At 42.9% G+C, this 72,089-nt stretch overlaps 1 protein-coding gene and 1 long non-coding RNA gene across 7 annotated transcripts in view; both read left to right on the top strand.

Annotated features, from left to right (window-relative positions):
• Nucleotides 1–28,119, top strand: part of slc12a7b (solute carrier family 12 member 7b) — a 100,040-nt gene extending 71,921 nt beyond the window's left edge. For 2 of the 6 annotated variants that reach the window (XM_079489145.1, XM_079489148.1), the window contains exons 8-27: nucleotides 726–937; nucleotides 4,938–5,105; nucleotides 5,228–5,326; nucleotides 5,854–5,911; nucleotides 6,223–6,397; nucleotides 6,536–6,654; nucleotides 8,042–8,140; nucleotides 10,223–10,342; nucleotides 11,050–11,154; nucleotides 11,881–12,049; nucleotides 12,869–13,064; nucleotides 13,778–13,947; nucleotides 15,092–15,223; nucleotides 15,706–15,813; nucleotides 16,605–16,748; nucleotides 19,469–19,516; nucleotides 20,238–20,413; nucleotides 22,025–22,039; nucleotides 23,107–23,240; nucleotides 24,875–28,119. In XM_079489145.1, the coding sequence (XP_079345271.1) occupies nucleotides 726–937; nucleotides 4,938–5,105; nucleotides 5,228–5,326; nucleotides 5,854–5,911; nucleotides 6,223–6,397; nucleotides 6,536–6,654; nucleotides 8,042–8,140; nucleotides 10,223–10,342; nucleotides 11,050–11,154; nucleotides 11,881–12,049; nucleotides 12,869–13,064; nucleotides 13,778–13,947; nucleotides 15,092–15,223; nucleotides 15,706–15,813; nucleotides 16,605–16,748; nucleotides 19,469–19,516; nucleotides 20,238–20,413; nucleotides 22,025–22,039; nucleotides 23,107–23,240; nucleotides 24,875–24,966 (2,539 nt within the window). In that variant the 3' untranslated portion in view covers nucleotides 24,967–28,119. The remainder of the gene's footprint in view (nucleotides 1–725; nucleotides 938–4,937; nucleotides 5,106–5,227; nucleotides 5,327–5,853; nucleotides 5,912–6,222; nucleotides 6,398–6,535; nucleotides 6,655–8,041; nucleotides 8,141–10,222; nucleotides 10,343–11,049; nucleotides 11,155–11,880; nucleotides 12,050–12,868; nucleotides 13,065–13,777; nucleotides 13,948–15,091; nucleotides 15,224–15,705; nucleotides 15,814–16,604; nucleotides 16,749–19,468; nucleotides 19,517–20,237; nucleotides 20,414–22,024; nucleotides 22,040–23,106; nucleotides 23,241–24,874) is intronic. The other 4 variants (XM_079489147.1, XM_079489146.1, XM_079489149.1 and 1 more) reach the window with 4 other exon arrangements.
• A 14,901-nt stretch (nucleotides 28,120–43,020) lies between these two features.
• On the top strand, nucleotides 43,021–54,487 carry LOC306912717. The gene is made up of 3 exons (XR_013788432.1): nucleotides 43,021–43,276; nucleotides 47,562–47,625; nucleotides 54,414–54,487. It is a non-coding gene; the product is annotated as an uncharacterized lncRNA (long non-coding RNA).
• The last annotated feature ends 17,602 nt before the right edge of the window (nucleotides 54,488–72,089 follow it).

The following is a 72,089-nucleotide window of genomic DNA, read 5'->3' as shown; positions in this document are numbered from 1 at the left end:
GGGGGGGGGTTGAGAAATGAGAACTCCTGGTCTAAGTTAAAATAAGTGTTAGGTCTAAACTGAAGCTGATAAATCTTTGTAGGGTTCTTTCTACTGATTTAACTGAACTAAAGAGATGGGGAGATTACTCGGAATATAGCGCTTTTAACATTCGTTTTTCTTCTTTTACACTTGTGTCTTGAGTGACACATAATTGTTTATGAGGGCATACACTGTATAATAAACAGAGTGTGGTTCTGCCTTTATTTGGATAATACAGTTGAAATAGACAGGAAACGGGGGGTGACATGCAGCAAATGTCGTTAGCCTGGGAATTAAACCTGCGCATTAGAGCCTATATATGTTGTATGCGCCTTAATCCATTGAGACCTGGAACGCATCCATGTCACGTTAGCGTTTAACCACATTAACCATTAACCCATTTTGGGGCGGGAACCCGTTTTGGTGTTTTAAACATTGTTATAATTTAGCTATTGAAAAATAGCAGATCTACAAGCTCATAGCGCGCCACCGAGTGGCGCGCTATGAACTTGTAGGTCTGCTATTTTTGAAAAGTCGTTAAAATGTGCCTCAAATCTTTCCGAAAATTGTCATGATTTAGAAAACTTTTTTTTTTAAATTTCGACGTCAGGCCTGAATGGGTTAACCACTAGGCAATCAGCAGCCCTATTATAAACTCCTTAATGTCTTACCTTTCTCTCTCTTTTTCCCCCTTCCCAAATCAGTGTGTGTCTGTTGGGGAACCGTACGTTGCAGAACCAAAACTTCGACAAGTGTCTAAAGACGGAGATCATCGACAACTTGACCGTCACCACCAAGCTGTGGAGTCTGTTCTGCTCGGGGCCAGAGCTCAACGCCACCTGTGACGAGTACTTCCGCGTTAACGAAGTGACCGCGCTGCAGGGGATCCCCGGGCTGAGAAGTGGAGTCATCAAAGGTCAGCAGCAACATGATTTCTGTTTTTGACGTTTCAGTTGGGGAGCTGCGGGCAGCGTGATAAACTCCAGCTGGGGGAGCGAGGGTTGCCCCGGATACCTTGAATGACACAGGAGTCGCACTGAAAGCCAAAACGGAAAAATGTGGGGGAACTCAAATGGTGTAAACATGTGTAACCCAGAAGGGGCGGCCTTTGCAGAGTGGGTAAAATAGTCCGCCTGGGAATCAGAAAGTTGCCGGTTGACCCTCTGCTCGCTATCGTATCCCTGAGGAAGACATGTAACGCCTAACAGCCGTTAGGGGTTTTTCAGTTCACTGTTTGGCATCAATTTGTTTCAGTTAGTTGAGTGCATAATAGTTTTAGTTTCAGGGGAGTTCTTTATTGCGACCGCAGGTTGCATTTACTATGAAAACGTGCATTTCCCGTCAGTTAGTTAGTTTAGTTAGTCCGTCACCCCCAGGCATGACAATTTACAATTTAGGCATTTCATCATCATCATTTTTCGACCGCGGTCGAGATCATGGATTCCACAATGCTACGCCAGACTTCCCGGTCCTTCATTGCCACCCCCAGTTCCTGCCTACTGAAGCACCGGTCCTTCATTGCCACCCCCAGTTCCTGCCTACTGAAGCATGTGTCCCTAGCGATGACATCAGGGAACGACAGCTTTCTACCTCTGGTCCGCCCTGAGGCAGGACTCCAGAGAAGAAGGGAAGATATAACCTCATTGTCAGCTCTGTAGCAGTGGCCGGCAAACTGCGCTCTTCTGGATCGGACCAGTGAAGAAACACGGGGAAGGTTGCCGTATATTAGATTAGTCGATGGGTGGCTCTTCCTAGACAGATGCTGCGCTCTCATTAGAAGGCGGTTGTAAGTGCCATCCAACCGATTCTCTTGTTACTTTGAAAGTGTCCATGTCTCGGAGCCATAGAGTAGAATCGGCTCAACGGTCGTCCTAAATATTTTTACTTTTTACATTTTACTAAGCTGGGATGACCAGATCTTATGCAGTCATTGCAGGCTGACCAGGCCATACCCTTCCTAGTTTGAAAGTCATTTAGGCATTTAGCAGATGCTCTTAATCCAGAGCGATTTACATTAAGCAAGAAGCATACCATATATGGTCATGCCTCGTGACATCCTCAGGGGTGGAGATCCCGTCATCAATATTAAACTCATATATGGGAATGCCCATATATGGAGATCCCTGGTGTCATCAATATTGACCAGCAACTTCACATCTGACCTCAAACCTCAAATCCTTAGATATATGAAGCTGACCTGTTCGGACATTCCATATGTTGATCCTTCCCCATCCATCCTTCCTCTTCGATGTCTCCCTTTTGACTGATACCTGTTCATTGTCTCCACCAGGCCGAAGGCATGGGGAGAGAGTATGTTTTGCACTCCGTCCGTACGTCCGTGTGTGTGTGTGTCCGTCCGTCCGTCCGTCCTTCCGTCTGTGAACAGCTAATCTCCGGCACCGTTAACCCGGTCGATGTCAAATTTTGCACACACACTCCCTGGATGCCAACGATGAACCTCTGCCCCAGAATTTCCAGAACGGCCTTTTATAGCACCACCAGGAGGCCGCATTGTGCAAAACAAGTTTTTGGACAGTACACCTACAGATTTTGTCCAAACATCACACAAATTGGTACACAGTCTCTCTAGAGCCATTCAACGAAACGGGTCTTTCAGATTTCTCAGACTCCATCCTGATTGGCTAAGATTGGCTTCGAAAGTTCGCAGGAGTGCTCAGTTTCAAACAAAATGCTGCAAATCATGAACACATCGTGTGATTTCCGTGAAATTGTGCACGCACATTCCCACTAGGCCGAGGAAGAAATGCCACGTGAGCATTTTCAACTCAGCCTCATGGTGGTGCTATAACTTGCCGAAAAGTGTTTTACCTCTAACTGCACGGATCTGTGGATAACTTTGTATGCCAACTCCCTAGAGGCCAAGGAAAACCTTTGCCTGGAATTTTTCACATCTGCTCTGTCTCTGCTATGTCGGCCACCAGGAGGCCGACATATGTAAAACACATTTTCTAATATTACTCCTCTAATTTCACGCAAATCGGTACACATGCTCTCCATAGTCATGTGATCAAGACGCGTTTGTTTGATTTCTCATAATCCACCTTCATTGCCTACGATTGGCTTCTAAACCTTTCAGGAGTAGCCCGCTTTGTACCCGTTTTGTACAAATTGCCACAACTCCTCAACGCAGCGTCCGATTGCGGTGCAACTGTGCATGCATATTCCCACTAGGCTGAGGAAGAAATGCCACTTGACAGTTTTCTAATCAGCCTCATGGTGGCGCTACAACAGGCCAAGCCGCGTCACACACACACACACACACACACACACACACACACACACACACACACACACACACACACACACACACACACACAAACATGATTATATTACTCCTAAACATTTTGCCAAACATCACACACTCCTGTCCTCCTGGTGGAGACCTGTGTCCAGAAGGGCACTTTTTCTAGTTTAAACTCTAGACGGTCCTGCCCCAAAGTTATTAGTGCAGCTGCGCCCCGGCAGCTGGCGAAAACTAGAGTTCTCAACAGGCCTGAAAATTAAGGCCCTACCTGGGCCCTCATTAAACCCTGTACACTCAAGACACGCTCCATATATGGCCAGTACAGAATTCACCCTTTAGGGTGAGGTCGCTTCTCGCCCTTAGGCGTCTTAGTGGTTTAGTTATGGACGGTACTATGAAAGCTGTGTTTTATAGAAGCTAAAAAGATAGGATGAAAGAATTATCAGATCATGATGTATATCTTCTACATAAAAGGAAGATTGTTGTACAGTATATGCAATTCTGTATAGTGTTATTTTAACTAGTTTCGTACTCTATTTTAGTTTTTATTTACTTTTAGTTTTTTAGTTTCTTTTTAATTTTATTTTTTGCTGTATTTTTGCATGGTGGGTCGTGGTTGGAACTAAGGTTTGTTCCCAGACCTGTTAACAGCCTTTGTGAGTGCATTAAGGTATCTGATATGGCTTACATAAGCAGCCAGAGTGAACCCTCGTTTACTTTACTGTAATTTAATCATTGTAGTTGAAAAACATTGTAACCAAATCTTTTGTTTGCTTTTTGACCCAGAACAGCGTGTGGTGTGATGAAAACATTTAACCACCCTCCCCCTTCAGGGCTGTTTTAGTTCTTTCATTCTTGTTATAGAGTGAACCAGCATAAATTCCGAGCGAATATGTGTATGCTTTTTCTTTCTTCTCACACATTTAAAGTTGCGGTCCATAACTTTTTTAGTGAACCTAAGTTTACCTTATTTTGACCAATATACCTGTATCGTAGACTAGAGTACGTTAATACAGTATAACGAACACAACTGCGGTGGTTCACTTCTTGGAGGTGGCGTGTTTCAAGACATGAGGGATAAACAACAGACAGAAGTAAAAGACAGCATTCTGCCTCTCCATCCTTCTCCTCATGATCATCCTCTTTCTTCCAAGTTATGTCTTCCCCTCTCATTTGCTTTTAGTTGCTCCCTGAAGACGTTGGCAGTCCCTGGTCCTCAGACTGGTGGCAAACAAACACCAGCTGTGTTCCCTCTGCCTCCCTGGCCTGTCTCTCTAAAGCTTGATTCATAACCCGTGGCACGACAGCGTTGCTCATGGAAAATAACCCATTTTCAAGCCAAAAACAAAACTACTCTCAAAAAATTTGCACAGCTCTTTCTTTTATCTACAAGACAGTCACAGATAATGACTTAGAATCTAATTTAGCCTCTAAAAGCCCTTTGCGCAGAAATTCTGATGCGATTTTTGTTTTATTGGTCAATTAGTTTTGAAAGCTTCGGAAGGCAATTTCGGAGTAGATGGCATGTGATAGAACCATGTTCATTTTAAAATCCATTGTCCCTTGTCCGTTTTGTCTTTTCGTCTGAAGGAATTGGACTCTATACAAGGGTCTTTATTCTAAATCCGTTTGTCTGTCAATCTTTCTGTAGACAACATGTGGAGTGACTATGGCCCACTGAGCATGCTGGTAGAAAACAAGCACGTGCCGTCTGTCCCAGTAGCGGACAACTCTAGAGACGTCTACATGCCCTACGTGGCAAACGACATCACCACCTTCTTCACCCTGCTGGTCGGTATCTACTTTCCCTCCGTCACAGGTAAAACATCCCTCGGCTTCAGCCGCAGCTTTCAGTCACAGTGATGCATGGTACCAGACGCAGAAATGCCTTAAAACCCCCTCTGTACCGTGGCTGCCACCCTGTCCTGATTCTCTCTCTAGGTATCATGGCTGGTTCCAACCGGTCAGGGGACCTGCGAGACGCCCAGAAGTCCATCCCCGTTGGAACCATCCTGGCTATCGCCACCACCTCCTTTATCTGTATCCTTATTAACCGAAAGAAACAACTGTTAACAATGCAACTAACAATAAGTCACTAGAGTGCATTATCCTTACAATATTTACAGAGGCTGAAAAGAGGCCTATCATCCCAGTGCTGCAGTGCTAACACATGTGATTCAAACACTCACTGTAGAATTTCAGTAGCTAGATCCACTTTTAGCAGGAATGAACACATTTCCTTTCTCCTTGTATTTAACCACCCGAATATCCCTATTCTGGTCGGGTCATAATAGACGGACATTGAGCGAAGAGATTGGTGTAGACCTGACGAGGACAAGGACAGGGCCCAAGGATAGACCTCTGGGAAACCCCAGTCAACGAAGTGGTTAAAAATGATTGTAAACCAGTATGCCAACTGGGAAAAAAGGAAAAGTCCTGTCTAACACTCTAACTCACTGCTCTCTCAAAAATGATTGTACATCAGTATGCCAACTGGAAGAAAGGAAAAGTCCTGTCTAACTCGCTGCTCTCTCTCATGGTTGTTTTCCTGAGCAGTGTTTTCACAGATGTCACCTCTGTTGTGGCGTTTGGTGCCTGCATTGAGGGTGTTGTGCTCCGAGACAAGTAAGAGTTGTTTGACATAACATAACCAATAATATATATGATTACTTGACTACAAATTCAGGCTGATATAAGTAGAATACCTCGATGAATGACTGCAGCCCCTTTACTGGCTTTTCAATGGATTCAATGGACAAGTATCTAAGCATTATAAGTGGTTTGACGGTGTGTTAAAGTGAAACGTGATTTGTCTGTATTACAGAACGGTGAGTTTCCTGCAGAATCTAGACGTAGAAATACAGTAACTGTTTGTGCTTTCATGTATTACAGTAAGTCATTGGGCATACAGTGTAATTGGTGTGTTCGTGTTCCAGGTTTGGTGACTCTGTGAATGGAAACCTTGTGATTGGCACACTGTCCTGGCCCTCACCGTGGGTTATTGTGATTGGCTCCTTTTTCTCCTGCTGTGGGGCGGGGCTTCAGAGTTTGACCGGAGCCCCACGTCTGCTGCAGGCCATCGCACGAGATGGCATAGTGCCGTTCCTACAGGTCAGACGCACACCAACACACACGCACACACGCACGCACGCACGCACGCACGCACGCACACACATATTGTGCTGCTTCTAAATCTGTATCTGTGCTTGCTTTGGTGCGTGTGTGTGTGTGTGTGTGCATGTGTGTTAGGTGTTTGGCCATGGTAAAGCTAATGGAGAGCCCACCTGGGCGCTGCTGTTGACCGGAGGAATCTGTGAGATTGGCATCCTCATCGCCTCCCTGGATGCAGTGGCTCCCATCCTCTCCATGTCAGTAACACGCCTATGACGTCTAGTCTTTCCACCAGCGGATGAACCTAAACTAGCAGCTAGTTTTTATACCACATCTTTAGCAAGTGTCTAGAACTTGAGGCCGTAATCCGTAAGATTTGTATCTCCCACATAGACAAAGTGTTTTATTTACTTCTGAGATAAGACTGAACACCCGCTTGAGCAGGGGAGATATTGTACTTTGAGCTTCAGTCAGTACCGCTTGTCTTACCTGAACACGGGATCGAAACGTCTCAATAGAAGAGCAGGGAGATGACTTCCAACGCCGCAGTTGTTAGAAGAAATGACATTTTATTCACACAAGGAATGGCAGTCTCAAATGTACGATAACATAAACCTTATTGTCTCATCTGCACAGGAAATGTATCTTTTAAATAGTTTGCCTTGGCAGACTAGACGCAATATGCACATAAAACAAAAGACATGACACCACAACAAAGCCCCAAAATAAATATTTGTGTCCAAATTGCACAGCGACAGACAAGACAATAGACACAGATAACGTACGATTCCAGAGGACAACACATCAAAGCACCCAGTACATATTACAGTCCAGATTTACCAAAGACATTTCCTGTTAAGAAGTTGTACATATTTAGTTCAAGGGGTTAATGTGGTTACCGGTATAACGAGGGATTCCATCCATGGAAGAAACCCAGTCATCCCATTATATTCTCATTGTTGTTGTTGTCATGGGAGCAGTTTCAGGAATATTGCCCAAGGTTCCTTAGAAACGACAAACTACAAACAACGGAAGTCTATTCACTAACGCCTGACATTCCATCTGCTTTGGGCTCTCTCTGTACTCTCACACCCTAGCCCATTGTGTAACACTATCGTTGTGTTTTAACTAGTATTCTTATATACAGCTTGGGTTTATAGATTCTCGCCACATTTTCACCACTGATACCCATTCAGAGAAATAATTATAATAAATTAATAATTATTTAAGTTCTGGCCAATAGTCAGAACTAGCGAACACCATTTTCTTTTAAACTATACAATATTGATTTTGATAATCTGTTTAGCACACCTTAGCTGTTATAGCATAAAGCTTTTTGCCTTTTTATTAAAGAAGTCAAACTTCATTCAATGTTTCAAAATGTCTACCTCGCTTGGATTTAGTTACTTAGTGCCTCTTGATATCGGGTTTTAGTTTGAGAAAATTATCTTCATCATCACCTTTATTTATACTCGGAAATACAGTTGATGGGTAGGCTTTTTTTTTGCCTGTTACTGTGTATATACAGTATATATGTGATGTCACTGCGGTGCTGATGCTGATATCTAAGATATGAGCAGTGCATTGGTTTGCGTAATGCCCAGTCTCTCATTGGCCAGCTGTTCTGTTGTTCTGTCTGTCCAGGTTCTTCCTGATGTGTTACCTGTTTGTCAACCTGGCCTGTGCTGTTCAGACCCTGCTCCGCACGCCCAACTGGAGACCCCGCTTCCGCTACTACCACTGGTGGGTGCAATACACTAACACTATGCTTCAGATGCTACCACTGGTGGGTCGCAGACATACACAACTTTTTGGCCACTTTCAACCTGGCACTTTTCATCACAGGTTGAACATTTTCCGAATACTTTTTGAAATGTCTACGGGTGCAGTACTAAGTTCCGACACGTGTTTTGGTCCGACGGTCATTAGACCGACAACCTACCTCTATCCCTAACCTAACCATAACCGCACCACGGGAGCAGCACCTGTTCCCTAACCTAACCATAACAGCACCATGGGAGCAGCACCTGTTCGAGCGCTAGTCCGACCGCTGTTCCCGCATGTCGGACTAATGCTCCGTTGGAATTTGCCCTTCACTAAAAAGCGATTGTCCAATGCCAATCCAAATAGTTTAGCAACGGTTGCTATGCATGTCAAGCTTTCTTCGCTGCTAACGTGCCTATTGGACAAGGCTGGTTTGGGGAGGGACTTAGTGAAGGGCTAATTACGTTCGGATACCATATCTACATTGTTTGAATGGCAGCTGTACAAGCTCACAACTCTTTGCGATGTGAGGGCTGTTCTAGATGGACTGTTTTTGTGAGACAGTCATACGATGAAGTATAAAATGGGGATTATTGCTTTAAAGATGATGCCAGCTGTTTTGTGATTTGTTTGTGAGGGGAAAAACATATTGCATAATGGCTAAAAAGTCAAATATTGGCTCTGCTTTAGGTCAGACTAGGGTCACTCTGTGTATTTGCTATTATGAAATCTAGTATTAGTATTAGTATTAAGTTACAAGTTTGGAATATGAACAATATGAAATTGAACTACATGTGGAAAACTAAATATCAGACTGAAATGTTGATGAATGGATAGACCAATACCTTAAAGTCTAGTTTTAAAATGAATGGATTATTTGTTTAGTTTTTTATATAAATGTAGCTTTGTTTGATGGCACGAAATTCGAACATGAAAAAAATAAATAGATTTTTCGGTTTATCTTTTCATTCTTTATATGATCTACAAGCTCACAATGCATTGTAGAATGAACCATATGTACTGTACCATAAAGCAAAGCAATATCGTAGGAATTATAAAAATATGCATTCTCTATTTACAGTACTGTATGCATGTTTAATGTATGGGAATTCAACAGTAATAGTACAAATTTACTTGGGCACTGTAACGTATGTTAGTTCAGACATTAGACTAATAGACTTTCTATCTGTCTCTCTCCACCTCTCTACTGTATACAGAGGGAAAGAGATTTACATTTCTTTCAAACAAAGTACATTTCAAATGCAGAAGTCCACACAGTAATAAACGTTTTCTTTTAAATGCAGTGGCCCACTTCAAAGGAGTTGTTATATGCATTAAATGTTTCTAAAGAGAATGATAAAGCATTGAGGCTGTCACATTATACACACAATGCACTGTAGTGTACGTACTGTGTAGGCTTGCGTACGTAGACAAATACTCGGAGCACACTAAAACCTCTTGCACTCGCTACTATAAAGAACTTGGCTGGACAAAAGCAAATCGATTGATACAGTTGGTTTCCTATTCCTGTCCCTGCAACAAGGACTACACAAGGTGTTTGCTGTTAACACGTAACAATGCTGCCCCTCTGAGCATTACCTGGCATAGAAGCACGGTGCAGGATTGTGGCGCCGATAGGGCGCCAGCGGTCAGTCCACACTATGGCATGTGTTACATTACATGTCAGACGACAAGCCTCCTCATACTCATAACCGCAAGCATGTAGCAGCACGGTCTCAACCTTAACGCATGTTCGCCAACATTAACCCGGTCGTTTTGGTCTACTGCAAACCTGTAGCGAGACACACACACACACTCACATTCACACTCGCACGCACTCACAGTTTTTGTCGGGATTAGATACGCAATGAAGGTAAAGGACAATGCATTCCATTATCTGTGGCTTTAACTGTTTCCACCACCTGTACAGTAAACGCCTCAGTGTTGGCTCTCGATCTCCGTCTCCGTCCCTGGCTGTTGGGAAACACCTTACCAGCGTGGTGTTGAAATCTGAAAGCTTTTGTTTATGATGCTTTTGTTTATTATGGTGTGTTCTTACAGGGCTCTGTCTTTCCTGGGAATGAGCTTGTGCCTTGCTCTCATGTTCATCTGCTCGTGGTACTATGCCATTGTCGCCATGGTGATCGCAGGCTGCATCTATAAGTACATCGAATACAGAGGGTGAGGACAAGAACTTTGTATTTCTGTTTTTGAGTGGTGCAAACCACTCCAACAACTGGCTTTGTTAGTACCTGTGTGTGTTTGTGCCTGTACGGGTGAGCATGGTTACTATGGTCACTGACATTACGTCAGACCACAGCTGGTGGTATAAGACCTTACACCACTCAGTTCACACGGGTGTGATTTTTTTATCAAAGTGAGGAAAAATTCATCCGTGGAACTTTAGTAATAAAGTTTAATCCTCAAACATAATCTATGAGAGTTTGGATGTAATTGTTATTTTGTCCTTTCTGTTTTCTGTATATTGTGCAGTGGTGAAAAAAGTACGGTACTCAAGTAAAAGTATAAATTCTGCAATATAGACTTGCAGTACAAGTAGAAGTCCCGTATTAAAAATGTACTCAAGTAAAAGTACAAAAGTATCGGCGTCAAAATGTATTTAAATAAGTAAAAGTACTCATATTGCAGAATGTCCCATTTCACAAGTTCAAAATGTGTGCAAAATCTTCTGAAAATAGACGATATACAAGCTCAAAATACTTAAAGTAACTTAACGTTTTCAAATAATTGTAGTGGAGTAAAAGTAAAATTTTTGGCTCTGAGATGTAGTGGAGTAGAAGTGAAAGTATTGGAAATTGGTACAGTACTTAAGTAAATGTACTTGGTTACTTTCCACCACTGATGTGATTGTGTTATGTTGTCATTAGGGCAGAGAAGGAGTGGGGAGATGGGATCAACGGTCTGTCTCTCAATGCTGCACGCTATGCTCTTATTCGCCTTGAGGACTCGCCACCACACACCAAGAACTGGAGGTATGTATGCACGTATTGCAAGAATAGATCTTAACCACATCATAAACCCTACCATCCTTGTTCTGGGAATGTCTTCATAGGCAAATATTTGGCAAAAATAGATGATCTACAAGCTCACAACAATTAGAGCTTGCAGATTGGCTGTTTTCCAGAAATGGATTTGGTGTAGAGGGGGAAACGATAGAGTCCAAGAACAGAGCCCTGTTGGTCAAAGTAAAAATATGGGTTCCGGGTTAACGCTTGGTTTTAATGGGGTGTGGGTGTACGCTTGTGCACATGTGCCCTAATAATGTTCACACAGTAGGTGCATGTGTGTGTCGAGTTCCATTGCATCAGACTTTTATTTTTATTTTTTTATATGTTTTTTTTTTTGTGGCTTTCAGCTTTATTTTATATTTTTTATGGAGGGACAGACAGTAGGCTGACGCGGCACACTGCCAGACTGGATTGCCAGCCAAGGTGCCTGGACCGCTGAGCCACGGCCCAGTTGCATCAGACATTTTAATAAAAAAACAAATAATACAAAGAAAATAATAGTCCACAGACCATTCATTAAAACAAAAGGTGTGGAATAAAAGTATTGCTTTATTCAAGTTTATTTTTTACCAGGAATATTTCATTAAGTCCTGGCCAAGGCATTCACATTGAAGTGTCCAGTTGTCCTTGTCTGCGCCATGTCGAGAGAACAGTCATATACAAACCTCTCCTCTCCACTCATGTGTCCAGGCCTCAGCTGTTGGTGCTAGTTAACGTGGACTCGGATCAGGTTGTGAAACACCCTCGCCTGCTTTCCTTAACCACGCAGTTGAAGGCAGGGAAAGGCCTGACTATTGTTGGGCACGTCCTGGAAGGAACTTATCTCACCAAGGAAGCAGAGGCCAAGAAGGCTGAGCAGGTACAGAGACCATGCACACTTTACAAATACACGCATGTATGCAGGCCCACATACAAGCTGATGTCACCAGTCCTATTCTGGCCGTCCATTCAGGTTTGTTTTGTTATACAACATAATGTGCCCTAATGAACAAAAATAGTGTTAAATGATGTATTGTACCAGCATACTACTATACATTTCCTGTATGTCATGACCTAAATGGTATAACACACACTGCAAATTAAGCGTTGTGCTGCCACCTGCTGGCATAGGGAATATATGCAGGGCATTAAGCCGGGTGATTTTGGCCATGTCCTCAAAAGCAATTTCATTCAGTGGATTTACTTGAATCCCACGAACAATCCCATAAGCAACAGAGCTGGTATTCGGGATTACAGAGCAACTCACAGACATTGCCTCAATCCATTACTGTGAATCTTTATTTCTATTTTTATGAATCGTTATTTGGTGTACTTAGAGGGATATTTATGAATGCTGAATGTACATTTTTAGATTTAGATTTCCTTTGTTCTCAATGACCTTCTCTCACTCATCATCATCGTATGTTCTGCAGTATTTTGTGAATTGAATACACAGAACCACAATGGAAACACGCTCTTTTGTGTTATCCTTTTAGCAGCACCATTGTATAATCGTACCACTGTATTATTTGTACCATTTGCGAACTGTTAATAAAGTATTCAATCAATCAATCAATCAGTGTTGTATATCAGGGACTGAGAAAGTAAATTAGCATTCTTGCTAACTCCATGAATACATGCTGCCGTCCCTCTCAATTAAACAAATAAAGTATCATCTAATTTTCCGCCATCCCTCTAGAACATCAAGACGACCATGACGGCAGAGCGTACCAAGGGTTTCTCCCAAGTCGTGGTGTCGTCCAACCTGCGAGACGGCTTCTCCCACCTCATCCAGACAGCCGGGCTGGGAGGCATGAAGCACAACACTGTCCTGATGGCCTGGCCCGGCACCTGGAAGCAGTCCAACGACCCGGCGTCCTGGAAGAACTTCATTGGTACTTGAAACCACATGAATAATACTGGGATGACATGAGATGGTCACATTGCTGTGATCGCCTATTTCCGTGGAATGTTTACCTGCTATTTCAGTGGAATTTTTGCCTATTATGTCATGCCCAGAATAGGAAGGCTAGAGGTCATGTGGTTAACAGTTTAAGGGCCCCAGACAGAGATCACCGTCAAGTTCAAGTGCACGGTCAGTTGCCCGAGACGGAGATTGATAAATAGGACGGAGATTAATGATATCAAAACCGGTCGCATCGCTCCACAGCCTAGGAACGCTTGTTGCCCAATCCTCGGTGTTGCACAACAGTGACACGTCATCGAAAATGTTCCCTGCCTGTTTAGCGGACGAAAACGAAAATCTTAAAACGTTCATAACTCGCGATCTAAATCATCCCGTCTAATTATGAAAAAAGATCCTGTGTTAGACGGCGCTCTGCGGTCCAGTCGCTAGTCGCGATAGATTTATTCTTACCTGCCGTTGTTGAGTGTTGTGGCTATTGTTAGCTGCTACACAGACATTCACAACAACTTCCGGGCGCTATAAATGATGGGCACATTTTATTAATGGATTAAATAGGCCTGAGCCCTCAAGGTGTTAAATGGGATGGGGTGAGATGAGACAAAATAATGAATTGGAACATTTAACTAACTATACAATGACCTACATGACGCTGTTTGCTCATACGTTTCTGCCTCCTTTCAGAGACGGTGCGTGAATCCACGGCGGCCCATCAGGCCTTGATGGTGGCCAAGAACGTGGACAGTTTCCCCACCAGCCAGGAGCGCCTGGGGGAGGGCACCATCGACGTGTGGTGGGTGGTCCATGATGGAGGCATGCTGATGCTGCTGCCCTTCCTGCTCCGACAGCACAAGGTTGGTAGGCATGGCAGTGCCAGTGTATGTGTGTTTCTGTAGTCTTGCATCCACTTTAACACATTTTGGGTGGGAACACCTTTTGGTGTTTCAAGCATTATGTTGTACTTTAGCTATTGAAAAATAGCAGATCTACAAGCTCGTAGCGCGGCACAGAGTGCCGCGCTACGAGCTTCTGGTTTAGCTTCTGGCTCCGAGGTCTGCTATTTTTTTTTAAACGTGAAAATGTGGCGCAGATCTTTGAATATATATATTCTTTCAGAGCGAACGTTTTTAACTCAAATCTTTGCTTCTGGAGGGGCCGGGGGTCCCTGGAACAACATATTTTCAGATGGGGGTCGGCGGCCAATTACATATGATCTTAGGGGTCCTTGACATGACAATGTTTGAGAACAACTAACAGAAACATGGGTTTTTCAGAAAGACATTTAGAAGACATTTGTAGAATCGTTCCCAGGTCAAAATCGCTTAACCACTTCAACCCCATATACTTTGTTGACCGATCGCTATGGTTCAAGTGGTTAAAGATGAAAAAATAAGTTACAAAATCATTAACAAAGAGGAAAAGAAAAGGATGGGGGATAAAGGAAAAAGAAAATGGATGTAAAGTTGTGAGGTTGTAGATCTGATATTTTTGACAAATGTTCACCTGTTGTCATGGCCAGAATAGGGTTCAGATCACTGTGCCTACCTGCTACTACTTTCTTTAATCTAGCCTTAAAAGTTGTACTGTATACACCTGCATATGACGCTAATGTTCCTAAAAAGGACATGCACAGACCTGCATATAATGCTAATGTTCTAAACATCATGCTGCTACTACCTGCTACTATACACACTACTATACATATCTGAATATATGTACTGTACTGTATATCTTTGATTATTTGCCCTGTGTCCTTCTTCCTACCGCTCCTGCTCTATCTTCTCTCGTATGAGAACTACAAATGATGGAGCTCACTCCAAAAAAGATTTTAAAAAAATTTCCCACTCTACTTTACACCTGTAAACGTGTGACGTGACAATGTTGCTTCTGATTCTCCTTCCCATTTCTTCTGTCTCTTACCTGCCAACCTGACCATTCATTCACTCTTTTCTCCTTTCAAACCAACAAACTAACCTCTTGTCTTCCTTTCCTGTCCAGGTGTGGAGGAAGTGCAAGATGCGCATCTTCACTGTGGCCCAGATGGACGACAACTCCATCCAAATGAAGAAGGACCTCCAGATGTTCCTTTACCACCTCCGACTGGACGCAGAGGTGGAGGTGGTGGAGATGGTATGACCCCACCATGTGAAGTGTAGCTATTGGCCAGCCCCAGATCTGACTGTGCTGTACTGCAATGAGGCTGAGATCAGTCAGAAACACTGGATCAGATATTGGAAAATATCAAAGACATTTTCTAAACATTTAAGTAGGAACTCTCGGGTGATTTGGAGGTTTAAAAAAAAAGGCAATTTAAATTTTTTGAGACATTGAAACAAAGTCTCTTTTACAAGTGAGTCGCAGAAGATGCAAATGCTTTGCTGAACATGCATGCAATACAGTACAATACAGATAACAGGATATCCATGCTACACAAGAAAATGCCTATAGCTCCAAAGATGGTGGTTTAAATTAATATTAAAGGATAAAGGAGATGAGTCAAATAAAAAGCGTAAAAAGACTACTTGTGCTTTTTTGCTTCTGTTTTTTTTAAGCACCTGTTTTAGCAGTGTTCCTGTATATTAATTGAGACGTTTCTCTTGCCTCTTTCATAGCACGACAGTGACATCTCAGCCTTCACCTATGAGAAGACACTTGTGATGGAGCAAAGGTCTCAGATGCTCAAACAGATGATGCTGTCTAGGACGGAGCGCGAGAGAGAGGTAACACACACCAGAATGACTATTATCTGGGTACAGTGTATGGGTATTAGTGAGTATATATTGGTATTCTCTGGGAATATACTGCAGTGGTGTAAAGTACATAAGTACAATTTTGACGTATTTGGACTATACTGGAGTATTTCCAATTGTCAATACTTTTACTTCTACTCCACTACATCTCAGGGGCAAATATAGTACTTTTACTCCAATACAATTCTTTTGAAAATGGCCATGGCTGAAGTGGAAGGATTTCTTTACATTTGGAACATGTGTGAAATGGGATATTATATTGTGCATGATGAGTACTTTTAGTACATACAGTATGTATCTTTTGAAGCCAATAGCTTTGTACTTTTACTCAAGTCTATTTAGAATTCTGGACTTTTACTTGTAACAGAGTATTTATTTACTTACTTACTTTCGTAAAAACAATTCATATTTCCACCACTGATATACTGTATCGGTATTTTCTGGGTATATGCAATACTGTATGTACGGTATTCTCTGGGTTATATATATATATATATACAGTATATATACAGAGTGTGTGTGTGTGTGTGTGTGTGTGTGTGTGTATGTGTATATATATATATGTATATGTATATATATATATATTTATATATATATATATATATATATAACGGGGGTATTCTCTGGGTAAATGCTGTATGGGGATTCTCAGTATATATGGGTATTGTTTGGGCACCCTACTGTGCATTGTGACAACTGGCCGCTTTTCCTGTTCATCTGCCAATGCTGCTCTGGCTGGGCCGTGCCCTCCCTCGGTGCAGATTCAGAGTATCACTGACGAATCACGTAGCTCGATCCGGAGGAAGAACCAAGCTGGCGCTCAGGCCGGCGCCGGCGCCGAGGCCTTGAGCCCCAGCCGACAACCCTCCCCGATGGAGGTGGAACAGGAATCACAGGAGGATGAGGTAGCGAGAGTGTTCAGTCCCTCCTCCACCTCCCATCACGTAGATGGAATGAATGCACATCACAGTAGAAGGAATGCACTTGTCTTCACCAAGTAGTGTCTCTAGTCTGGCTGTGGTTACACTTACTGTTGAAATCCAATCATGCTCACAATTGAGATCTGCAAAGTAGACATGCAAGTAAGGAAGGAATTTACAACCATTGTATTCCTTTTATAATGACTCGCTGTGCATAAGCAACCCACAAAAGTTGCATTTGGCCAATGTACAGACAGGAAGGAGGATTGGGAGAGGGGGGAGTCGCACAGATATGAAATAGATGTGAGTACACAGAGCCAACAGTCAATGCAAGTGAGGTTACACAGGGATTTGATCTTTGTGACCTCAAGCATGGCAGTGAAACGATAAGTGTAACCATAACCATTTAGTAATGATGCTCATCAAGGTTCAGTTTACTTTTTTCAAGATCATGATGTCTGAAATGTTTTGTAGCCTTTATTTACACTTAAGATGATGCTGAGAGGAAGAAATTGCATACATTTGGCATGTCAGCATGTTAAAACAGTTGACAATAAAATCCAAATTTATTACCATCGGTCCTAAACAACATGGACCATAACATGTATTACTGGGTGGTGATTTAGGAGTTATATGAATGATTAACTTGGATTTAAGTGATCCTTCAGCAGTACCTCTATTCTGAGATGTTTGGTATAAATTAAAACTGACCATCAGTCTTTACATGAAATCAGGATTAAGTACTAGTTTCAACGAAGAAGTTACGTCTTGGTCCCGATAGATACTCTCGGTGAAACCCAACAGTATCAGGGTTGGGTTTATGACAGTTATAGACGAGCGTAGTTAGGCCTTTGCCACATCACTGCGTGGAAAAGGTTGACGAGGCCAAGAAGGTCTGTCTTTTACATCTGACATCAATACGATCAAAAAGACTAAACTGATCCAAAAGCAGCATGACGCGTCTTACTGCAGAGTCATCAGCCTGTCACAACCTGGGATTGCATGCCCCACCCCTCCAGCACTGCACCAGCTCATTGCACACCTGCTGGGACACAGAAAAGAGAGGACGGTATCGTCGACTGAAAAGGGGTGAACTGTAACCTACTGAGAATTGTAGGAACACTGTAACAGCACGTCACTGGTGCATTCAGTAGGTTGAGACAGTTGAGAAGAATTAATTTGCACCCGCAATTCTCCCTGGTAACTTGTACCTCAATTTAAGACTTGGCGATACCGACCACTCTGCTTTGTTCCTTCTGTTCTGGCCCACCCAAATCATCATCATCATCACTTTAATCCCATAGAGCCCTTCACCAGCAGCCAGTGGCGTGCACAGATAGACACTAGGGGGTGCTAGAGCACCCCCTGCCCTTTTGGCAATGTGCCCTTTCGGAAAAAACAAACAAAAACACACTTATTTTTGAGTGGTGTAAACCACTCCTACAACTGGCTTTTGTGTGCAGAAAAAAATGAGCATGGTTGCTATGTTCAAAATAATTTCTGACGTAATTAAATCACACCCGGGTGAACTGGATGACCGTAGCAACCATGGTCATTTTTTCTGCACAAAAAGAGCCAGTTGTGAAATCACATCCGGGTGTGATTTCATTACGTCAGACATTACGTCAGACCACAGCTGATCATGCTATATAAAACCTTACACCACTCAGTTCACACAGGTGTGATTTTTTCTTTTTTGAGTGGTGTAAACCACTCCTACAACTGGCTTTTGTGTGCAGAAAAAAATGAGCATGGTTGCTATGTTCAAAATAATTTCTGACGTAATTAAATCACACCCGGGTGAACTGGATGACCGTAGCAACCATGGTCATTTTCTCTGCACAGAAAAAGCCAGTTGTGAAATCACATCCGGGTGTGATTTCATTACGTCAGATCAGAGCTGATCAGGCTACATAATACCTTACCTTATTTCATTACGTCAGACATTACGTCAGACCACAGCTGATCATGCTATATAAAACCTTACACCACTCAGTTCACACGGGTGTGATTTTTTTGTTACACTGTACAGTATGGTGGACCATGGTAACATTGATCAATTCTTGATAAAAAGCTTCTAATATATTATTTAGGCCCCACAATCTATAAATATCACACTATTAAGGCAACCGTCCGGTTCCACGCGCTGCACAAAGTGCCCTTTTTTCCACTTGAGCACCTGCCCCTCTAAATGTCTGTGCACGCCACTGCCAGCAGCCCTGCCTCTCATCCCCATCTCCATAGTCACTGACGATCAGAGTTACCCTTGATTTATATGTTTTACAGTAGTTAGCCCTTAATTAGTCCCGTGGGAAATTCTGTTGCAGCTTCAGCCAGCTGATGGCTGCTCAGATGAGAGCTGTTAAGGGTCAAGTGTCTTGCTCAGGCACACATCTGTCCATTTTGAGGAGTGATGATGTTTTTCGACTGACGTTGGATATTTCCGGTTGACCTTTATAGTTGCAAACAAAAATGAGATACACTTGTGATCTGCACATATTGATTGATAGATTGAATAGTTTATTAGACAGAATGTATAAACGGCAACAGAGTACAGTCAAACACTATTTGCAGTACCTGGGCTCCATCTCATAAAGCGTCATGAGAATTCATGATCCATGATATCAACTTATCGTCATCGTTCTTTGAACAATCATTGATTCCATTATTCTTCCACTTTGGATCATTCCCACCCATTCCCACAGTACGAAAAGACCCTTGTGCTTGACACTACAGCGAAATTACCCAGTTGGGTGAGTAGTAGAGTACCCAACTGGAGAACATTTGTTTTGTTTATCACTTTGGGTATATCGTGGCACCATGGTTGTTATCTTTTTGTTGGTTGCTTGAACCGGGTTTGTATCACTCCTGTCACTCCAAATAGCATGATCTCACCCCCACGCGTTGTAGAAAAGAACTCTCCTTCACTCACTGACTTGGTACTGGCCAATCTCTTTGACAGCCTTTTTCTCCCCTTTCTGCAGCCTGACCTTTATTTCTGATGCTAACCCAGCTCTCTCTCACTTTCTATTCTTCTATGTTACACGACCCAATCTTGAACTCTAGCATATTCTGGGGGCGAACATTCATCAAACATAGTAGATCTCCGACCAGGTCATCAGAGAAGCTCTGAGCTTGTAGATCTGCTATTTTCAGCAACACAAAGGGCCATAAGTCTTTTTTCCCTCCATCACTGTACCTCCCACCTCCATGTCTCCTGTGCTCACCCCCGTTCTTCCATCTCTTCATCACCCTTGTTTGACCTCCTTCCCACTAGTTGCCTCCTGTCTTTCTATTGCCAATATCTTTGGTGAATTTTCCTCTCCCCCATGTCACTCTCTCCTCCATCTCGTTGCCCTTCTCTTCTCTGTCTCTCACTTTCTCTACCTGTCCTCTCTCACTCTTTCTCTCTCTCATTCTCTCTTTTTCCCTCCTTTCTCCTCTGGTCTTCTCATTCTTGTCTCTCTCACCCAGGCCCAGCTCATCCATGACAGGAACACAGCGTCTCACGCCACGCTCAACGAAAAGGCCGAGGCCACCCCCGACCGGGTCCACATGACCTGGACCAAGGAGAAGCTCTTCAATGAGCGCCAGCGCCACCGCGAGGCCAACGCCACTGTGGCCGTACGTGACCTCTTCAACATGAAACCGTGAGTTGACACTCGGGGTCCGCTATACAGCAATTTATTGAAGTGAATAATCCATCTAAATAATATAATATGTAGGAATGTAATAATTTAATTTTACCATGCAACTCTGGTGCAGGGTTGCATGTGCCTTGTGCCCTTGTCAGAGACATTTGCACCATTTTTATTTTTTTTAATTTTATGTTTTACATGGTGGTTTAACTAACTTGCAAAATGTATCCAAGGTGTAGATGTAGTGGCTTCTTGGTGACCAGAATTATCTTAAATCACAACATGCGCTCTAGAATGGTGCATGTGTAGTGAGTGATAGTGTGTGTGGATGTGTGTGTACATACACACCCACACACCCCCCACCTCCAGGCTGCACTACATTCACATGTATGTGTGTACACTTTATATATTATATAAATATTATATGGCCTTTTCAGCGCCAGTGCATGGCTGTGCCACAATGAAGTCACGCACACTGTGCGCTGTTTGGACTAATGCCTGATTTATATGTAGTTGTCGCTCACCGAAAATGGCACATCTGCAAGCGTTGTGGGCTTGAAGTTCGGCTGTTTCCGCTCAGTATAAATGACCCCTAACAGCGTCTCATGCCTCTCGTCTCAGTCCATACAGTGTGTCGGTATGTGGTGATCACTGGTTTGTCTCAAGTCGGAAAACCTTAATTCAATACGCCTGTGTGTGTTTTAAAGTTCTGTTTCTCCCGCAATGGGCTCTAAACTCTAAACTATTCACAGGTGTTACCGATGATACTAATTAAGGCTCTGTTCCATTCTGGTAAACAGAGTCAGGGTGCTGCTATTGTGCATGTTGGCTCACTGGAAACACTGCTAAACCAGTGTAAAGTGTCCTTGAGTGGGTTCCAAATGGCCCCGTACCGTACGGGTCTGTAACTCTGAGAGTGTACAAATGCAACCAAATGGACCCTTACAGGTCTATTTCCACTCTGAGTTATTAAAAAGTTTGAAAACCACTGTACACTAAATAGAACAGAGCCTTAATTAGCATCATTGGTAACACCTGTGAAGGAAGTAGGAAGAGTTATTCTGTGTTTATAGAGCCCATTGTACAACTTTTTTAACCAGAATCGCGCTGGCAGGCCAATGAGCTCCTTGTAGAATGTTAAATTATATCTCGGTGATCGTTTTCCATTTTGAATTTGAGTTTTATGTATAGCCTTCAGGTTACTACGCTAATTCTATTACATAAAATTGCGGTCTGTCATTTAATTTCTGTACTCCAATCAACAGTGGAGTCAGGCGAACGCGGTGAAAGGGTGAAAACATATTAATACGTAGCCTACATTGTACAGAGTACCATTTGGGAAACACTGATTAAATACTGTAATATACAGAGCAATTTGACACATCTATGGAGAATTATATCTCTCTCAGCTGGCAAGTAAATGGAAGCCATTTTAATGTGAAACCTCACCATGCACAAATAGTTCCACGTCACAATGCCCGCTCTTTCCGCGGTCACCTTTTGGCCTTATGACGAGCTGTTTGGGGTCAGTTGGTGGCATGTGGTATGGCGGAGAGCTGGAAACGCTGTCCTAGAAGCATCTAAGCTTATTTCTGTTGTTCTGTCCTGTCTTCCTCCTTCTAGAGAATGGGAGAGTCTGTAAGTCACATTTAACTTTGCTCCTAGGCCTGTATGTATGTAATATTATGTATGTATGTCATTGTTTGTGGTGGGAGAATGAGAATGCGCTTTTGTTGGCATGCATGTTTGTGTGTATGCATACGCCGCCTGTACCCGCCTTCATATGTATGCCATAGAAGCCAGCATTGGTTTAATTTGCTTGTTACCATGTTGTTACCAATATTTATGTAGCACGTAAGGACCAAACTTGTGCTTTCCATACTTGGTCATTCTACCTTTCAAACAATACATTGTAAATGGAAAAATATGACTTGTTTTCAGAAGAATGGAAAGCAGAAGTTTTGTTAATGTACCTCATTCTCTTCGCCCATTGTAATTTTGTGCTTGTGGCTGTTTACATCATGTGTTATTTTGTTGCCTTGTTCTACGTATATTTTTTACTGTGTGTGGGGTGATTGAGGGCTAACATTTTGTGGTGATGAAGGAGGTCAATATTGTACTGGACTTTGGGCAGATTGACAAATTATAGGTGACAAACCACAGTACTAAAACAAATTAACCCCGCCTGACAATCATGTACGTTGTATAATGAAAAAGCATCCTTGGTGTTACCTGTGGATCTATTTCGCCTCAAAATATTGCCTGTATATCATTACCTGTTGTTAGTCTTTGTTTGAAATGCTTGATGATGATCTACAATGATCTACCAATGCCGTTTTATCTCATCAGAATTTTGTATTTTAGAAATAAAATAAAATACTGTAGTAATGTTGGTATCTTAGGGAAGATTAAAAAAAATATCCAATGTATTAAAGTGATGTATCATGTAAATATTCCTTATAATTCCCATTTACAACTTCATCAAGTCTCTCATAGACTGGGACAGAGTCATGTAAAGATAAAGAGAACATTCAATTTTACATACAAATTGAAATTTCCCTTTTTTACACTCTGGCCATGATGTAAAATGAAACTATCATGACATCAAGGCTAAAGCTAGGCTTGGGTTTAGGTTTAGCTGTTGGTGTTTAACCTACATGTGTTATTTGGGCGGGGTTGTCTCTGAACACCACCTGTCCCACTAGGAACCAGACAAACGTGCGTCGGATGCACACGGCAGTGAAGCTGAATGAAGTGGTCGTCAACAAGTCCCAGGGAGCGCACCTGGTCCTACTCAACATGCCCGGACCGCCCAGGAACAGAGGAGGAGATGAGAACTGTATCCTTGACTTATATATACTAGAGCGGTGCTCGGGGGGCCAGTGCCCGTGGGAGCCCTGCCCAGAGCCCGGGCAGGGGACTTTTGTGGCGGTAGCCAATAGCTGTTTTATTCAGTATGGTACTGTATGGTGAAAACCCTATTCCACCCTCTGGTGAGTGACGTCTGTGACACTCGCGTTGCACAGTACTGATACTCATGGGCGTCAATCATGCCCCCCCCCCCCCATGTCACATGTCCATGTGCATGTCACATGACCCAGCCAAAGGTTATTTAGGAGTAACTAGCTATTGTTTTATCGTCGTTTAATCAAGTCCTCTCTCTTGTCCCACCCCTGAAACACCGTATCCGGTTCCCGCTAGGCCACTTCCGGCTATTCACATTTTGATCTACATCCGGGTCAATCAATGTTAACGTCCACCGTAGAGAATGGAGTGGATTATTATTGCGGTCACTTTGTTTTTCGCCCAGCGTTAAGAGATCCTCCCGTACACGGTCGACCCCATTTTTGAGTGGTGTAAACCACTCCTATTGAGTGGTGCAAACCACTCCAACAACTGGCTTTGTTAGTACCCGTGTGTGTGTGTGTGTTTGTGTACCTGTCCCTCAAAAGAATGAGCATGGTTACTATGGTCACTGACATTACGTCAGACCACAGCTGATCAGGCTATATAAGACCTTGCACCACTCAGTTCACACGGGTGTGATTCTTTTTTACATAGTAAGACACGGTGGGCCGGTGGCCCCACACACGTCTACAGATGATCGAAAATACACCTGGCAGTGGGGGCTTATAAATTAATTTCAGTCAGATAATTCACGAATAGATTGAACAAATATTTATTATTGAATGAGAATACAAGTGTGCATATAAGATTTTATCTTGGTGTTCAGCTCGGCTATATTTTTCTCCCTGCTCTGCACAATTATACAACCATCATTAACCATTAAGAGCAGGGAGATAGATAGAACAACCCCCCATGGGGGAACAGAATCGCAGAGCCCACCGGTGGCGGTGGGAGCAAACAGTGCATAACACCAGGAGCACACATGCAGAGGAAGGAATGCAGGAAGAATCCAGACCCAATTGCTCAGCTGATTGCCACGTCAGCAAATTACATGTGGGTCTTGCATAACCAGAATGGAACAGAGCCTCAATTAGTATCATCGGTAACACCTGTGAAGGAAGTAGGGAAAGGGCCCAAGTTATTTCCAAAATGACGTGTATGCATATAGCCCATTGCATGGGCCATATAGCCCATTGCATGGGAGAAACAGAACTTGAGCCCCTCGAGTATATCTGACTGAACTAACTCTGCAAGCTATGTGCGTATCATTTAATCCTGGCAGTGAATGTTAATATAATGTAACGAAACTTCAAGGTTACATCTTTGTGCAGGTATTGTTCAGCTTCCTTCAGACAATGCAGCATTGATAGTAATGATAAATAATGACGATGTACCGCGCATGTTGTGTCCCCTCCCCTGCTAGCCTTTTGCTGGATTTGCGTGCCTGCTGATACAGGTTCTCAACCGATGCTCAACATCAGTTTATTCCATCTCTCCGTTGTCGTTGCCTATTCTGGTACAGTCTCTCTGTGTGTTTGTCCTTTCCTTGACTTCCTCTCTTCTCAGATATGGAGTTCCTGGAGGTTCTTCTCGAGGGCCTCAACCGGGTCCTCTTGGTCCGCGGTGGTGGCCGTGAGGTCATTACCATCTACTCTTAGGAAAGGAAAAACAAACACACACACTGGTGCCCCACCCTGCACACACGGGCCATCGCCATGGATCCCAGTTACCGGGCATTTTCGGGGAAGAAGCCTAATTGTTGTTGTTTTGAGGGAGCAATTGTTGGAAGACTTGTGATTGGACAGGAGGCATTTATGACCTCGAAAGGGAGGAAAACGGCTGTGCGTTTTAACACCAACTCTGCGCCCAAGTGAGCAAGAGAGCACGCTGTGTGTCCACGCCAGGCTTCCGTACCCCTGCCAACTGGAAGAGAGAGCATAGAGACACTTTATACTTTTCATTTACTGTTCAAAATGTTGTATTATATATTTTCGTATTCTTTCCCTCTTCTTGTGTTGGTCTCGTCGACGTATTGATTCTTGTGTAACATTAAGCAAAGAAGTTGAAAGTGTGCTGTTTGTAGTCTTTCCTGTTTGTTTTCCTGTCTGAATTGGGATGCAAAGTAGTATGTCAGAACTGAGGGGAAAATTGCATACACAGTCACTCAGATGGCAACAACAAATCATTTTAAATCGTTTTTTTTTTTTACAATGGAGGGGAAGGCTTGCTCCAGATAACTTTTGAAGAAGAGTTTCAGAATTTGCCATATACGTTTGAAACAATTTACAAGCACATAATATCAGCGCTTCTCTGTGAACTATATACAGTCTGATTAGGAGTTGAATGAAGCAACTACGTTTATATGGCTGTAGATTGTTGAGGGTTTCTTTGGAACTTGTTATTACAGCATATGTTGCTAATGTTGTCACTTCTTGGTCATTGTTGAGTGCAGGTCGCTAGAAGAGTGGCTCTGTCCATGTTTGTGAACATCACATTTTGTTGAGCTATTTACATTGATCGGTGATGGAATGTCCAATGTTGGATTTTGAATGTGCAATAGATACTGTCCCCTTCACATACAGTTAGGGTAGAGAGGGTACGCTGGAACAGCTTAGAGCCCAAGCCCGAGTATCTGTCTGACTGATACATGGGGCTAATATTTGCCCTTTTTCTTTTTTACGACAACGGTGTTGCATTTATGCAGCCGAGGTCCCCCAATTTTAACCACTTTTAACCTGGCATCCATATTTTGGGCAGGTTAAAAATTTCAAAAGTTTCAAAAGTAACGGATGTACAAGCTTACCATGCCCCGCAACGTGCTGCGAGCTTGTAGGTCTGCTGTTTTTTTATATAGGGCTTATGTGGTTAAATAAAGTTCGGTTTGTGTTTAATCAAAAAGTAATTTGTGTTTTGTTTTTATTTGTTGCTCGTACGTTGTTGTGAGCAATTCAGTTTTTGAATCAGTTTTTCAAATTGATCTGCCACCGGTCGTGCTCTAGTTAGGATGGTAGAGTAGAGACCTGTCATTGGTTGGATCATTGTTTGTCACATTAGGAGAAACTAAATATTGGCTCATTGTTTCCTCCATACTAAATCCATAAATTAAAGCGCTTTGGGTACTTAGAAAAGCATGAGTGGGCTCGGGTCGCCATGCTGCTGCTGACATCATTACCAGAGGGCTGATTGACAGAAGCGGTCATAAGAAGGGAAAATTAACTCAAGACAGTAATTGATTCTATTCATCATGTTTTTCTTTCACTCTCCCACATGCCCCCACACATCCTTAATTGTTATTGTTTATTGTTGTGAATACGTGTAGGAGAATGTGCCAAAAAGAAATTGCACCGTTGGTGTTAGCCCAGAGTGTGTGTCGTGACAGCACAAAGTGACTCACGTCGCCATAGCTCGGCCCTGTCACAATTGGCGCCGTGTACAGTGGCAGTTCGCATTTGCAGAATGTGGCATTCACGTTTCCTGTCCGGTTAATTTTCCCAGGGCTTAGTTTGGTTTGGCTCAATGGCTAAAAAAGCTAGGAGAAACTGAACCGGAACAGGAAATGGGATCAGTGCCATCTGGACACCCTGGACTACAGTTATGCACAGAGCCTATTCTCAAAACTCTAAAATGGTTCAATAATTAGAGCTCAAATTCATAATGCAAATCCGCCCCCACGGCAACAAAATGTCTGCTTTTTTTCTTTCTGAAGGTTGCCTATTAAAGGGCTGAAGGAGAACAGGCCATAAACGGGCCATAAACTAGCATTTGTGTTCTAGCAATATTTAGTATGTATTTAAATTGTTTATTGTTTATTAGGATCCCCATTAGCTTTTGCCTTGACAAAAGCTAGTAACCAACCTATGGTACATACAGTATGTATAGTATAACTAGAATCTACCAAACAAATGGACAAGTACGTCAAGTAGTGATACAAGGAATGAGGAGGGTGGGTTTGATGGCTAATTGACCATAGCGTTGCATGCTGAATATATCAATTCGGACCTAAAAGATTGTAAGACTTATTTTCGGCACGCAATAATCGTTGTGCGACGAAGTATGAATGAGACTTGAAAAGAGGCGAGAAGAAATGGAGTCTTCTTGACTGGGCGGAGGAAGTCATTCCACAGCTTGGGAGCCAAGAGGGAGAAGACTCGTTTAGTGTAGTTGTGACCAGGGGTTTTTAAGGAAGAGAGGCATCCTGTGTTACCATCTTCCTTGTGTACAGTACTTCCACAGTTTATGTTCAACCTTTTTCCCCTAGCTGTGCAGTATTTTGTAATAAAAAGAAAAAATGAATCTTTCTACAATCTGTTTGTGGGAAACATTCTGTTGTAGAATCTGATGACATCCCTGTTTTCTTGTGTTTTCACGGCCTACAGTCTACTGTGGTCGATATGTTTCAAACATTAACATTGTCATTCATCCTTTGACTCATTGATCTCCTTTTACTCTGTCACTTTTTAGTAGCCTGGGAGTCTTGTGATTTGAATGAAGGGCAGGATGGAATGATGTGCGGGTGTAAAATTATAGTCAACATATTTTCAAATCTGTTTTGTTTTTCTAAACAATCCGAACCACAGCATATTTTAAGACTGAAATCCCCGACCAATACAAAACAAATAGATTAGATAGAAAAAGAATAGATTATTGGTTATCTGACTTATTTTATTTATCACTGAAAATATTCTGGTTTTGTTTTGTATCTTAGCCACTAAAGATGAAATCTTTGAGTCCATGTAACAAGAAACCAGTTAAAAAAAAAATTTTTAAACGTTTGAAGGTGTAAAGTTAAATAAACTTTCTTGAAAATGTAAGTTTGGTTACTGAGCAGAGAAGTCAGTCACATTAAAATACATAAACGGCATAAAACCTTCACTAAATGGCAATTTAAATATTTCTATATACTGTAGGATGCGTCAGGGTTTACGTAATTCAAAATGGGGGTGGGGGAATGTTAACTACCTCAAGGTGTGACTGGGGCTTGGTTGAAGACAAATATTTGTACAATCCTATCTTTTCTCTGTTCAGAACCGATGTTTTATATGGAACAACCAATGTAAAAAGCCTCATGTCTGTGATAGAAACAGCAGAACTGCATGCACGACTGCACGTGGGTGTGTGTGTGTGTGTGTGTGTGTGTGTCATGATGTGCATGATTTACAGTGTCACGAAGATGCAGCTTAAAGCTGGTGTCACTTATTGGTTTTTAGACAGCTGGTGGATGGAAAATGAAGCTTGCGTGCGGCTGCAAATTGCAGCGTCGGCAAGCTTTTTTGCCGAGCTAGCTTCATTTTCCATCCACCAGCTGTTTAAAAACCTGGAAAAGACGCCTGGAGGACGCGTTTTGTGCTGCTTAGGTGTGCTCATGCCCTTAGTGGAGAAGGTGTGCGTGTGTTTGTGGGTGGGTGCGTGTGCATTTCTGCTGCTCAATTTGGTATACAGGCGCCGGGGCGTCAGACTAGGATAGTGTAGAGGAGGGTAGTTCTGTAAATTGTATTTGTGCCTGAGTAATAAAAGTGCTGAAATGAACCACGATGCCTTTGCCTCCTGATTTGGCCTTATTGCATTTTCACCCGATAGCAATTATTTGGGCCTCCTCACAATAGTTTTGTGGCTAAACAAATAAATGTGTCAATAGCAGCAGCATTGATAAATATGCCGTGGGGAGGTTTTATTTTTCTTTAGGCTGGTAAATCTAGTAGGCTAGGTTGCATAATCTGATGTCTAAATCAGGGAATCTGAATCGTAATACAAGCTGCAGTTCTTGCTTCATCCACATGATGTCAGCAGAAGACCTAATGTTTTCTTCCAATCTAGACTCCAGAGTAGTAACAAATTGATGGAGCTCTCTCTCTCAAAAATCGCTTGGTACTCTCTCTCTCTGAGTAAATGTTACTCAGCACCACTGATTCTGTGCATTGGTATACTGTTGGACGTCTATGGTGGTGATGGCCAGTTGTGAGTATTAGGTGACTGACAAATTGCATTGCAAGAGCTAGTAACCTTAGTAAGATATTACACAAAGTGCTGGTGAGTCATGTTTGAGTCTTAGGAGGACTGGTTGAGTAAGTTGAGATCCTGGGAAAGAGCCGCCTGAGGCAGCAGGTGGTCTTTGCCAATAAGGATTTGTACTGTTCCCAAAGGAAGGTTTTGGATCACGTAGTTTCTTGGGGTTATGGCGAGTTTAGTGGCAACATACCTGCCCCTTGTTCCACCCTGGTGTTTTTCAGCTCCACTTACAGGTGGGCATCGTGACAGGACATATCACCAGCCAATGCACTAGTCACTATAGTGGAAGGGTTGTTCCATCAATCTTAATAATCACTACGATTTGGCAGGAATCACAACCTGTCATTTAAACGTACAACTTTGAAATGGGGAGAAATGTGAGGAGGTGGAAATTGTCCTGAGCTTACACATTGCAGGCCTGTGAAAGTGCTTTAATGGGATGTCCCAAAACACTTCTCCATAGTCCACAGTTTAAGTATGAAGGGGTGTATCCGCTGTGGTGTTGGGTACGTGTTTCCAGATACAGGCCCACTATCACTCTGAGGCTGAGAAATGGTGAGATCCAAAATGTTTGAGGTAGGAACTCACTCTCGGCCAAGCACCTGGTCAGCAAGTGGCTGTCTCTTAAAGCACAAACCACACCAAAGGGTCGGGTTGGGAACTTGGGACTAAACCGTTTTAAGGTAAACCACACCAATGCAACTCATTGAGTTGCAATGAGTTGCATTGGTGCGGTCTACCTTAAAAACTGGTTTGGGCTTTAGTTTTTTTAATACTGTTTTATTAGGCATTTTGTATTATAAAAAATACTTCAGAATATAATCGACAAATCAGCAGTATAAAACAATAACAGTGACAGATAAATTATGTAAATGTTCCAGATGAATACAAATAAAAATAAAAAAATCGGCTAAAGCTAATCTGGCTTCTGTCTTTTTATAAGTCATCAGAAGGTCGCAATTAACTCTGTCCATCACGCCTCGTGACACACTCCACATATGGCCAATACAGAATTCATTCCATATGTTGATCTGACCTCATCAAACCTTGTACACCCAAGACACTGCCCCGCTGCCACCCTTAGATTTCCATATATGGAGCTGACTTGTTCTGACATTCCATATGTTGATCTGACCTCATCAAACACTGTATAGTCAAGACAAACTCCATATATGGACAGACCTCGTCAAAATCTGTACACTCAAGACACTGCCCCCACCACCACCCTTAGATCTCCATATGTTGATCTGACCCCTCTTTGAATCAATAAAAATATAAAATGTCGAAAGACGATCTTGTTCGTCAGCATTGCTGCTCAATACCTGCTCAATACCTTGCAGTAAGCTATATTTTGATTTGGTTTATTCAAATAATATCCTCAGCAATAGAGAAACACTTTACTGTAGGCCATACTCGGATTTGTCGCATAGTCCATGTGACTTTGTTTAAGGAGTTTCTTCTTTGAAAGTCAGAAAGAATTCATACCCCTAGGAATGAAGCAAATACTGTACAGCTGTGGTTTCAGACGCCATCATTCATAGCTCCGTAAATTCTTGCATATTGCTCAATTTTTGCAAGCTGGATATGGAGCAACAATCTTCAAACACATTGAAACACACATTTTATGTGAATAACCGCTTGAAGTGTCATGCTGAGCTACTGCTGCAGTGATACAGTTAGGTGCATCTTAATACTTAGGATAATAACAGGCCCCCTTTTTTCCACATGATGTCAGTATTTATGGTCTACTTATCATACTCTTGGACATTTCAATAGCTATATGTAATGCGTTCACAATGCTCCCTATGCCCCTAATTACCCACAGTAATACATGTGTGCGTGTGTGTCAGTAGGCTAAGGCTTCCCCAAAGAGATGCTTAACTGATTTCTAGCTAAATAACTTAACAACAGATGGCTGGATTTTCATGGAACTGATGATCAGTAGGCTGCCTCAAAGAGATTAACTTTTTTGCTTTGAAAAGATCAAAGGGTGAGGGTCACAACTCACAATCAAGGTAAAAACTTGAACAGATTACCGGATTTCTTGAAACTTGGTTCGGATGGGATGGGGTTGCCGTACTGGTACAGGTATATACGTAGTACAGATTACTCCAGTTCTCTTAAATCTGCACCTTTGGATTGTTGCAAGTTTTCATGCACTTTAGGCACTGTATCTGGACTTTATTGATACACTCTAATGGACTGTCTGTTTTGGCCACTATGGTTAAAGGGTGGTTAAAACACTCTTGATATTTGAGTATCAACCCTTATAGTACACACTGACTACAGTAACTCGCCTGTTAATGTTGCTAATTCACCCCATCACTTTTCAGCAGAGCAGAGAGTTTGCAACAGAATGATTAGATACAGCAAAGGAATGTATAATACACTATTTTAAAATAGATTATCTGTTGTATCTGCCCTTGTTTCATATCGTCGTCAGGCAGAAACCTTGTATCTCCATATTTCAGACACCATCTGAGTAGCGACATCTACAAGCATGAGTAGCGGAAATCTGCAAGCTCAGTCACAACCCGTCTAATCACGACCAGTTGTGAGCTTTTGTAGGTCAGATTTGTTCTAGTTCTCAAAAAATATTGAAAGTTAAAGTGGTAACGTGTGTGAATATTATGAATGAAAAGTGTTAACAAGAGCTTGTGACTAAATGACTACATTAGATCGACATTAGAACACAGGTTATTTGAATCCTGATAAGCAATGGTTTTGGACATATACAAGCTTTTCGCCGGACTGTGACTATACAGAGAAGGAATGTAGCCTATAATCTTATTTTAAAATAAATCATCTGTTGTATCTGCCCTTGATTCATAATATCTGGCTGCTTTACTTGGTTCTCTGCCAGCAGAGCAGAGAAAATGATTTACATTGACTGCTTCATCATATAATTGTCCATTGACTGCGTTAACATTTTGACCCCTTCCTCATGTTGATCATATGACCTGTTCCTGTCTGCTGCACTCAGCTCACATGAAACCCCAAAGCTCAAAGTGCATGTATTTTTAATTGGCTTCAGTTAAAGGTAAGGTAAGTAATATTGTGTTCAAATCTGCGTCAAATAGCTTTATATCCGGTTGGTAATCATTGGGAGTCTCCCCATCTCGCCAGCTCTTAAACAGAATACAGAAAAACACATTTTCAGGTTGGGATACCAATTTTATCCAATCAGGAGAGAGAATTTATACAGGATAATCAAGTGACATTGGAAGTGTTGATACAAAAAAATGAGCAGACAATATTGGAACTGGGACACTTCTTCTGAAATTGGCAAGTTGGCAACCCCCCCCCCCCCAGAAAAATAAATTACATGAAACAGACCCCTTTTACTGAACAAAACACTATACCATACCATACCACCTTTATTTATATAGCACATTTAAAAACAACAACGTTGTACCAAAGTGCTTTACAGTAAAACATTAAAAAACACAACTTCATTGAAAAACCACAAACAACATGCACAGCGTCACATTAAACATCAAAACATCTCATACTGTGCTTGGAAACGCCAAGGAATAAAGGTAAGTCTTGAGGCGTGATTTATAACACCTGGAGGGTGGGGGCTTGTCTTATGTGCAGAGGCAGCTCATTCCAGAGCTTGGGAGCTGCCACTGCAAAAGCCTGGTTCCCTCTGAGCTTCAGTCTGGTTTTAGGCACCACCAGGAGAAGCTGGTCAGAGGACCTAAGCGTCCGTGTCGGAGCATAGGGTTTCAGCAGTTCAGATAAATATATATGGGTGCCAAACCATTTAGACACTTAAAGACAAAGAGCAATACTTTGAAGTAAATCCAGTGTAACCCACGGGAAGCCAGTGGAGGGAGGCTAGTACAGGGCTGATGTGGTCTCGCTTACGTGTGCCTGTAAGTAACCTAGCAGCGGCGTTCTGGACTAACTGTAGTCGAGAGATGGAAACCTGGTTTACGCCAATATACAGGGCATTACAGTAGTCAAGGAGGGATGTCATAAAAGCATGAATTACAGTTTCAAACACAGAGCGGGATAGACAAGATTTAACCTTAGATAGCCTCCTAAGCTGGAAGAAGCTCTTTCTTACTACCTAATTTATCTGTTTGTCCATCTTTAGGTCAGAGTCGATTTTGAAACCTAGATTGGTGGCAGTTGGCTTTAAGAAGGGCTCAAGGGGGCCTAAAACACCAGGAGGAGACACATGTGCTTGTGTGGGCCCAAACACCATAACTTCAGTTTTGCTGTCGTTGAAGTTTAGGAAGTTTAAAGCCAGCCATGCTTTTACATCCTCGAGGCAAGCAAGGAGTGGTTTTAAACAGTCAGCTTTAGAGGCAAATACATTTGGCTGTCATCAGCGTAACAATGGAAAGAAACACCGTGTTTTCGAAAAATAGATCCTAGGGGGAGCAGATACAACATAAACAGAATTGGTCCAAGAATAGAGCCCTGTGGCACTCCACAATGGAGGAATGCTGTGGTGGATGTGGCATCCCCTAGGGCTATAATTAGAAAATCTACCAGGTGCTCGATGGAGATGCAAAACATAATACTGTAAAGTAGGCTGGTGCTTCAAAGATCAGTGGGACTGGAGCTAAAGACAAGGCGGCGATCCGAGCACTCAAAAAGTTAAAAATGAGGAGAGGGTGGATAAAAATAGATGTACTTTATTTATAAAAGTTAAAAGAAGCCCAACATGTTTCGACTCTTCATCAGGGCTACTTTCCACTTTCCGCCCATTGTTGGATATAAGTTCCTACAGACAATATTTTTTATTCAAACGTCATCTCTGAAATAAACATTTGTGCACATTGCCTCCCTTCTTACCATAAATTCAGCTACCAGCAGAAGTTGATCAGTGGAAAGAATCAGCTCATTGGTGCAATCATGAGTCAGCTGTTTCCCAGGATTGACCACATTAGGCTTTCTTTTAGTCACCATTAAGTTGCCATGACGCACGCCTCTGACCTCCCTAGTGGCTCCACTCTCTTCTCAGCCAGGGAATCTCCCCAGACAAAGGAAAGCACTTGGCTAAGAGTTAACTCTTCCTTAACTTCCTAAAGTTAAGAAAGTTCGCGATGCAGTCATATACCACGTGGCATACATTAGACTTCAGGTGTCAGGTTCAGCAATATTCCAGAGTCTACCGTGACTAGACAAAGGCTTTCAAAAGCACTGCCAACTACACCTGTTAAGCAGCACAGTACTGTATAGCACAAGCAGACGCATTTCCCAAGATACAATATCGTGTTTTGGCTATCATAAACTAGAAACACTCTTTATACTGTGGTGTACATTACCAATACTTTATATCTGCTGAAGACTCGGTTTATTATGCCCTGTTCATTTGTTTATCTGAGCCAGGCAAGGAATCTTATCCTCTCGCAAAGCGCCAAATGCCCAGACATTAGTGAAAATTACGGGCATTTGAACGGATGCCACGAGTGGCGTCAAGAAGGAGAGAGGAGGAGAGGAAGGAGGGATTGAGGGATAAAGAGGAGGGGGGGAGGACTGAGGTGGTGCACCTAAACCTTCATAATCCCTCACACCAGGCTCTGACAGGGAGAGATGTGTGTGTGTGGTGGTGAGGAGGAGTGAGGAGTGAGGACCACCCCAGGACTGGCATCCCCGTGCAGGGATAATGTACGAGTTGACATGATATGACAGTCAGACACGCAGATAACACATGAGCCATCCAAGCAGGCGGAGGAGGCATGAGCTCAGAGGCTTTGTGGTACAAGGAGTGGGTGAAATAATGGCATCACCGTCTTTGTGTTGTAGAAGGACATTATTCTGCATAACCACTGGAGAGAATACAGTATGGGGATTTATGGATTTATAGATATTGTTTGAGGACTGTTGATCCAACAAACCTCACACAGACACATGGCACAGCACTCCCTTTGGTCACAGACAGACAGCTTTCTTCTTCTCCTCTCCTTTAGCCTGGCACCTCAGCGATTGGGACCGTGGACCCCACATTGAAAACCTGTGCAATATATCATTTTCACTGGCCGGTGTCCAAACAGTTCATAAAATAGTCATTTGTTATTTCACAGCAATCCAATGCAGCTGTGTGTGCCTCATTCTTTGGCCTTATCATGGGTCTCTGTAATCTTACAAAAATAAAACATACGTTTCCTTAAATCTGTATGGCATACAAGTCTAATTGAGGTCGCATGGCAATTTTCTAATTTCCTCGCTCAGTTTTGATCATAATTATGTTCTAATCTAGAGGACCATTAAACAACAGTATTCATAACAATGAAAAAGATTCACTATTTCACTAAGACTAATATATCTACTGTAGGCATATACTCTGTTTTACAGGGTGTATGTAGTCTTGGTGTCTCTATTTTGGGCATTTCGGTTATACTGTAGGCGAGTATTTTTGTCGGATTCATATCTTATCACTGCATTACACGTTATCATCAACCGTTATCAAGACGTTGGAATACGGCCAATATGGCCATATTGGCCATACTGACGTTGATTTCAGCGATGGCGCTCGGCTGTGTTCACTTGGAGCGTGTGCAGGGTTTAAAAAAACAAAAAACAATTCTGTGGCTATCTGTACGCAACTGGAACGGCGCTGAGTCGGCTCTGGTGGCGCTTGGCACCCCGACTCGCTCGGTGGTGCCTCACGGCCACCAGAGACGGCGTGCCTCCGTCATGGTCACGGTCATGGTCACAACAAGCAAGCGCTCCCTAACGTGTCAGTAGTTTCACTCCCGCGTTTCCTAGTATGTCTGATTATCACATTGGCTCTATTCCAAGCTTCTGATCACGGACATATTCTTGATTATAGGCTGATAACATTCAAAGCGGGCCGGGTGCACCGCACAAAAAGGCAAAGATTAAGTTCACGCTGCCAGTAGGCCAAGGAAGACAGTCAAACAAAGGTTTTGAACACAGCCTCATGGTGGTGCTATACCAGTCCATTTGGGTGTTTTGACATATAACTCTGTAGGTACAATCAACTCCATATAGGCTACATCATTTAAAAGTAAAACTTTTCAGTTGACTAAAATATGACTAAAACTAAAATTAACACTGCTTAAGAATGCTGGAGCTAGCTCCCCTCATGCCAGGCCAGGCCGGGTTCCGACTCCGAGGCAACCAAAGGCATGCACTTGTAATGATCAAGGTTTTATAATACAGGGGAGAAATTTATGGAGGCAGTCTGGGTCTTAATTGTACCAGGCTCCCGTCCATCCTGCAATAGGTCACCACGCACGCACACACGCACGCACGCAGCTTGTTCCAGAGCTTCTACACCGTGTTCAAACATGACCTTTCCTGCTTCCCAGTGACGAGGCCGAGATCCATCAACTTGATGTGAGCTGTACAACTCTAACCACAGTCTCTTGATCCTCATGAAAGCATCTGCCAGGCTGAAATAATCAAGTCATTATAAACAGCAAGACCAGCTATGCTTCCTCACAAACATTAGAGCCGCCATGCAGGAAGCACACAATCCTTCAGTTTGGTAAAAGACAGAATCGTTTTTTTTCCCCCACTCTTTTGTGTATTTTCTTTTTTTTTAAAGATTTCAGGGTATGTACAGTAAGACAATGAACATAACACAATGTGACACACCCATATAGAACATACCAGAAGAAAACTAGAAAACGTGCCCTTCCGGGCACATGTCTCCACCAGGATGATAGGTGTGTGTGTGTGTGATGTTTGGCAAAATATTTAGGAGGATGTTTTTTTTGTTTTGTTTTTGCAACAATTTTCTTCATTTTGTTGAGGAAATGCAGAGCCAGATCACTCATAGCATCTCTGAGGATAGAATTCTGGATGAGCAGGACATGTGCAGCATTTTGTACAAAACGGGCCACTCCTGAAAACTTTGGAAGGCAATCTTAGCCAATCAGTGTACAATCTGAGAAATCCAACAGACTCGTCTTGATCACATGACTACAGAGATCATGTATACCGATTTGCATGAGATTTGGATGAAATCTGTGCGACTAATATAAACAATGTGTTTTGCAGAAATCGGCCTCATGGTGGCGCTATAACCGGCAGATGTGGAGGGATGCAGGGAAAATGTTTTTCCATGGCCTCTAGGGAGTGCGCATACAAAGTTGTACACAGATCGATGCAGTTATAGGTAAAAACAGGAATTGCCCTGTTATAGCGCCACCATGAGGCTGGTTTGGAAAATAAATTGTGTCATGTCGTCCTCAGCCTAGTGGAAATGTGCGTGTATAATTTCAAGGAAATTGCACACTGTGTTTGTGATTTGTGGCATTTTGTTCGAAACGGACCAATCATGTGAGCTTTGGAAGCGAATCTTAGCCAATCAGGAAGGAAGATGGGAAATGGTGCAGATCCGTGTTGATCACATGACTATGGAGATAGTGTATACCGAATTGTGTGATGTATGGATAAAATGTGTACGAGTAATCTACAGAAATGTGTTTTGCCTAAATCGGCCTCATGGTGGCGCTATAACAGGCCGTTGAGGAATATTTGGTGAGGTTCGTCGTTGGCATCCAGAGAGTGTGTGTGCAAAGTTTGGAATGGATCGAGCCAACGGTGCCGGAGATTAGCTGGTAACAGACGGACGGAAGGAAGGACGGACGGACGGACGGACGCACACACACACACACACACACACGGACGGAGTGCAAAACATACTCTCTCCCCATGCCTTCGGCCTGGTGGAGACAATAACTCTTGTGTATACCGAAGTCTGACGTCACTTTCAGTAGAGGGCGGCAGTACACAGGTTCATGTATTTTTTTATTTGCATTGAAATCCCATATTGTGCCATATTAAGAAGCTATGTTGTAAGAAGATACTAAGCTATGAGATACCTAAGACAGAAGACTAGTGCTGTACCAGCGCGACCTCGCTCTTAGGCGTAAATACAGAAGTTTAGTCTGACAGACATAACTAGAACTGCAGAGTCTGAATCAGAGAGAACTGCTGCTGTTGCATACTACTGTATAATCACTGCCTTTAAATTGTATGGAATTATACTCATTAAGGTACCATGTAGACTATGAATGACATCTCATTTTGCTATCTTGGTCATCTGCTGTACTTAAAACATAACATACACTATGGGTTGGATGGATACTGTGTTATTTGGCATTTGTATTGTTATCGTTGACAGCTCTCTACGACTGACACTTCAGTGTGTATCTGGTCATTTGGTCCATCATTGGGCAGAGTCCATCATTGGGCAGAGTCCATCATTGTGCATGGAAATAAACCTGTTTCCCTGCTGAGACCATCATCTGTGCTTGGCGCAGGTGTGGTAGATGTGTTAGATCAGTCTCGCCATCTATGACAAAAAGACACTACTGTTCACAATCAATCAGGACATTACATACATTTCATGCAATCTAAGCTAATCGAGCTGTGAAAATCATTCTTCAAAAATTGCATGGCTCACTTAAAGTGTCTCTTATTTATGTGATTTGGAATCATTTTGAGGTGTGGGGAAATATCTGTTTATTGCCACGGACAATCACGTCTAAAACCACTTTGACATTACAGCCTGCTGTTTTAAACAAAGGAAAGACAAAGGTGTACTCAGCTCTGATGAGATATGAAGAGAATTTTCCACTCCAATGCAAATTATGCAATGCTATGTAAACAACAACAGAGTCCAGTCTGCTCCCAAGAATTGTAAGAGAACAACAGAATAAAGGAGTTGTTGTTAGTCAGAGTCCAACGCTAGTTTGATCTCATTATGGAGGCTTATAATAACAACAAGGCAACAAGGGGTTGAGCTGTACAGTTATACACATGACAACCCCATGCCAAGAATGCCCACTCATTTGGCTAACAGCAATATAAATGCCCACACATTCCAAGCTAGTCAAGAATCCTCATAAACATCATTATAGCAAACAACATTGTATTGAGCTGAGATTGATTGCATGCTTTTCATTTCAGGCATAAGTATATTGATTTATCACGTTACAGAAATGTCATATTTAGTGGTGCACTCTCTTTTTCAACCCTGGAGCTGAGATGCTGTTAAGCTAGACAACATTAATTTGCTGTGATATATTTTCTGAATGTTGTTTGTTTGAGAACATGTGGACCTGACTGAAGCCTCCTGTCAGGAATTGTTTGCTCTGACATGGAAGCAGCCTAAAACCCTTCAGGCCCTCTCAATTTAGTCAGAGGTACAGTATGTATGTGTCACTAGCCTGGCATACCTGACATTGTCAGACTAATGCTCATTCATGAAATTCACTCTGGCAGATGCGTCAGGTTTCTAGGCTAATGTGTCAGTTTGGGATCAAGACACACCTGAATAAAGTTAGAAGCATAAAATTCAAACTGTCACAACAGACTCATTGTATGATAACGATGAGTGTCACAATTATTCAGGCAACTCTGCTTTTATGCAAAGACAGGCAGATGCTACAGTAGATGGCTTGGTGAGGACATAAAGATCAGTGTTTTTGCATGTTAAGACATTTTACTGGCAGTACTATAAGGCAGCGGCTGTTCGCCATTTGCATCTTGTATGACAATAATGAAAGGATAAATCCCATTTGTCCCCTGCTTTAACATGACTACACGCTTCAGCTACAATTCAAAATGTTTTTCAGATGGCGTTCCTCTCAAGAACATTGCTTGTTTTGAAAGACTTTGAGGACCACATAGTCGACTGTGCTGTCCCACTTGTGTCCTGCTGTAGATGCTGAATCCATGTGTGCAACGTCACCCTATCACCGCACAACCTCAAAGACTTGCTTGAAGCACATATGTTTCTTGTGTATCAAATGCCAAATGGAATAGCAATCAAACTGCTCCTGGAGTGCGCAGAGAACCATAGTGTAGCTTGGCAAGCATACTGTAGTCTCTCTTTTGGAGCGCAAAACAGGCCGTTTTTTATCTCAAACTGAGGGCTAGATGTAAAACAACAATGTGGATCTCATGACAGGCGATGTTGGGAGTCAAAAAAGCCAACGCTCAATTTAGAAATCAGAGGCTTCATCGTTCTCCAAGAAATCATCGAGGTTATATGGTTATATGGTTGATAGCGATGTGTCAGACAGACACATGCATGTGTACTGTACACACACACACACACACACACACACACACACACACACACACACACACACACACACACACACACACACACACACCACACACACATTCATAAAGTATAGCTCTGGTCTTGTCTGAAATCCGATATGGGAGATGGTAAAAGAAACTCACAGTAACCTTATGGCTCAATATGAATATGATATTGTCTTGTATAAAGGTCGACACAACTTTCCACAATGCTGAGCACCATATATGGAGTTTCATACTGTATTGCCGAGATATATAATATGCATACACAACCACTGGTGAAAAGAAAGCCAACCTTAGAGTTGATTCACAAAGGAAGACAAAGGAGAAATGTATAATGAGATTGTCTGAGCTCAGCTGATATGCAACATCTAGAAAGGTAACTGATAGGATCTGACTCTGAGGCATTCCGTTTTTGGCCTGAGGCACCGTGTTGGGGCTCAAGGGATCCGACCAAGAAAAGAATCAGCAAAATAACAACAGAAGGTCACTTTGATCATAACATGTGTGCAGTACGTCTTCTGTATGTCTCATTTACAAGTAGTTAGCTGTCATATTTGGGTTTACTGGTATTCATAGGATGCACTGTTTTACATAATCACCATCAATCATCTTTTAATCATTGTCAAAGCAGTATTTGTTTGCACGAATAACACAACATTTACAACCAAAATATTCCATAATTTATTATGTATCATTTCACCAAAAGTGGATACACTGAAGTGCTGTACTTTCTTATCCTTCCTTGCCCAACATACTGTATCTCTTTTTGTCACGCCTCCCCAGTCTCAAGAGTCTGTCCCCTCTGAGTTGTCCATATGGCCGGTGTCTTCTCAGGTTCATGTTAGCCGTGGACTCATCAACCATTCCATTCTGACTGCGGCCCCCTGCTACAATGGGGATCATTTGTTGGCCTGGCCACCAGCCTGTTGCCCCTAGCAACATGCCTTAAAACATTGGCTCTCAAAGAGAGGTCCAGGGACTCCCGGTGTCCCTATATTATATGGGGTTGGCTATTTTTTTAATAGCCAAAAGGCCTATATATACTTTGGCTATTCAAAAAATAGCAGATCTACAAGCTAACAATGGATTATGCGTAATCTTATTATTATTTATTATTTTTAACAACACAAATCTTCTCTTATGGGCATCCCTGGCACAACATATTTTAATAAGGGGGTTCACGGTCGAATACATCAAATTTAGGAGGCTTTTTGAGAACCACTGCCTAAAAAACTCACTTTGTTGGAGATATAAATCATTCAAATGCCCAATGATTTATATCGTCGCTGTCCGGCAGAAACCTTGTGTCTCCATATTTCATCTTTAGGTTGTTGTTTTGTTTTATTTTGTTTTGAGAAATTAATGCCCTATTTTATACTTCTTCATATGACAAAAAAAAATATCCAACCTACAAGCTCATAACACGTTGTGATGTGACACGTTAAAGATCTGCTATTATTGCTATAAAATATAATATAGGCTACCAGGTCGCGTGCACCCATCCGCCTGGGTGACGGCAGAGTGCTGGGCGAGCACTGGCGCTTTGGCATGGGGGGTCAGATCAACATATAGAATGAATTCTGTACTGGCCATATATGGAGCGTGTCTTGAGTGTACAGGGTTTGATGAGGGCCCAGGTAGGGCCGGGCCTTAAGTTTCAGGCCTGTTGAGAACTCTAGTTTTCGCCGGCTGCCAGGCACAGCTGCATTAATAACTTTGGGGCGGGTCCGGAAGGTATCAGTCAAAAGGTAGACATCGAAGAGGAAAAGCAGGTGGGGTAGGACCAACATGGAATGTCAGGACAGGTCAGTTCCATACTGTATATGGAGATGGAGGTGTGATGTCACGAGGCGTGACCATATATGGAGGCGTCATGTCACGAGGCGTGATGTCACGAGACGTGACTATATATGAAGGTGTGACGTGACACACAGAAATTCATAGTAAATGTGACCTACTGTCGCAATAAAGAGCTTGTGACTAAATTATAACTACATTGCATCCATCGGAACACAGGTTTGATTTTGATTGATTGAATACTTTATTAACAGTGTGCAGAAAAAGCACAGGAAAGTACAGTTATTTTTTTTACATTTCCTGAAAAGTAATGGTTTGGACATCTGTCCAGGAAAAGTGTGTCCTGTATTCAAATGTAGACACATCCTCTCATTCAATAGTAGGCCTTGACAAACATTTACCAATAAACAGGATGGGGGGTGGGGGGGTTAAGGTCATGGTTTAGCATGGTTGCACTTTAATATAGCCTGAGAGACCAACAAGGTGGTCCAATAATCAACATTTGTACAAACCAGGCAGGAATGTATTGGTATTGGGGAGGAAGACAGGCAGGCAGGTCTGTTTATTGTCTGTGTAACTGAGCCCTATCTGTAACCAAGAGGATGACTCCACACTGTTAAGCTATTAGTGTAGGCTTAAAATGAATTGTCCATTGGACTAAGAGTGACCCCCATCAGTCAGTCATTTTAGGAAAACACAACGTGTGCGCGCGCGTGTGCATTGCGTACTGACTGTGTGTACTGTGTAGGCTATAACCTACTGTACTGTGTCTGTGTGCTTTCTTGCGTGCGTATGACGTGCGCGCGCGCGTGTACGTCTACGTATACACTACAGGTGGTGTCAGGTGATGTTAGCAAGAAGAGATTAGGTTTTGGGTTTTAGAAGAAGTCTGACTGCTCCTTTAAGAGCTCACTCCCATCCGATGTGAGCACTGACTGCACAGCCCAACTGGAGAGAAGTTTGAGAAGCAGGAGGAGTAGAGGGGAGCCTTTTAATAAACACTCAGACTCGTGTGTGTTTAGGTCGTGTGTGTCCCGGTAGAACAGGATTTGGGCGTTGAATTGTTCTGCGCTTGTCGTTGCAGATGGGTTCCATTTCTTTCAAAGGAACAAAACATTGGTAAGTTTAATACCAAGTTTATTTGTCACGCTATTTATTGGACAATAATTATTTATCCTACCGGCCGCGTGAGTTGAAACAAGCTGGTTTGGCTAAAACAAGTTGGCGAATGAGAGTAGGCTAAATATGTCAATGGAAGAAACTTTCATATAAACACGTTCATATAACTTAGATAAGTATAACTTTTAAATAGTCTTCTCGTTTGAACTCAAGTTTGAGTTTCATTACGCATTAAAGCCACCTTCGCTGTTTTGTTTTTAAATATCCTACCGAATTTCAGGTATTCAAAGTCCCGCGTTTTGTTGCTGAAGAATTAGCAAATGAAATGTGTAATCTTGATTGTTCTGTACCGGTATGCAACCTTTTAGACCTTTGACGTTTGTTACTGTGTAGCCCACTCACTGCATGGTTGAACTGCAATACTGCATTTTGCTCAAGAAGGGCGTGCACGAATGCAGGACAGATAGACCCCATGTATACACCTGCAGCCAGGTGTAAGGTGTTTTAAAGGTCCATGAGTCACCTGCGAGCATCACTGCATGCAGAAAGTAAAGGGTAAATCGACGATGCTGTCGGTGTCTGCGTTGGAAGTCGTTGTGAAACAGAACACCCTATACGGTACCTGGCAGTCCAGGACAGATTAAGAGTCTACTGTATTATCTCCGAATAAAGGCTTCGCCGGCCCGGTGTGTATCAAGTTACCTTTTTACATGTTATCCAATACCCTGTCTAGCTTACAGCACTGCTGTGGGGACAGACAGGGCGATGGACGGTGGTAGGCTATATCTACTGTAGCTGCTGACTTTCCCTGCCTGTGAGCGCTGTGGAATCCATTCAAGTGGTCTCCCTTTGATGTTTTATTGTCGCTCTTCAGTACTATGTAGGTGGCTTTGTTGCCCACAGAGAGTGGTGGAGTGTGTGGTTATTGGTTAACATTATTTCATTGTTCTATTTACTGTAATACTGTTTCTGCTGCAGGGCAAATAGGATGCAGCAGAAAGTTAAAGACTGCTGACTGGAAATATGGTATCTCGTCCTTTTTCTCAAAATGTATCATACATGTCAAACACTGGAAGGACACACGCAGGGCACAACTGCGGCTGAAGGCCTATTTAAACTTAAAACTACTATTTTAAGGCTATTTTCAGTAATTGCCAAATATTGCCAAATAAAAACAAACACCCTTTTTCATGTCATATGGCTGCCAGGTTGAAAGGTTAGACAAACCAAATGTAAAGGTAGGGAGCAGTTCACTGCTTGAGCGTTGTTCCATTTCCTCTTATTTGGCAGGTATGAATCATCTGTCAAAACAAATACCTTCAAAGCAATTAGGGAAGGCTACTTCTGTCCTTTTTGCCCTGCAGTTTTTCACTGTTGGACGTACGGGTGGAGGCTAATCGGTGCCCATTTCCACTCCCAAGTTTTCAGATGTGCTGTCAGTGAACGCTGAGGGATTGTCAGAAGGCTTTAGTGCCGTGTATACTTTGCTCGGGGGTAATGGACAGAGGGGCATGCGATTAATTATGGCTATTTACCTGTCTTGGCTGTTCCCCCAGAAAAGGATGACTCGATCCTCAATGGAACATTTCCCTAATGGTTGTAACTCAAGATTACTGTATGTTTCTCTTGGTTTTCTATGTTACAGCATTCATGAAATGATCTGCCATTGGTATTACTGGTGATGTTTCAGCGACCTGCAGGCATCTGAGTCTGAGTCTATATTTTTTGAGGGGCACTAGCCCCTCCTATATACAGGTTTAATGTTTGTTTTTCCTTAAACAAATATTAAAAACGCCATTTGAAATGGACAGAGTTTAATGTTTGTTTTGTCCATGTTTGTTTTGTCTGATAATTACGTCATAAGAGATGTATATACAATACATTGGTAGCGATGTTGGAAGATGATAACTGCGCCCCTCGCTTCACACGGGTGTGATTTCTTTTTTTTACAAACGTGTGCCTCACGTTATGAATTCAGATGATGTCAGCATGTTCAATTCCTTTGTGCAGATAACCTTTTCCTCTCCAAACCACAAGCAAAACATCACCTCTTTCTCCGTATCTCGAGCCTGACTGATGACTGGTTTGAACTCGTGACGGCACACACTGTTGTTTTCAAAGCTCGAGCGTGTTTCCTTTTCCGAGTCGAGGTATCGAGTTATCAGTGGGACCGTGAGATTGACGTCGCTGCCGGGGGCCCTCGAAAAAACATACCCCCCCTATTCCTCTTTGTGACTAACACTGATCCCAGCCAGGTCACTGTTTGAGTACAACATTCATTTGAGGCAACTGGCAGCCCCCAGTCAATATAAAAAATGTCCTGAGATAGTTGGATTATTATTAGAGAATGATCCCAGTACTGTCTGATTGATCAGTATGTTTTGTATAAACACAGTGTAAGCTTAGCAGTTAGCACACGGTTGTGTGCCAGTGTTGATAGGGCTTAGGCTACCAGGAGTGCATGTGTCAGTGTGAGTGTAACACGCATGCATTCACATTCAGTCATACTTATGATGTACATGTGTGTAGAAAGTTGGCGTGGGGTATTCTCTGCCCTCGCTGAAGTAACATGCTCGCCTCTGAGGCTCTGACTTGTTTTCCAAGAAGTGTCCAAAGCTCTCTTTCAGAGTGAGAAACTTAACTAGAGGAGGTCAGTTACATAAGCCTTGTGTTACAGCCCTCAGTTACATCATTGTTTTGGGGGGCCTGGGTTTTGGCGATGGGTCTGTTGGGGCTGCTGACTCCCACATACCCCCCCCTTGTCGGAGGGGAGGCTGAGCACTATTGGAAGCAGATGCTGGGTGTTTCTCAACCCGCTGGGAGACATCATGACTCAGTGTTTGTGATGAAGACGGGGACCCCACCTGTAACGGAGAAGAATAGAGTTACTGCATGTGTTCTGTGGCTTGTATCTGTTAATTCTATCCTGATTGAGTGACATGGATGTTTGGTTTTGTTTGGGTGGGCTTTGTTGCCATGGTGTCCAAAGGATAACATGTAAAATAAGACTTGATTTATTGGTCTACTATAATTCCCACAAACAGCCCCACCTCTTTTGTTCTCCAAGAGTAAAACGGCCTCCAAAATGGTCATAATATTCAAGGAAAACACATTGATTCAAGGGGACTTTACATCATTGTGTATAGAAGTGTAATTCACCATAACCGTAAGTAATATTTTACAGGTTTTTACAAATTTGTAGCCTGCATTACTAAAGAGACTAGTTTCTAATCAAGTCAAGCCAATGTTTTATGACATTGATCTTGTAGAAGATGACTGTTAAGTAGCAGAATATGGCGCATCTGTGATCTGTTCCGGAACCCTTGAATAAATACGACGGAGGAAACATGAAGGTGCAGGCGCCACTTGGCTGACACTTTGGCCAACAGCAAGCTTTTTAATGGCTGGACTTTTTAGTGTTTGAGATATTTGTCAGGCCTTGGGTCACCCAGTTTGAAACGGGCCAATCTTGGTCAAACTAGGACCTTGGATGGTCACTCACTGTAAGCTATGGAAATGTCTTGTTTAGGTAGACACTGGGACAGCAGTCCATTCTGTCTAGAAATATCAGGAGGACTACAAGGCTGTTGGGATCAGAGATCTTACATGGCTGTAGCTACTTGTTTGTTTTGTAGAATGCAGTACAAGGACTGAGGATGGTGCTCTATAGGGTTAACATTGGCCAAAGTAGGTCACAGAGACAATGCTACAGTATTGTCTGTTAATTGACCCCAATGTGGTTGGCAACTGGAATGAGAGTTCTGGTATTTGGGTAGTGCCCATAGCCAAATGAATGTGTGTTTGGCTTTATGTGGTGATGGCCAGCTATCGGCACCGCGCACCAATGTTTAGGTTTAATGTACTCGTATAAAGTTTCATACTTTGTTTATTATCTAGACAAATAATCAGCTGTGTTTGCAGTGGTGTCGGCCAGGAGAGAGCTGTTTATGTTGTGTACATTCTAAAGATCAAATGACATGCAAACACATAAATATCTGAACACTTGAGGAAGCATTGCAGTTAAATTCCAAAAATGAACCGATCTGCTGTGAAATATTAAGGCTTGGAACATGTAAAGAATCACTCTACATGAGCATTAAATTGGATTAGGATTTTACTTTCACCAGGATATCTTAATAAGTAGGCACTTAAAGTATCTTTCCTCAAGTCTGTATGAGGGAAGGAAGGGCAAGTCTGATGCTGTTGATGTAGTTTTGAATTTGCTTAGACATTTGCATTTCATATTAACTCTAGTCAATGAGAATGTTGACATTCTTTTTTGCAGGCCCTGTTTTCATGCAGATTAGATGACAGAGGAAGAAGTTTGAACACATCTGTATGGCTGACTTGTAAGTACATCTACGTCTATTATAGCAATGCCACATGTGTACTGCCCAAGACAGAACAGACTGACACACACACACTCACACACCAGGCCTTCCTGAGGTCACCACCTGCTGCCAAGAAGATATGCATCCTGGATCACTATGAAGTGGAATGGACCATTGACCACAGTAGGAAGTGGTTATTAACAGCCCCTTCTTTTACACACACACGCACGCACATGCACGCGCACAATTGGTGCCTTCCTGGGGTCAGCCACGCTTGGCTTGACCTCCAGGAGGCGCCTCTCTGTGTATTGCTGTTTTGTGTCCACCAGTCAGTGGTAACTATTTGTCAGTGACATCATGTATGTCAGGTCTGTGATGTGGTGAATCAACAACAGACCTCTGCTACATTATGTCGACAGCCTCAAACGTTACCCTCCTTGCCATGGCAACATGGTTCCATGATGATAGGAGGACTGTCTTTACTCACTGTTTGCTCAGAAGGGCCCATCCCTCCTGCTCCACATGCCTTTTCAATTATTGTGAGCCCTTTGGGTCTATCATTCTCCTCTTTGGCCAAACTATGCGCACCCCAAGCACCAAAGCTAGTACTACGTAGCTTTTGCCAAGCCCCCCTTTGTATCCACCATTCGCCTCTGGATTAGGGACTTGTTATCAAGGAGTGTAAGTAATCCATGGATATGTGTCTATAATGCTGCAGGAACTTAGTAGGAAAGTCTTACTGGATCCAGCCTCCTATGTGTACGTCTTTTTTGCTTTGTTAGGACAGGACATCCGGTGGTGTAGAAGCCATAGGACACTGAGGTTATCTAGCAATGGACCACATTAATCAATTACGCACAACTCTTGGTTGTACTGTACTGTTTCAATATTGAAAACGGTAGACAATATAAAGATGACACTGTATCATAATTGTATATTCCAGTGTAGCAACAGGGCCAGTTAAAGTAGCCAGTATTCAGACCCTTGGCTGGAGGGAGGTGAGCCTGGGGTGAAATGGACTCCATCTATGCCTGCATGGCCCTGCAGGCCTCCAGCCAGAGGACCACCACATTTCACTGTCATCACTAGGTCTGCTGGTCTTAACAACCCGAGTCCAGCTGCCCGTTTGTTTTTAATTGGCAGTCTCCCCCTCTCCACTCCTCTCCTGTGCCTGCCTGCACCATAGAGTATATATATAATAGAGACTGAACTAGCGCGAAGCTCCGCCCCCCCAGCTATTCATGTCAGTGGAAGTTGCTCAGTGGCGTTTTGAAGCACCCGGAAGACTGCCGGAAGTCCCTCCCAGGACCTCAACTTTGAGGTCCTGAGTGACGTAGGGCAACCGAGCGCTCAACGTTAAAGCCCAGCTGCACGGGGTTTCCCGGTCATGAATCCACGGGTCCGCCTGTAGTCCCTCGTCCTACCACTAGGACCTAGAGCTTCAACGTTGGAAAGCCTGCCTGCCCCCTTGGCCTGCACGCATGCTGTGATGCAAATCAACTTAACCAGTTCAAATGTATGATGTCATATCCAATCCCACTATACATAATGGGGTGTGGCAATATGCATATCACATTATGCATGTGTTTGTCAAGATTTGGGTAGTAAGTCTGTGTCCAAATGTGTGAGTAACGTTAACCTAATTACAATAACCTAATAATGTGCTGGCAGTGGGGGACACATTTTCCTTTGTTTGTTTTGTCTTCCTAGAGATGTTGATATGATGATTGGAGCAGCTGTTGTGTTGACACAACAGGCAGTTTGTTGGAAAGTGCACGCACGCAGACACACACGCACACACACACACACACACACACACACACACACACACACACACACACACACACACACACACACTACCATGCATGTGAGGACCTTTGACTGCCGTCATATACAAAAAGTTATGAATTATGTTTGAATGTACTCTATCCACGCGCCAGAATGGTACCTCCCAGTCCCGGCAGAGTAGTTCAGGAGGAACGGATTGTGTGGCCCTGGTTTTTCCCTAATGGGACTGATCGAGGGTAGCTACTGGGACGTAAGTCGGGACTTGATCACCCCGGCTGGGTCACTCACCTGAGTGAGGGGTATGGTGTTGGGAGACCCGAAACCCCGATGACCTTGGGATACATCACTGAGGATACGTCCCAGGTGCATCCATGTATGTATGTATTTTGTTTTAGTTTTATCCGTACTGTACTTTGTGTGCACCAATTTCCCAGTACAGATGGGAATTCTATACCCGGCAAAATATATATTTTAACCACTTTCTGTGGATTTTCTTGGGGGATTTATTTATTTTTCTCAATATGTTCACTATTTTTGCTCTGAATACAGGTGTGCCCTGAGATTTTGGATTGCTAAAGTATAGAGGGTATTTGCGCATGCATAAAGTGAATGGCAAAGTGAGATTGATTGATTGAAATATGTATTAACCCATTTTGGGCGGGAACCCCTTTTGGTGTTAGCCTTATGTTATGCTTTAGCTATTGAAAAATAGCAGATCAACAAGCTCATAGCGCGCCACCGAGTGGCGCGCTACGAGCTTGTAGGTCTGCTATTTAAAAAAAATTGAAGAACCACCGACATAGAAACATAGCTTTTTCAGAAAACTGCAGGATGTAGAAGACATTTTTAGAATCTGATCTCAGGTCAAAATGGGTTTGCAGAGTTACAGTACATTCAGTTTAACTGAATGTCGTTTAACTAAATGCAATCAGATAACCTTTCTGTTTGGATGTATGTCTCAGTAGGCGTTCCCACATAACTTCCGCGTATGATGATGTCACGCGCATACACTCTATAAAAACGTCCCTAACTAAGCCCTAATGTTGACTGTAACCCATACTGCTACATGTCTAACCTTAACCGAACTCCTAATTCAAACCCTAAACCTCAACACTCAGTTGGCCCAGGCTCAGTTGAAATATGAGGACCAGCAAAATGTCCTCACTTCTGCCCTCTGTCCTGGGGACTGAGGGCAAGATAAATTGGGTTGAGACTAGGGTTGAGAAGGTCGGAGATATATAATGAGTTGCAAGGCCCAGTCATTTTAAAATCAGTTTGCCACATGTAACTAGTGCAATGGGGCAAGATTGAAAAGAATAGGGGTAATGTGCTCTTGTATTTTGAGCAATTTGGAGGCTGTTTATTAATTTCTGGGACAATCTGGCCCCAAGAAATGTGAACTACAAAAACAAGATGATCGGTGAAAAAGCATGGATGAGTTTTGCATGATTTGCTATTGGCAAAACACTTCTAATTTGACCCATGGCTGATTTGGTAATATTGCTCAAATATTTAGAACACTTCAGGTCTTTGTTTGTGAAACCCACTTTTGGTCCCATCCTAGTCTCGTGTTGCCAGAATGTTGCCTCTCGCAATTTTCAAATGCTTCCGTCATACATTCTGCAGAATGGAAGCTGAAGCATTGATCATGCGCAAAGCGGAAGTGAAGCCTCCCCCCACTTCTGTTTCATACAGTCGCGCACATGTATTCTTCTATACATCTAAATCATCTAAGCATATATATAACTTAATCCTTCAAATAAAATCTAAAGATAAAATATATTTTTGTGAACGGAAATGCCAGTTTCCGTTACTCGGAGGAGGTGTAGTTCAATAGTTGTCTGGCTACGTGAGACTAGTCCCACCCTGAATAAAACTCATTCAAATGATGGCATGATGATACTGTTGGAGCTTTCAACAGTGCTGAGCAGGCTATTAGATGGAGATAAAGCCTATATAGCTTCTACAATGCTCATCCAGACCAACAGGTCTTTGAGCTAAGTGAGAGCTGTTGACACGTACCACACACAGTCCACTGCAGTGCTGAGTCCACACAGACATGCACAGCATACATATACCCAATGACAGAATCCACCCACATGCATTCCCTATTGGTGTGTGCGTGCGAGTGACGTGTGTCACATAATGTGCCATAATCATGATTTATGACATTTACCCATCGGTTTAAGAGGACTGAGGTGTGTACTTTTACAACCCTACACGTGTGTGTTGCAGTGAGAGATACATGTGTAATAGTTGGCTCTGATAAAGGTTCTGCTAGCACATGTTGGATTCAAGTCAGAAATTGATTACTCACTCCTACAGCAGACCTGAGAACAACAGCATTTGCAAATAATCTGGTTTTATTTTAATCTACTTGGAGTTACAGGCAAGAGAGGCTTGCCATAATGAAGCTTGAGACTGTATTAACCCGGTGTCCCTGTTTTGTGAATTTTAGGCGAATTAAATGTTGGGGAAACATTACAGACACACAAATAGACGAACTACAAGCTCAACACATCGCAATGTGATGCATTATGATCTAGTAGATTTTCGCCACGTGACACCATCGCATGCTGAATTAAAAAATATATGGCTTTAAGTGAATAGTCTGAATACATTTGTAGCAAGTTAGGTTCTACCAGCCGCCTCTGTGGCGTGGGTACCTCTGACACAGGGTCTAGGTCAAGTGGGTGTTCAAACACATTAGCGAAAGAGCAATTAACAGTATATGGAGTTGCTCTCTTTTTGGAGGCTCTCTTTTTTTAAGATTTCTTTTTTTGGCTTTCTGCCTTTATTGATAGGTTGAAAGTAGTCTGACAGGAAATTGGGAGAGAGATGGGGGGGGGGGGGGGGGGACGGACATGCGGCAAAGGCCATCGGGAGTCGGACCCGCAGCACGCCGTCAGCCTGGCTCAGCAGCCTAGGTGCTCAGACGGTTGAGCTAATCGCCCGGGCCAGGGGCTCTCTCTCTCTCTCTCTTGTGTGTGTGTGTGTGTGTGTGTGTTTGGGGATGACTGATTTATCTTGTGTGCATCAATTCGATGCACACCATGCTTGCACGGGAGGATGCTGTGTAGTGTAGTTCAACGATTAGTTTCATCTATTATTTTATTTCCAAGTCCTGTTTGACGCTGGCCTGACTAACGCACTGGATTCAACTGTGTGAGGTCATCGTGTGTGGTTGAAAGGGCTTATTAGTTTGGGTTTTGCATGGTGCTGCCCCCGCTCTCCAAATGTCTAGTCTGTTAGCAATTATTAGAAGTAGGTGATGAGTTCAAATGGAGTCACGATCCTGAAGAGCGGAATGTTGATACGGCATCCACTCAGACGTAGCACGTCACACACACACACACACACACACACACACACACACACAAACACCCCATGCACCTGGTCCTGCTCGTCATTGTCCTTGGTACGATGCCATATACTTGTCCTGGCTGACAACATGCCATTTATAGGAAAGCTGTGTGTGTGTGTGTGTGCGTGTGTTTTCCATGTAGTAGTTCAAGAATTGTCAGTGTGCAAACGTGTCACATGACCTTGAGTAAATTCCTGAAAACATCTCGTCCTATCAGAGCAAGCCAGTTGATATGTTGTTCTACTTGGCTTTGTTAACAATGTGTCTTTGCTACCTCATTCCACTAACAAATGAACAACATGAACCACTTTATTCTGGGGCGAACATTCCCATGTGAATCCCGAGATCCACGTGATCACATTTTTTTTTGGATATCTATCTGTATATTGGAATCTTCATAATGTACATTCAAATATATCCTATAGGGGAATTCAATATATTTACAAAACTAGAAGAAACTGTCTCTTTATCAATAACCTGTCTCTTTATCAATAACCTATGACCAGTGATTGCCGTTTGTGTTATCATAATAGCAGCCTTGCCTTGTCCCCCATTTCTCAGTTGATTAGCTTTGACCCCTTAAACTGTTGTTAGGACTACTGGACAGATCAGATTGTCTTGAGTCCATAAAGTGCACTCCATGCACGTGTTCATACACGATAATCACATTAGTGTTCAGAATGGAGCACTGAGAGTAACAGTATGAGCTGTTTAATATATTTATTGACTCATTTCAGGCCTGGCTGAGTAGTGTAACAAAGGGATTATTTCACCAAGTTTCATGAGGAAGAAATTGCTTGAAATTCTAATATACCTTCTGCATTTGAGGCATGTCAAATGAAATGTTATTTAATGCCATCTAATAAACATAATGGTTGGTGTGTTGTCTGGTGTGGCAGAATCTGAAGTCTGATGTGCACACACAACTCGCACAAGCAACTGGGTGTTCTTAATCTTTTGACCTGGAAGAAAAAAATAACTGTCAGGGGAAGTGATGGAGCACTCCCAGTTATCTCTCGGAGGACAAACTTAAATCTTGTTTGTGTTTGTCAGTTAGGGCTGTCGATTTCTCATCCGTGTGGGAAAGTTGTCTCTCTCCCTTGCTGTTTTACTGTCCCTCTGTTTGGCTCATCGTGTCATTTGGAAGTGGATCAGAGGGATTCCTCCTTCTATCTGAGACGGTTTGATCCCCCTCCATCCTTCGCCTTTTAACTGGAGCTCATTAGGACTAAATGGCCGTTTCTATTTACCGCCATCATAATTTTGCCCTAGATACGTTTGTTACCATGCTTAGACGGAACCCCAGGTGCGCTTCCTCTTCTGTGGTGAGGCATCGCTGGCGAGGACCCTGATTTGTCCCGAACGCAGACGCCAGACTGACAGCCTCAGTGTCCCCGTCGAGTGCTGGCTGAGCGGGCCAATGCTGGTGTCACCGCCAAACCCGCCCTGTGGGTTTGTGGGCTGAGGTTACTGGTGAACCGCCAGTTGCATCCAGTCTCGTCACGTGACTCATGTGTCTTCAGTCCTACCCTTTTGAAATCTCACACTCGTTCTGTCTCTTTCTTTCCCTCTCTCTCTCTCATGCTCTTTCTGTGTATGTCCTTTACTTTCTCCTCTCCTGTCTTTTACCATCTGTCCTTTGACATGGCTGAAGATACTGCTTCATAAAGGAAATAACCCACAATCAGAGATGCGTTCTCCCAATAAAAATCAAAGCCCCATGACAGGTACGTTTCTGTTCACCTTTTGTTTTGTCACGTTTGTCTTCTGAACCAATTAAATGTATTAGTCTGTTGGCTTTGGCTGATTTGTGCTCTTGTGATCGCACTGTGCACTCTTCATTGCATGGACATCTGCTCATTAACGCACTCTGAAGGCTCATTTATTTGCCGTGGCTGGGCCAGGGGCCATGGTGGGAAGTGGGGTCTGGTTTGTGTAAGAGCCATTTAGTCTCCGTTGACTAGACATGTAGGTCATCACAGTATGGTATGGTACAGTGGGGGGGGGGGGGGGGAGATGGGAGAGAGGAGTGGAGTGGCCGATTGAACGAGATGGATTGAGGAGCAAAAAGCAGAGAAGGGAGGGACGTCGTTGATATAGGGGAGGAGGGATGGAGGGAGGGGAGTTTAGAGGCTGAAACCTTCAGCACTGGGATTTCTGCACACTTCACCACCAAAACCCTTTTTATTTTGTTGACTGAGGTCCCCCAGCCCCAGGTGTCTATGCTTGGCTCCCTACTCTTTTTGTACAAGCTCACAGTGCAAAACTGTCAGCTTGTAGATCTGCTATACAGTATTTTCTTTATAGAATGTTCGCCTAATATGACATGCCCGGAATAGGGACGTTAGGGGTTCATGTGGTTAACTCTCAGAGTAATGAGTATCTGTAAAATCTATTCCAACCTTGTCCCCTGATTCCACTCATCTTTTTCCATTTGTTTGATTTCTGTCTCTACTTTACACACACACACACACACACACACACACACGGTTTTACCACCGTCACTACTAACCCTCTTTTCTCTCCTGTCTGAATCTGCTGTCTCATCTCTCACTCGTCTATATTTGTATCCAATGTGAACACCATCTGTGTTGTGCTGTAGGAAAGGCTGTGCGTGTGGGCCTGACGTGCAGCTAATCAAGTGTTGAGCGAGAGAGGAGCGGTGTTTTGGGGTTCAGCGAACGCTTAACTATCGGCTTGTGAGTGTGTCTTTTGGTTGGTTGAGGCAAATTTGTTTATGCGCTACAATTGTGTGAAGGAGATGGCAGCGCTGAGGTTTGATTTTAAGAACCCTGGATAATCTTAAGGTGTCTCTGTCACCAGTCTAAAAGGCATCTTTTACTGAATCCTCTTCTCTTTTTTCCCTCTTTCCTTTGACACAGGGGTAGGCTACTATGTGACCTGAAAGAGCCTCACAAATATTGTATGATAGAAAATAGTTTACAGATGATGCTAAATGACATGCTATTCAACGCAGTGACTGTCTTTCTTTCCAGGTCAGCCTATTTTACTGTTATTTCTCAACCATTTATTTTCTCCAAACAGTTTTTTAGACATATTAACAGGGTTTTATAGTGTCTCACTTTAATTGGGCACTGGCAGCTCACGCCCCGGCGCTCTTGTGTGAATGGTGGCCCAGGCCGTTGGCTGGCGTTCAGTAAACTGATGGAAACGATGGCTCGCTCAGGCCTGAGCGAGCTCAGTCTCTGGTCTCTTCTATAGTCTCAGGAAAAGACAATGGGACCCTCAATGTTTGACTGTGTGGGGAGTGACGACTACATAGAGCTGTCCCACCAACTAAATGGAGTGTTTTGTATCAAATATTGTAAATGAGTAAATGGGAGCTTGCCTACGGTACGTGGCTGACCTTTTGTCTAAGTAAGCATGTACTGTAGGGCAGGGGTTCTCAACCCGTGGGTCGCGACCCCTCGGGGGGTCGCCAAATTATTTTAGGGGGTCCCCAAATTATTTAAAAAAAAAAAAAAAAAAAAAAAGGTTTTTTAAATTTTATTTTCACGATTTTTCAAAAATAGCAGACCTACAAGCTCATAGCGCGCCACTCGGTGGCGCGCTATGAGCTTGTAGATCTGCTATTTTTCAATAGCTAAATTATAACAATGCTTAAAACACCAAAAGGGGTTCCTGCCCAAAATGGTTTAAGGTTATTGTAGCAGTCAATTTATATTGGGGGTCGGGAGGGGGCGGGGCGGGGGTCCCGAGACATTGCCAAAGCATTTCCGGGGGTCCCCGGCCAAAAACGTTGAGAACCCCTGCTGTAGGGAGAAATGGGAGGTGGGTTTAGAAATACAAATATTTCCAGTTTGTCTGCATCCCAGCCGGGACATTGTTGCGGTCTATTTGTAGCTGTTTATGGAAAACCGGGAGGAGAGCTGCGTTGCTCTCAGTTATGCTGACAGTACAGTGTGTCTGGGCCATGTTAACGTTCAGTCCTAGACTAACGAGGGCTAAATTGAAATCACATTCGCTGCCACGTACGTCTCTCTGTTGGCTGTTAAAGCACTGATGCTTCCCTGCCACTAATTAGCCTCTACGCGGTGGGTGAGTTGAACACTTATTTGCCTTCAAAGCCTCAGTGTTAACCTGTAGAAAGCACAAAGCAAAGCCCCCCCGTCTCGCCTCCGCTGACAAATCACAAAAGTTGGAACGGTGCCCTACTTTCATTACTCGACCTGCTGAGAAAGCATGAATCAATTTCAGCACGGCAATAAACCAATCAATGGGGGTGTTGTTTTGGAGGAAGGTTACAGTGCTGAGACGGGAGTAATATATAAGTAGAACCAGAAGAACAGAGCTGAGGAGACTGGGATTCTGGTTGTTGACACTAGAGGGTGCTGTTTGTTTTGAAACTCACTGTAGAGAAGCAAGGGAAAATGTGTGTTGCTTTGTTGTCCAAAGCGAAACATTGCAGAACTCATTGGAGTCATTCTTCCTTGATCCCTCTCTGATTTCAGGGGCATTTAGAATTTTCAGGGGCGTATATCTTTCACAAATTAAGTACCAGTGTATTAATGCAGCCCATGTAATGCCACCAACCACCAAAATTATTATTAAAACATTTGTTTAATGTCTCTAAGCATAAGAAACAATAAAAATGGGTGCTGTGCAGCCAAACGGAGCTGTACCGAATCTAATGGGACTCAGTCAGGACATTGCAATGTTTGTGGTCAGCGCATTCACCGATGGAGCCACTAAGATGCCCCGTTCCACTTTCATCCTGACCTACAGACTGGCATCCACCCAGTGTCTCCTGCGTTTGCCCAGTCTGTCCTTTGTTCATTGGCCAGCTATAACACAGCCCTGGTGCCTATCGTAGGGTCTTCTTTGTGCACGTTCGAGTCCCTTCCTTCCTCTCTAGCTGGCTAATGTTCTCCTTCACTGGGGTTTGGACGGTCTAAACGTGTAATCATCAGAATGATGAATGAGTGTTCTGGTCCAACTGATTGTTTCAGTCAGTGTTTTCCTGTCATGTCTTGGACCTCGCTCGGCGTTCACACGGGTCAAAACGGACATTCCAAACACAATTGTTTGCGACTTTCAAGAAATATTTCCCTATGGGATCTCAATGACCACATGGCAGAATTTGAGGATGCCACCCCAGCAAGCTAGCAGTTCATTCTCTAGGGTTGCACAATATTGGGGGAAAAAAGAATGCTGTGGAGATTTCTGTGCTGTGCACCTTCATGATATTGGCGGCTGCCTTTTAGTTTGTGTAACAAATGTGACATTTTGTGAACTTAATATACTGTGTGCCAATTTTATTAATCTATATATATATATATTTTTTTGAAAATCCAAAATAGTGCCACAGATTCAGTATTGTTACAAATACAAACCTAAATCACATTTTCCCATAGGTTAACTTCATCTGACCAGAAGCAGGGATGACTACCCATACATATGAACAAGTAGGGATATCAAAAGCAGAGGCATGGCTTTTCCTTCACCCCGGGTTCCCTTCTCTTTTCATATGTCACTTTTTGAACCCTATAGTCATCGTACATCATACCTTACATTGTACAGCTTTGAAGTGCTTGAAAAGTGCTCTGGTCTCCATCTAATCAGAGATGAGGTGTGTGTGAAAGCTGATAGCTTTCATCCACATGCATGTCCAGCAAGTTAGCTAAAAGCTGCCATGGTTGTCCTGCCCTAGATCAGTAGCATAGCTCCACCTCATACAGTAGAGCTGCATCATCCTCTAGATATATCCATAACGTATCGGCCCCAGCCTCTCCATACAGCTCACATTACCCACACCCGTATGGCTTTCAACTTATAGACTAGGCCGAGCTTTTATGGTTTGTTGTTGTTATGACTTCTTTAAATAGTGTCCTCATGATATTTACTGTTCCTTATAGGTAGACCTTGACCGGACTGTTGTTGTCAGCTCCATGAACCCCAACAGGGTTCAGTGGGAAGCAGAACTTGCACTTCATTTTAACTTGGTCCATGAAGTTAAGGTGTGTGTGTGTGTGTGTGTGTGTGTGTGTGTGTGTGTGTGTGTGTGTGTGTGTGTGTGTGTGTGTGTGTGTGTGTGTGTGTGTGTGTGTGTGTGTGTGTGTGTGTGTGTGTGTGTGTGTGTGTGTGTGTGTGTGTGTGTGTGTGTGTGTGTGTGTGTGTGTGTGTGTGTGTGTGTGTGTGTGTGTGTGTGTGTGTGTGTGTGTGTGTGTGTGTGTGTGTGTGTGTGTGTGTACTTCATATCTCACTAATGCTCATTATAATAAGATGGCACCCGTTGTCTACTCACTGTGTCTCAGAAGAGGGCCGTGTACTGGACAGTTCAGAAACCTGCCTACCAGTGACTGTGTACTGGACAGTTCAGAAACCTGCCTACCAGTGACTGTCACCACTCAAATGGATATTACTCACGTTCCCGTCTAGAGGGATTGTTTGTCTGACAGCTGATTTGATCCCAGTGACTAGCCAGTCTATTTCGGGGAGATTGAGTGCTATCAAAGCCCTGGTATTCAGGGCCGTAAATGGCATTCACTCACCGGCTCTCCAGTTAGCCACAGTGTTCCCTTTTGACTACCTTTCCATAAATTGCCAGGTCCACTTAAGGGGCCTCAGGTATTGGCTCCCCAGGACCTCGGTATAGGAATACCCAGCATGCCATGCTAGCAACCAAACGCTGCCCCTCTGCTTTGGAACATTCAGTGGACATTCCCATTCTAGAACTTTAATTAGGTCAATTAATCATTCTAGCAGCTGTTTGCATGGTTAATTTTTTTTAGACAATGTCATTTTAGACAACGTAAAAGGTGTATTTTTGAAAAGTACATCTTAGCTCTGCCCCCTCTCATTAGTTTTGCCCTCTTGCCCTCTCTCATCTTAGCTTTGCCCTCTTGTTGCTCTTTCTTATGAGTCTATCATGGTTCAACCATGATACCCCTGTGATTCCCCCTGTGATATCATGGTTCAACCATGATACCCCTGTGATTCCCCCTGTGATATCATGGTTCAACCATGATACCCCTGTGATATCATGGTTCAACCATGATACCCCTGTGATTCCCCCTGTGATATCATGGTTCAACCATGATACCCCTGTGATTCCCCCTGTGATATCATGGTCCAACCATGATACCCCTGTGATTCCCCCTGTGATCTCATGTGCCCATCCACCCCCATCACTCTGTATTCAATTGATCTAGCCTGGTGCTAGTAGAGTGGGAAAGCACCGTTCTAAATTTATCAGTGACCCTCTCCCCTCCACCCCCAACCCCCCCCTGGTTCATGCCTGCTACAGATGCAACACATGCTCTCCTGGGGGGGTGGCCAGGCCTCAGGGCCAGCCACTCGTTGCTGTAGAATGTCCCATTAGTCCCTCCAGACTCCAGAGCTCTGACCTTCCCCTGGACTGTGGAACTAGCAGACCCCATAAAGACTCCAAAAGACACCTTCCCCAAAGACTTGTACTGTATACCTTCAAACACAATGGCTTTCAGTCCCGCCTGAGAAGAGGACCTTGAAGTAAGTAGGTTTTTCTTTGATCACTGGCCAAAGTTTTTATTGCAGAGAGATTTCCTGACTGTTGTAATATTTCACCTTTTGTGGGGAAGGTTTATGTTTTTAATGTTAATATTTTGATTAAATTACGGACAAAGAAATATTTTTGGAAACTATGCTATACAAATTGTTAAATGATCTTCGTGTAGATGTAGAAGAAAATACGGAAGTCTCATCGCATTGTGTTCCTATCTTTTCTACTGGAAGTTAATTTTGCTGAGTCTCTGAGAAGGAAGGGATTTTGACTTACGTTGATATATAACTGTCAGGTTCATTTTAAGGTCTCTGAGCGCTTCAGATCCACTTTAGATCCTACACTACCTATTTTGACAACTAGCTGCCCGGCAACAAATTATATCCGTCTGTATGGGACTTCTTAACGTGCCGTTTCTCAGTGATTTGTTTACTTTGTGTAATAATGGCTGATATGGCTTGATGGTTCTAGTCCCTTGTAACAGGAATCGATACAAATCCAGTTCATATTTCCATAGTTTACTTTATCTACTCTCTCTGAGTCTGTAGTATTGAGGAGTGCAGGAATGGGGTGAAGTGGGGATTAGGATTTTGGGGTCTAGAATGCTTCTCCATGTGTGATTCATTCACTGAACTACAGCTGTTCATTGTACAGCACCTGCTCTCGCTCTATCAGGATCCTCAGACATAAATAGAGTGGTGCCTAACAGGGCCACACACACACGCACACACACACAGACACTACGAACACAGACAGGGTTCGATTTGTAATAAAAAATAAAGAGCTATATGGTTAGTCGTACAACAAATGGCATGTAGATCTGCTATTTTCACTATTATTAAATTGTGATTATCAAACGTGTGTGTGTGTGTGTGTGTGTGTGTGTGTGTGTGTGTGTGTGTGTGTGTGTGTGTGTGTGTGTGTGTGTGTGTGTGTGTGTGTGTGTGTGTGTGTGTGTGTGTGTGTGTGTGTGTGTGTGTGTGTGTGTGTGTGTGTGTGTGTGTGTGTGTGTGTGTGTGTGTGTGTGTGTGTGTGTGTGTGTGTGTGTGTGTGTGTGTGTCCTAATGGTAGCTGCTGTGTTTATTTTCACAGCTTCTCAACTAAACACATTACTTAATTGGCAGATGATGATCTAATTTTGTAGTAGAGCCGTGTTAGACACTGTGAAACATTGACTGTTGGGCTCACTGTGTCACTGCTGTGTCACGTTTCCTTTCTCAGCTGTTTGTCACCGTGTCAGCCAGACTTGGAGATTTTGGGCTACATTTTCGTCACCGCTAAAACCCCTTATCCCTAAACTTCTTTGCCTTTTTTTTTTTACTATTTTGTAAAACATTTTTGAATAGTTCAGCTAGCCTCTACATTGACACATTGTGAGCTTGTAGACTGGCCATTTTAACTATTAAAAAATGTTTAGTAAAATAGTGAACAAAGGCAAAGAAGTTTAGGGATAAGGGGTTTAGCGGTGACGAAAATAGAGCCCTTAGGGCCCTATCTTGTGCCATCCCTTATCCCTAAACTAATTTGCCATTTTTTTTACTATTTTAAAACATTTTAAAATATAGTTTAACTAGCCAATCTACATCAACACGTTGTGAGCTTGTAATCAGCTACTTGAACTATTTTATAATGTTTTAAAATAGTAAAAAATGGCAAATTAGTTTAAGGAGTAAGTGGTGGCGCAAGATATAGCTGTTAGCTCAATGTTTTCTCAATGGATTGCGTTGATTAGTGGGCAGACAGCCAGACAGACAGCCTGAGGAAGTACACTGTGTTTATATGTGTGGGTTTAGAAAAGGTATGATCTGTCCAGCAGATGTCTGACATGAGGCTAGGCGATCTTGTTGAGAGTGCAAACAATTTGTCTATATTTGGAAATTGATTTCATTATCTCATGCTAATGTATTTTTCACCATATATTACGCTGTCAACAGAATTGACGCTTATTGACTTGTATGAATATGCTCTGGTCTTGATCTAGCATATCCCATGCAATACCAAATAATTGAAAAACGCTAGTAGTACATTTACTGACTTGACCACTGGGAGCTTGTTAGTATTTGGTAGCAATGCCAATGGAAACAATTGCAGTCAGCTCAGATATTTGCTGGCTGACCCCTGTTCATCAGTTGACCAGTTTCCAGTTTCATTGTGAACGCGTTCATTAGCCAGTGTGGACAGAGACACCGTTACTACACATGTCTCGTCCCGTTGCTAAAAGGCTTACTGAACTCTCTGGACATACAGTACGTGTTATCACCGAGGGTTGTGTTGAACATAGGACTGACGGGTTCAAGTGGTGCAGAATATGTCCCAAGGCCATGTTGTTTTGTTTGCACTTCTGCTAGGTCAGTCACCGTAGATCTGCAAGTGCAAGCCTCCAGACAGTGAACGCCAGAGACTAGCATACTGTAGAAGCACTCATCCAATTTACCATTTGTGAGTTTTGCGACTGGAAGTTTCCTATCTAATTAATTCTAATCTTTTTATTACAACTGTTGTGTGTCGGAGTCCTCCCTGCTCTAACACTACAGAAATGCCTGTCAATGCATGTCACTTTTAGAGATTTCCTGAACATGCAGTATAATATCCACACCTTGTCTGTCTACTCTAATGTAACGTCTTGGGCCAATTATTTGGCCTCTTATTGTATTCATGCCTTTTGTACCTGCACAAGAGTGATAGTGTTTTTTTTTATTATTTTTTGTGGCTTTCGCCTTTTATTTATATGTTTTATGGAGGGACAGACTGTAGGCTGACAGGAAATGGGGAGAGAAATGGGGGGAAGACATGCAGTAAAGGCCGTCGGGATCGGGAGTCGAACCCGCGGCACACTGCCAGACTGGATTACCAGCCAAGGTGCCTGGACCATTGAGCCATGGCCCAGGCCGAGTGATAGTGTTAAACACAGTATTGAGTTTACACTGGGTTCCCTCCTTGCCAGATTTCAAATGATTTAGGGTTTATTTCTGCAGAAAATGAGGTCTGTGGTTCACACACATAAGCCCAAGAGAGTTTCACGTGTTGTTCTGGAGGTAGCTGTAAAAGAGATGTGTTGAGTTTAAACATCCTCCTTGTCTGTTGCTCCTCAATGAGAGATGGTAGAACAGGGGAAAACATGCCCCAGCTGTCTGTAGGTCTACATTCATCGACATTGCACTTTATATATCTTCATGGAGGAAGAGACTGAAGACTTCTTCCCCAATGCCTTCCAGGGGCTTTTCTGCCCTGAGGGTCTTACAAATGGCTTTATGTCTCATTTATTTTAACTCCCACTTTTAAATCTAATTAGTGGCACTCGGCCAGTCTACCCCTGAGCCACTGCCGCCCATGCATGGTATGGTCGATTTTATCCACTTATATATGTATAGCTACTCTGCCCATGTGTTTATGGGTGTGCTTGTAAATGTTTTGCTACCGTGCTGTTTTGTGGATTCATCTAATAAACTTGGACTTGATTTTATTTTATTTTTATGGGGGCAGCGGTGGCCTAAGGGTTAGAGGAGCGCCCTTGTTGCCGAAAAGTTTGCCGGTTCGATTCCCCGGACGGGCAGGAAAAATCTGGGTGGGGAAGTGATTGTCATCACTCACCCAACACCGCTGAAGTGCCCTTGAGCAAGGCACTGAACCCTCAACTGCTCCTCCTGGAGCTGCTTAGTGGCCAACAGTATAAGACTGGTTGTACTGGTCAGCTCCCGTGTGTGTGATAGCGGATGTTGATACCCGTTTAACCGGAAACGACGACACCAGATTCGCTCTATTCGGTCAAAATCGGCATAATGGTGAAGTTACCGCCACCATCAGGACTGGGTGTCTAATACTATATGATTGTCCCGTGAAAATGAGATATAGTGTGTATATCACAGATTTCTCTATTGGCATTAAAATTATGAATTAAAAATGGTAGCTGGCAGAAGGCACTGAAAAGCTGCTATTGGGGTGGCAGTCCAAGGTTAAAATGCAATAGAGACAAAATAATTAACGGTTCAATTTATCATATGTTTTGAGTAATGACTCAAATATTTGAGACACGAACACGCTCATTGCAAATTAAAACCTTACCTGACCAAGTGAACTTTGATTGCAATCTATTACCCCATATCCCTTGAGCTTGGTCGCGTGTCTGCTAGTACTTATCCCCCCACTAACGGGAATCATCAGCTCTGATCAAACTGAGCTGGAGCTCTGAAAGAAAAAGAACAGGCATCTGCGATAAGCTTCAACGCTGATTGAGATTTGGGCCTTCCCTTAAAAAAAAATCTTAAATCTTGGATTCTGTGCAGCATGATTCTTCAGATGCTTTTTATTTGCATTTCAGAAGGAGGTCTGTGGCCACTTTATGGGTGCTGATGGAGTATATAAGTACAGGGTGCATACTGTGCTGACAGACCATAGATGGACAGTCTGCCTCCTTTTGCCTTTTCATTGTACAGTTGTGATATGGCTTCTCCATCAACTTCCAACTTTGGCCATTTGGAAAAGCACCATTTCTGTAGTCGACAAATGCAAATTCACAAATGCAATTTCTGGACTATGAGTTGGCCATAGGCATCTCTGTGTAGTGAAAATCATTTTTTTCTTTTTTGAGTGGTGTAAACCACTCCTACAACTGGCTTTGTTGTGCAGAAAAAATGAGCATGGTTGCTATGTTCACCCTGTTCACCCGGGTGTGATTTCATACAACTGGCTTTGTTTGTGCAGAAAAAATGAGCATGGTTGCTATGTTCACCCTGTTCACCCGGGTGTGATTTCATTACGTCAGACATGATTTCATTACGTCAGACAGGCTAAGACCTTACACCACTCAGTTCACACGGGTGTGATTTTTTTAATATATGTTTTGGCTTTCGCCTTTATTTTAATTTTTTTATGGAGGGACAGACAGTAGGCTGACAGGAAATGGGGAGAGAGATGGGGGGAAGACATGCAGTAAAGGCCGTCAGGGAGTTGAACCCGCGGCACACTGCCAGACTGGGTTACCAGCCAAGGTGCCTGGACCACTGAGCCATGGCCCAGGCCGTGTAGTGAATATCTGTTTAAATAGAATATATGGTTTGGAACGTCCAATTATTATTTTTTTCCCCAAAAAGTAGTTCATAGCCTAAAGAGATGAAGATCGAGGGGAGCCATAAATTACCATGCTATATTCGTCTACTTAACTTATGTAACTATTATAGTATGCCTGTTCAAAAGTCATTATTATGAATGGCTTTAAGCCCTGTAATAAATGTTTGTTATTCGTAATATTTCAGAAACATCCACTGTGAAGTTGTGGTTCACTGATTCTTCCCAGTCCGTTCTGTGGAAATAGGTGTTTGCTGCCAGGCTCCCATAGTGATGTTACAGATGGATTTGAGTACGCTAATGGCAGCCTCTTCTCCACTGGCCAACATAACGTTCTTTCGATCGTCCCCCCCCAAACACATTTCTGGAGAGAAATGAAATGAGTACAAGCTTTCCGAGCAGCGTCTCTCCATTCCACTTTTGTGTTCCCGTTCTCTAAACGAAGCTGGATGACAGGTTCCTGGGAAGATGTTCCCAGATGGAAACGGCACCAGGAATTCACTGGCAAACGGAATCGGTGGACATTTCTGGTGCTCTAGTCTAGATCCATCCTCACCAGATGTGCTCTCGCTCAAATTCTTTCTCTTTCTGTAATCTGTTTAGCTCCGTGTCTCTCTCTAGCTCGCTGTCTTTGTCTTTCTTTCGTCTCTGTCTGACTCTCAGTCATCAGTCACTCACTCACTCACTCACTCACTCTCTCTCTCTCACACACACACACACACACACACACACACACACACACACACACACACACACACACACACACCAAGTCTACTCTACGCTGTTATGTGAGCAAACATATGAGGTGTGAGGGCGAGTGTGAGAATTCTCTTGGGTGTAGACATTTTCCCCAGGGCTGTGCATGTGTGGTATACAGTAGATCAAATGCCCTAGTTGAAGATCACATCATTATTGGGTGCTTCCAACCACAAACTGTTAAGTTTTATGTTGATAACAGGATTATTCTGTTGTGCAAGACCACTTTGGTACAGTACGAGGTTTGGTGATGCTTTATATTGTCTGAATCAACTAACTGTTTGTTTACGTACTAAAAGAGTGACTTTGAGAGCTGTTTCAGCATACAATGTAAGTCAATGAGGAGCATATTTTGAATGATCAATTTCTAATCACTGGAGCAATTATTTTTGATTTCTTGTCCATTTGGAATTACATCATGGCAAGGTTACTACCCAAACCTCTACCAAAGTGGTCTTGCACTTTAGTAAGAGTCAACAGTGATAAAATGTCATCCAACCACAACCTGAATACTCAAGATAATTACCTCCAGTAACCTTATCGGCGATGTTTGTAATGTTTACCTCTAGATATATGGTGTTGTAATGTTTATTTTTTGAGTGGTGCAACCACTCCTATAGACAGCTATGTGTGTCCCTGGGTCTGTCTGTCTGTCCAAGCACAAAAATAGGGTTATAGCGTCTGTTCACCACCAAGTGTCACTGTCGCACAGCCTAAGACACAGACACACACAGGCCAGGGAAGATGGCTTGTACAGTACAGTACAGTACAGTACAGTACAGTACAGTACAGTACAGTACAGTACAGTACAGTACAGTACAGTACAGTACAGTACAGTACAGCGTACAACACCACTCACTTCAGACGGTCTGATTTATATATATATATATGTATATATATATATATGTATATGCCGGAGAACCCAATATGATCACCAACATTAGGTTATAAAATGTATTTTGAGGGTATGCCTTCATACAGTATGAAGGCCCAATCTCTGCCGGGCTCCTTGAAGCATTCCACTCTTCATAGGACACTGTTATCTGCTTTATTTTAGGAGACCCATGCTGATGTGCATCTGTGTTGGCCCACAGCGAGTCTTATCTTGGCCCTATCCATCTTCAGAAGGGATACAGTGCCGTTTCAAAGACTTACGTCCCTTATGAAAGGAACTATATGTATGAAGCTCTGGAACCAGGAATGTCTTTCAAAGTTCGAAGTTTATCCGACCTTCAAAGTGCATAAAGACAACAGCATTTAAGACCTTCGCTGTTTAGTCCAGGGTATTGCCTCAGTAAATCTAGACTTGCCCTTACAGTAACACTCACACAATCCTAACATAATGTGTTTTTGTGTTCGCATCTGAATGATATTTGTTTGAAGTGAACTTTTGGAATTTCACAATACAGTAGCCTTAGGCTATTGACTACTCGCATCAAAACCCCAGACCATATTTCACCGAGTCCTACTGATGTGTTTGGATGAAAATGTATTGTTTTTTAATGCACCTCCTTTACTATTTAGAGCTCAAGTGGCACATTGGAAAATCTGTTTGCTTTATACCAAACTCCTATTATGCTAGTACAATACATCAAACAATATCACAAATGGAGTTTTAGTCTTGGTTCGCCACCGCCCTCTTTAAATGCCCCCCTTTTTTTTTGCGTGAGCAGCATGAATATCTTTACCTCTCGTTCCCCTTTCCCACCCTCCCATCTGAATTTATGGCCGTGCAGTGTAGGCCTGAGTTCTGTTATGTGTCTGCAGAGACTGCATGGCCAGGCCAGCTCGCTGGACCACTGTGCTGCTCTCTCGCCAGAAAAGACAGATATCTTTCCTGTGGGATGCTGTAAATCTGGACTTTATTTTAGAGTACTAAGAACGAGCCCAGGCCTTCTCTTCTCTTCTCGTTTCTTCTCATTTCTGCCACTAGCAGACCTACCGGGTAGCCTCCTTGAGCTTGAGTTCATTTTCGGTGCAATGGCGACGATCTGGTAATAGTTATGTTTAACCCATTCTGACCTGAGATCAGATTCTAAAAACGTCTTCTACATCCTGACAGTTTTCTGAAAAAGCTATGTAAGTCCAAAAATAGCAGACCTACAAGCTATGAGCTTGTAGATCTGCTATTTTCCAATAGCTAAAGCACAACAAAATGCTAACACCAAAAGGGGTTCCCGCCCAAAATGGGTTAAAATGAACCTATTGATGACTGCACATGTGAAATTGTAGAGCCATAACGAGCTAGACTTTGAACTTCAACATCTGTGTTGATAAATGATTGGTGTAGAGGTTTGTTATTGGGTCTGTTTGTTATTAATATGGTTCCTCAGATATTCAGACCAATATATCGGTCTGGACAATATATCTGCAATTATTTAAAAGAAATTGACGACACAATTATGCAGCCGATGTGTCCAGGTTTTTGAACACTTTTCCCTATTTTGGGAATGTCATCCGGTGTCACAAATGGCAGATCTACAAGCCCACGACGTGATTCATTGTGAGCAGATATACTTAATTGAACTTAAACATCTGTGGTGTGATTGGAGGGCTTTGTTATTTTTAAGTTTTTTGTGTATTGGCATGCTTGTTTCTATAACCTTTGAAGTGTGTTCTTGTGAAGTAGGCCTAATGCCTCTTAATGCAACAACACTACATGCTTGTGTGTTCACCACATGTGCATCAGCATACATTTTAATGAACTCCTCTTGTGAACTCGGGATGGGTAGTCAAATAAATACCACTAATTATTCCCCCTCTTATGTCTGTAAACATCTGTGTATTTGTTTGCCATGCTTCTGTTCCGTGCACATTTGTTTCTGCCTATGGTATCTTGTGGTTTTTTTTCGAGGCCCATTACTGTTTTCAATAAACCCCTAGTTACTACAATGCACCTTCGAAAATTAGAGTGCAACAGCTGCAGCCTGCACGGTCTTGCCCATCCTTGGCAAGCGAAGAGTCGTCATCGTTAATGACGGGGTAGAAGGGCTCGTTTGTAGGACTGATCTCATCCCTGTTGTAGCTGCAGGTGAGTCATACAAACAAACCTCAGCTGCAGGCAGACTGCCAAACGGCCAGACAGCTGACAGTGATAAGCACAGTGATAGTGTGACGACATACGATATAACAGTATGTGTTTGAATGAGGAGACAGACTGTGATCCTATTTCATGTCATAAAGGTTGATTGTTCAGGCTCTGTGATATTTGATAGGCTGTGCATGGACAACCAGGTGATTAACACTGTGACTGATGAATCCTGAACAGACGAGTCTCAGGCATGTCATCAGACTGGATCAGCCTGCTACAACCTAGCCTGCTACGTACTTGTTGTGGATCCTGCATTGTGCCTATAACGGGCACAATGCAGTCCGATAGTTGCTGTATCAGGCTCTCTTGTACTACGGCTATTATTGGAGTACTGCCTGCAGTGTCCAAGTATCCAGTGGTCATTCAGGTCAACACCTTGTGCTCTGTCTTCTACAGAATGACAGATTGAGTGACAGCCCGGGGCGCATGGCACTATTAATGGTTATATTCAGATCAGAATTTTATTTCTAGATGATAAAGAAACTTATGAATACGTTAATCTTTGTGGAAACATTCATTATGATCAAATCTGATCATATATATTTTGTGAATGGTAGGTCGAATGTGTGGAAAATGGGCATTACTTATTGCTGTGGCTTTGTTGTGGCTTGTTGTGACACTTCTGGCGATTAATCAATCATATCCAACTTTGAATCACGATGACAGTTTGGTTCAAATGAACATGCGTAGTTGCGTACCTACATCATGATTTGATTAGATTTAATGTGACGCAAACGGCTTCCCTTTCTAATAAATGAATAGTTCTATCTCCGTACATAAGCCTAATTTAATACAACATCTGAGCAAAGCCACTGGTCTTCACTCTGACAGGGGGGTAGGCCATTCGTTTCAGACAAAAAAAGCATCAATTTGATGTTTGAGTCCATGTAATAAAATGATCTGTTTTGATAGTAGCACTGTCCATTTTCAGGCTTTTGCTGCACAATGTCACAGTACCAGCTCCACAAACTCAGTGACAGACAAAGTTGCATCAACACCATAAATGAATTATCCCCAATAGAGCTACACATCAGTAATTTAGCTTTCTCTTTAGACTGCGACAAAAACCCAAGTGAGGGCAACTTTGCAGTGCATAACGTATCAAGTGCGTGTCAGTGTGTAGCTTCATGTCACTAGCCTAGTATCCTGTTAGTTTGTCACCACTAGTGTGAACACAGCATGGGGGTGGCGCTCGCAGTGCTTACACAAAGCAGGTGGGTCACTTTACTAACACTTGCCTCCATTGTTTCCAATGCACACCGAATGGCAAGGGGGGAGAGGACCAGGTCACCTGGCACACAGAAAGATGATGACGGGACATTTCTTGATTTATTTTTACCTTCATTTCCTTTTACCCAACTCATCCAACAGGCCAGATTTAACCCTGCCAGCAGTTTGACACCCCTGATCTAGGGCCTCTTCCAGTGATTATTTAATATATATGCCCTAGTCTTGTTCAATTACTAATAGTAGTTGAGTAGTCAGTAGTCAATAGTAGTCAGTATGTGTACTATTAACACAAATACTACTATACTTATAATACACATTTATTAATTATATTACTATTATATTGGTTCCGATACTAATATAACTGCTTCTGCCTTTTACTTTTCCTGCATCTAAAGGTCCCCACTCCTCACACACCGAGCGTGTTTTTTGGATTTTTAGCGGCATTTCTCCATCGGTTTTCCGAAAAACACGTCCAGTGTGCAACCACCTTAACTGATTACTTTTCTTTCTCGCCAAGGAGTGGAAGTAAATCAGGTGCCCTCTATTCTTCCCAGAGGGACCCATCAGCACCACATTTCCCTGGTGACAGAGCCCAGTCCTGAGCTCAGTGGTGCTGCTGTGGAGACATGGTCATGAATGTTAAGTGTCTGACAGAGTCTAAAGGCACTGCAGAGGAATGATGATGTTCATAGCGGTAACAAAGAAACTGGAATACAAATCATTTTCAATGAAAGTCAGCAACAAAGTGGCGCCTGGCACATTGCGTAACGGGGTATATATATGCACTACAAAAAACCTTGTACTACTTTGTAATTTTTTCTGTGCTCCAATGAGGCAGCGAAGCATCAATCATGTTTTTGTTTCAACATTTCTACTCTCCTTTCTCTCTCCCCAGTCCCCACTATTTGTGCTCCGTTCTATAAATGGAACTAAAACTCATTCTTGCTGTCAACCAGGTCCCTGTTATTTAACCCTATAGCCTTTTCATTGTTACACACTTTGACTTTAGCAACACTTAAAACTGCAACTTTATGGCAATGTAGCCGGCCATGCTTTATTTAGTAGATGGATACCTTTATTGATCCCACGGGGGAAATGTGTGCGCCAGAGACGGCGTCAGTTCCTCAAGAGCATACTGTACGTTTTGAGTAGCGGCCACACCGAGTAGCGTCCATACTGTACGTTGTGAGTAGCGGCCACACCGAGTAGCGTCCACACCATCCCTCAACAGGCACTGCACTACAGGCACTGCACAGCATACTGTACGTTGTGAGTAGCGGCCAGCCACACCATCCCTCAACAGGAACTGTAGCGGCCACACCATCCCTCAACAGGCACTGCACTATTATACAATTCTGGGATATCGGCCTGCAATTTCCATCTCTTGTTAATGTGAGTAACTTGCTTAGGTATAATGTTAGTTGACTGAAGTTACCTACAGTATTAAGCATGCTACTCTTACCAACCGCACACAAGATATCTCAAAACCGAATGGGTTGATTGCGTAAAACTTGCTGAGCTGAGCACACACTTGCTGAGCACACACCGGAAGATAACTTTTATTTTTTTGTGACCACACAACCTTTTTATGACACCCTTAGGCCAAAAATTTCCAATTGCAAACTATATCTTATAATCTAAAATCTCTGCGAAAAAGATTAGTTCCTACTATTGGGTGTGCAATGCAT

Source organism: Electrona antarctica (assembly GCF_951216825.1).
Source record: "Electrona antarctica genome assembly, chromosome: 20".
NCBI lineage: Eukaryota > Metazoa > Chordata > Actinopteri > Myctophiformes > Myctophidae > Electrona > Electrona antarctica.
This window is presented reverse-complemented; position numbering and strand designations above follow the sequence as displayed.